Raw genomic sequence first — 67,999 nt, forward strand, 5'->3', positions numbered from 1 at the left:
TAACGAGACCGTGCGCAGATTTAATTCATTCACTCGCCAGAACAAAGCCTTGCTCGACGACCTTTGACCCGAATCCGCTCCACTTCATTGCCTTCACAAGCAAAAGTCCTCTTTTACGAGTTGATGTCGGTGTTAAGGTAAATGATTGAGCCGAACCCGAAGCTGTTTAGCCAGGGGGGTGGGGTGGGGTAGGGTGGGGGGGGGGGGGGGGGGTGTAGGGGGGTGCAGTTACCACAGGGAACGTTTTCCTCTGAAGCTAACGAGCTAACTGGCTTTCGTGCAGATGGAGGATCCCAGCTTGCTGGAGGAGTCGTCCGTTCTCGTGGACCCCTTGGATCTGACCCGAGGGCCTCCTCTCCGGCTCGGGTGAGGCCGGGTTCTAGTTTCAATCTGCTGGTCTACGATGCTTTCAGCATCCTCCCTTTCACTTTAAGGAGTTCTAGCAGAGGTTGCTAAACGTTAACGGTTATGGAAGCTGAATTTACTGCTCAAGCAGAAATTGCAACTCAGAGTTTATGTCCGTGTTTTACGGTCCGGGCTACGAGAAGCTTTACTGAGGAGGTAACTTTCAGCGGTTTTAGGGTGACAACCTCCGACCAATCATTAACCTACAGAATCCCTGACAGTGACTTTTCCCCTTCCAGGTTCGTAGCTGGAGTCATTGGCCGGGAAAGAATTCCCACATTTGAGAGGATGCTGTGGAGAGTCTGCCGAGGAAACGTGTTCCTCAGGCAGGCGGACATCGAAGACCCTCTGGAGGACCCGACTACGGTCAGTACCGTCTGATAAGCTCGAGCAGCGCGGGCTCATCTAGCGCCTCCTGGGGTTCTAACCGTGCGACGCTTCCACAGGGCGACCACGTCCACAAGTCTGTCTTCATCATCTTCTTCCAAGGAGATCAGCTGAAGAACAGAGTGAAGAAGATCTGTGAGGGGTAAGAGGACCGGCCAGCGTCGACGTTGATCCAGATCCTGATCCTGATCCTGATCCTGATCCGCGTTTCCTCCCCTTGTCTTTAGATTCAGGGCCACTTTGTACCCGTGTCCAGAGACTCCCCAGGAGAGGAAAGAGATGCTGGCAGGAGTGAACGCACGCATCGAGGACCTGCAAATGGTAAAGGATGATGCGACCACAGATAATCCTCAGGGAGCGCCCTGGACGAGGAAGCGTGTCCAGATATTCGGATGTCGTACGACCTCCTTAACGGGGCCGAGGTTTAAATACACTTCTGGTTTGACTTTTCTATTTCCAGTGCTGTGTTTCTGATTGTAGTACACACAATGAATTGATTTAGATATATTTAGAAGCTAAATGTTCTAATCCATTAGATTTATATTCTGTTTAGGACAGGCTCAAACAGAATGTCAGGAATTGGGTTTGGCCCCCGCTGTGGACATTTGTCTCTTCCCTCCGGGCCTTTTGAAGATAAGCTTCCAACAGCTGTCGGGACGCAGCCGAAAGTTATTCACTCTTTCCTTTTTATTCATCATTTCTTTAAGTTAAACTCCGCTCGGCTAAAATGTGAATGAGATTAAGATCGATTCCATTCTGACCGTCCCGTCTGCTCGTCTCCTCCCGAAGGTGCTGAACCAGACCGAGGATCACAGGCAGCGGGTCCTGCAGGCGGCGTCCAAGACGGTGAGGGTGTGGTTCATCAAGGTGAGGAAGATGAAGGCCATCTACCACACCCTCAACCTGTGCAACATCGACGTCACCCAGAAGTGTCTGATCGCCGAGGTTTGGGGTCCCATCTCCGACCTGGACTCCATCCAGTTCGCTCTTCGTAGGGGGACGGTGAGTAAGAGACTCGTTTAAGTTTCCTGTGCGGTTGCCAAGGAAACCGCCTTACATGTACGCAGCACTTGCAGTAAGGTGCTGAATGTAGCAGGACCAGTTTGAAGTTTGTTTGTTCTAACGGGGCGTTCCCTCGGCACCGACCGGTCGTACAAAAACATGCAGGCGCTAATTAAAAATACGCAAGAAAACAATTCCGGCTGCAGAACCGGGCCCGTAGTTGGCCCGCGTTGGGGGGCGGAGCTAAGCAGATCTCTGACCTCTTCATTGACCTTTCCACTCGTAAGTCGGTGACGGGAAACCCAAGAGCGCCCCCCCCCCTTTTGTTGCCTTTGACCTACAGGAGAAGAGCGGCTCCACTGTGCCTTCCATCCTCAATCGGATGCAGACCAATCAGACTCCGCCCACCTACAACAAGACCAACAAGTTCACCTCGGGCTTCCAGAACATTGTGGACGCCTACGGAATCGGGAGTTACCGTGAGATGAACCCGGGTGAGCCTGCGTCACGCCTTTCTTTCAACGCCCACGCGGCGTTCTCGCCGTCGCGGCGTGGTACGTTTTCACTCATTTGTGGTTTCGCCTCCCTCCCCCCCCCTCCAGCGCCGTACACCATCATCACCTTCCCCTTCCTCTTCGCCGTCATGTTCGGCGACATGGGCCACGGCGCGCTCATGACCTGCGCTGCCCTCTACTTGGTGCTGAGAGAGAGCAGGCTGATGGCCCAGAAGACCGACAATGAGGTATGTGGCCCCGCCCCGCCCCATCTCGCCGCCTCTGCCTCCGCCTGTCTCGCTGCCGTCGCCTCATCCGAGGAAGCCGTTTGATTTGTCTCCCGATCCTCCTGCGGCAGATGTTCAGCATGGTGTTCGCCGGGCGCTACATCATCCTGCTGATGGGCGTCTTCTCCGTCTACACCGGGATCATCTACAACGACTGCTTCTCCAAGTCGCTCAACGCCTTCGGCTCCGGCTGGAGCGTCAGACCGATGTTCGACCGGAGCGCAGGAGGCAACTGGACGTGAGCGCCGTCGGTGTGGGAAGCAGCGATTCGCGCCACGAGACTGATCCGGGTTCTCGTCCTCCTTTTTGTTTTGTTTTTTTAGGATTAAAGATGTAGAAGACAATAAAATCTTGCAGTTGGACCCGGTCGTGGGCGGAGTGTTTAAAGGGCCGTACCCCATCGGCATCGATCCGGTGAGTGTCTCTAGGTCGCTAAAGCTAGCCACACCGCTAGCAACCCGCTAGCATTCACCTCATTCCTGGTCGGATTATTCACTGAATGATGTTCACTCCCACCTTTAACCCTTTCCTCCCCTTAGATATGGAACATGGCCGCCAACAAGTTGACCTTCTTGAACTCATTCAAGATGAAGATGTCCGTCATCCTGGGAGTCACCCACATGATTTTTGGAGTTTGCCTCAGTCTCTTCAACCGCCTGTGAGATCCCCCCCCCCCTCCTCTCGTATCTCCTCTCGCGTCCGTCCTGTCACCTTGACGACGACGCGATCGCTTCTCCTTTTCTGCAGGTACTTCAAGAAGCCGCTGGACATCTACTTGGGGTTCATCCCGGAGATCGTCTTCCTGACCTCGCTGTTCGGCTACCTAGTCATCCTGATCTTCTACAAGTGGATCTCGTACGACGCTAGCATGTCGAAGGTTGCTCCCAGCATCCTCATCACCTTCATCAACATGTTCCTCTTCCAAGAGCATCGAACCCGGCAACGCTCTCTACAGCGGACAGGTCGGATATACGCTCGCATCCGCTCCTGTGATCCAAAATGAGTTGATGTAAATCAGGGGTGGGCAAACTTTTTGACTCGCGGGCCACAATAGGTTCTAAAATTTGACAGAGGGGCCGGACCAAGAACAGATGGATGGAGTATTTGTGTGAACTAATATAAATGACACATGAAAGCTATTGCATTAAAGGATTTGGCCTTTGACAGGCAGCATTACAGGGAAAAGGTCGACTGAATGAGGTTAAATTATAATACAATTTTATTTAATGATATAATTTGGATAAGTTTTGCGGGCCGCATTAAAAAGACCAACGGGCCGCATATGGCCCCCGGGCCTGGGTTTGCCCATGTCTGATGTAAATCAAACGTCTGAAACGCGTCCCCCCCCTCTTCTCCCTCTCCTCAAACGCAGAGGGGCTTACAAATATTCCTGGTGTTGGTCGCCTTGGCTTGCGTTCCCTGCATGCTAATCGTGAAAACTCTGATCCTGCGGAGACAATATCTGTGGCGGAAGAACCTGGTAAAAAAACAAAGCAGCCGCCGCTCAGACGAAGGCGACCGTTCCGAAGGGAATAAAGCAACCGCTCTTCCGTTTCAGGGTACGCAGAACTTCGGGGGATCCGGGTGGCCAACGGGCCGACCGAGGACGAGGCTGAAATCATCCAGCACGACCAGCTGGCGCTAAATTCCGAAGACGAGCATGAGGTAAAAGACACGCCTCCTTTAGTTCTGGCAGGTCGTCGGTTTGAGTCGGGTGTAACGGATCTCCCCCCCCCCCCCCCCCCCCCCCTGCACGGTTGTGAATATTTCAGCCCCTCGGCCGCGGCGGAAACACGAGGGCCGGCTCGTGTTTCCGCCGCGGCGATTAAAAGAATTCATTATGGATGACGGGAGGAAGATCCCGACCGATCTGTCATTCTCGGGGGTGTTTCCTTTTAAGCCCGACAGGAAGCGGCTGCTCAGATTTAAATCGCCTCATTTGACAGCTGAACTGGACTGAAGCATTTCCTGCAGTAACTTTCCTTTTAATTAACTTTTCTATCTCTTCTTTTTTACTGACGTCCGTCTGTCTGTCATTCTGTGTGTGTTCGTTTGTGCTTTCTCAATAACCAAGCGTTGCCTTTTGTCACCTGCTGTCAAGGCGCCTGCGGAGGAAGAGGTAGGACCCCCCCCCTTCTCCTGCATGTCTAGCACATCCATCTGTCTCCCCCCCTCCCCCCGGTTTGCTGCTCTGTCTCTGTGTGGTGTCAGTGTGTGTGTGTGATCGCTGTAAACGTGGGTCGCGGGGATTCTTCAGGCAGCAGGCGCCCTTAGACCCGTGTTTCCTCAAGGATGCGGTGATGTGCATGAGGAATCGGGGGATGCTTTGGGTAACCTCGAATGAGCATGAACTAAGCCAACGTGCCCCCCCCCCCGGGACCAGGACCCAGAGGTTTCCCAGAGGTTTCCCGGTTGCGTTTTGACGTCTCTTTTCCCTCCCACACAGTTTGAATTTGGCGACGTCGCCGTGCATCAGGCGATCCACACGATAGAGTTCTGCCTGGGCTGCATCTCCAACACGGCGTCCTACCTGAGGCTTTGGGCCCTGAGCCTGGCCCATGCACGTAAGTCGCACGCCGCTCAACCGCCCACGATCCACGCTCGGCCGCGGCGGCGGCGGCGCTGAGACGCTTCCCCCCCCCTGTGCAGAGCTGTCGGAGGTGCTGTGGTCCATGGTGATGCACATCGGCCTCGCCTCCAGGAGCCTAGCAGGCTTCGTCCTCCTCTCCATCGTCTTTGTGTTTTTCGCCGTTCTCACAGTCGCCATTCTCCTGATTATGGAAGGGCTGTCCGCCTTCTTGCACGCGCTGCGTCTGCACTGGTAGGTGGGGTCTTTCTCTCTCCTTCAGATCAACGTCGGCCTCAGTTCCTTGGGGAAATGTTTGGGTTGTGATTGATGCGTGTGCAGAACGTTTATGTTTCTACTCTCACCGTGTGGACAGAAACGCGTTTAGCTTCAGTTCTGACGATTCTGAGCGTCTCAGACGTTTCAGGCCTGACGTCACCGAGTTTCCTGTTTTTGAACAGGAACACTTGCATAACGTCTCAAAGGACTACAGGCCTACAGCGCCATCTGCAGGGCGGCTTCTGCACGACAGCTTCTCAGAGGGCTGCAGAGTGTTTGAAATATTTTTGTCTCTCCCCATTATTCAATTGAGGGAACCGGAACCAGATTACTTTTTAATGTTTATAAACTAACAAACAGAAGAGACGCACAGGCCGAACAAAACCCCAGATTCCTCATCACATTGCGTAACAGCACATTCACAGCCAGGGTGTGTCCGCCAGTCGACAATGACACGTTAACAAACCACGGCTGCTCGTTGCCCGCCCCGTTTCCTCGCCTCGCCTGCAGCCTGGAACACGCCCGGTTCTACGCGGAGCATTTTTGCTGCGTTTGTGTTCGTCTGGGATTCCTTTGTTTTGACCACGAGGAGCGTTTGTGGTCGTTACTATTGCCGTCTGGCTTTTCTAAACGTCATCCTGGTTTCACAATCCAGCGGAGCCATTCCGGGACAGCGTCCGGCTGTTTGTACATTCAAATGAAAGTTCCCACACCAATGGCCACATCGAAATATCCCAAGTTGGTGCAGGGGAAATGCGGCCCGCACCTCCCCCATCCACTTCTTCTGCACCAGACGGGCTGAGGTATTCCTGGATCCCTGGTGGAAAGGTCATCAAAGCTTTTTAGTGTTTAAATATAGAACCCGATTCCTTTTCCGGGAGGGAAGCGGCTCAGGTAATTCGGCCCCGACTCCGACTCCGGGAGTCGGGCTGCAGACTGTGGAATGAAGAGCAGGGGTCACCGGCCTGGAACGACCCGCTAAGCTAAACCCAACGTTACTCGGTGGAACGTTTCCTTATTGTTTTTAACCGCCGGCATGGAAATATCCAGGGGACTACACATTAGCTTATTATTGTGTGGTTTCCATGGAAACGTGCTGACGTACCGATGGATCTGTGATGTCTCCTGTCTTAATTTTGACTTTGTCTTCTATTCAGGGTGGAGTTCCAAAACAAGTTTTACAGCGGCCAGGGCGTCAAGTTCCTCCCCTTCACTTTTGAGGGCATCCTGGACGGGAAGTTCGACGACTGAGGTTCTCACAGTTCTTATCAATGATTAGAATTCACATTCTGGAACTCATTCCTTCCTGAGAAAATAATGTCGGTGTCTGTTGTGCGTCTCGTCATTTTTCTTATGTAGTTCAATGTTATTTATAGAATTTATTTTCCCCTTATAAAATCCCGAATGTGTCCCCGACCGATTGCGTTGTCGGATGCGTCCTGATGCAATCCAGTCGTCTTTCCCTTCGTATTGGCAACACTATTCGGTGACGACCGTTCTGCTTTCAAGCACTGATCTCACGAACGGATCTAAAGATCTGAAGGGACTCTGATTTAACTTGCACCATAAATGCAGTTCGTGTTCGATTGTTCTTCATTGTGATCGGCAGAGAGCACGACGGGGAAGCTACGTGGGTGGATCTCCTGTAACGATGCACTAAAATTACTCGACGGTGTCTTTTTTTTTTTCTCCGTTCCTTTGCTGGTTTCATTTCTGTGTGTAAGTTTATTATATAACTGCATGCGGCAGATTCATGTACAGAAGGATCCACAGAAATCAGCTGACGCTGTTAGCTGTGCACCTCTGTCAATAAAGCGGGAAGAGCTGGATCAAGTTGTGCTTATTTTTTCCATGAGAGGATCAGTTGCATTTAAAAGTGAAATTCCAGGTCGTTATTAAATCGGCAGTTTACAAACTTTATAATCTCAGATACTAAATGTATTTTTTTGTGTGAATTTTAAAACATTTTTAAAAGTTCTCAATGAATTTTAACTGCGAGAGTTAAAACATTTAAAGTTATCAATAACACATGTTTGGAACAGTACGAAAATGAATGTGTAATATTACTGAATGATTTTATGTGAGGAAAAACTCAAAACAATTGAAAGATTGCATTGCAATGTGTTTTCTGTCCTCTGTGGGGCGCTGCTCTACAGTTTGAAGTCATTCTCCAGCAGCGTCTTCTGTTTATTATTACGTCTTGGTTGAAAATTGAAATAGAAACGCATTTACAGTCTGTGACAGATTAATTATTATTACTTGAGTTCCTCTGGCCGTAATGTCCGAAGCGGGGAAAACCGGCTTTCATTTGAGGATCCAGGAGGAAATGTTCCCTAATGACTCACCCTGCACTGGAAATAAAAAGCACACTTATGTATTTAGTCTTTTCCATAAACATGTCATCGATCACTGAGCAATCCGTGTATCCGTACACACGCAAACGAGTACAAGTATCCAATTGTGTTCGGTAAAAGGGGTTCTCAGTCCTGTCAAAAACATCAGGTAGGAGTGAACTTTACATCAAAGTAATCAGAGTCAAAAGGTTTAAACATACTTTCAGGACCCCAGGAATTCCAATTAAATATTCCCTTAACCCATCCTGAGCCACTTGAAGTTTTTTTGAAGTGTCAACATTAACGGCGTTCCATGATTCCCGTCTCTGTTGTTAAAACCTTTTAAGCCACTGTGGGATCGGGGGGAACATCGTGTTCTCCATCCTGTGAGGAATGGCTGCCATTAGCCACAACAGCCCAGAGTCATAATGGGGGCCCTGTTTATTTATCCTAGTTTATATTACACAAGCTCATTTGACTTCCAAATTTCCCAGCGTGTCTTGTGTGGCCAGAGGTGAAAGCGGGGCTTGAATCAGAACCGCAGGAATCCCGCCGTGTTTACGCTGAGGGAGCCGCGACTTTGCAGGATCTAAGGGTTGACCCCAATGAGGCCGTCCTGTTATCTCGGAGGCGCTTGTAGTTCCTTACTTCAACTTTATTCACATGCGAGCCCATTCCTTTACAGGGGCGCGTCACACCTATGCATTTGTTCCTAGGCTGATACCCGCAGTACATCTCCCCCCTTTTAAGCTTAGTGTCCATATCTCTTCTTTTAGACAGAAGAAGAAGAAATAAAACAGGCGACAATTACGCAATTTGAAGTGACAGCTGACTTTTTGAATAATAAGTGCCTTCGATTTGAACACAAATGTTTCCAGGGTGTGGGAAATATTCAAGTTCCAGTTTCATCGCGGTCCGATCCTTGCTGATAAATCGTCTCCGACAGGCCGTGTGGTCGTGGATCTGTTTGTCGGTCCACACAGAAGCAATTCCGTGACTCCTGTAAGGAGTTACTTGAAGGTTTGTGCAGGCATTCCTAGTTCCCAGAGGATGAACCCTTTTATTTGCACATCAACCAACAATGCACAGAAAAGTCCCGGGTCCTCAGGTGGGCTCGAACCAAGACTAAAGTTGTGTCCTTTCAAATAGCTTCCTAATCCTGTACCGTAGTAAACAAGGAAAGGCTTGTGGACCACCGGGATCTGTTCCCTGTCCATCTGAAAACCTGGAGCCCCCCTTCCCTCTCCCAAGCTGGTAGCCAGTCAGAGGACAGAGTTCACCGATGGCGCTCTCTTCATGGAGTGGGAGCGCGATGGAATGGGCAGAAGCAACCCGGAAAACCCCAACAACATAGCCGGTGTTTTTCTTTCTTTCCATGCAGCTTTCCCACATTGAAGCTCAACCTTTTGAGGACGAATTTAGCAGCGTCCCTTGTTTTGCTTGGGTTCGCTGCCCTGTTTTCGAAAGCCTCTCTCTGAGCCGAGGGCCCTTTTTCTGTGGTTTTTCGGGCCACAGTACGTGCCAGCGGTGTTCCCAAGTCCAGGGAGGTTATAGTCACCGCGCACAAAGGAAAACAGGCGGCAGCATCAGGTCGCACGCCTCTTCGCTAAGAATGCTTTTGTTGTTTTGTCAAGTGTTTCCAGGGGCCGAGCAAACGGCTCTGCTGTACCGGCGCTGTTTGCCTCCCTGGCTTCTACGAATGCGCCACCATGAGAAACATATTAGCCGCGGTTCAGCTTGTTTTGCCTTCTGGAAATTCTTTCTGTAATGCTCTCATTTTTTTAAATTTTGCAAACACACTGCTTGGACACGTGGGAGAAACGTTCTCAATCTTTTGTTCCATTTTAGTGAACATGGAGAACTTAATCCTAGTTTTGATGGTTGGTTTTATCTCAAAATCTTTTTTGGGAGTGAGAGGCAAACCCAGGTAACTTCGGGGGGGTTCTGAGGCTCTTCACTGTCCTTGAGGTTTTGCACCGAGGTCAATGTTGGACTAAAGCAATAGTACACACTGAGGAGATTCTGAAAGGGAGGAAATGATTAGCCGTACGTCAGCTGATACGCTAGACATGGCTGAATTCAAGAGCTCAAAACGATGGATGCCCAAAATTGGATAGCAACTTGTTTTCCACAACTGGAGGGGAAAACTCTTTGCTCATCCTCCTCGCTTTCCCGAGCTCTCTGACATCAGCGTATGCACGCCGCAAAAGCATAATGAGGAACATGAGCATGAAGGACTGTTCCTCTTATATAAGGCGCAACCTCTTCTGAAAAAAAACAGCACGGCGAGAGAGATCTAGAGACGGCGAGATCGAGAAAGACAAGCGAGAACCCAGGGCCTCCTCGATACGAGGCAACACCGTGCCACTCGGGCTCTCCCGGGATACACGGGGTTCAAGTTAAAAATCAACATTTGCCATTTTAGCTCCTTTATCTGTTCCGATTGTCAATACACAGACTGAAGAGAGACAAACGAGTCTCAGAGTTAATGGACCTCCTGAGACTGTTGATGCTTATCGGGATGAGACGAGAAGATTTGTGTGTTTCGGTGCATCCGAAGGAGCCGACAAGTGCTCTGATCCTTCGAGTCTCCGTGCGGAAGTGGACTTCTTCACGGTCCGCCTTTGTGCGTGCGCTATAAGCGGCATGGGAATAACGCCGCCACCCACCGAGACAACAGACGCCATCAGGGAGCCAAGAGGGAATCGAGGCATAAAGGACAATAAGAATGGAGGCTAGTTATGAACATTTCTGGCATTCCTCAGCTCCAAGCGGCAGCAGCAGGATTTTCTATAGGGAAAGCCGACGTTCCAGGGAAGGGCCACCGGAGCAGGACCCTGCAGGGAGTTCGCTCCTTGTTGGACCACAGCGGAGCAGAACCGGCTGCGAGCCGACCACAATAGGAAGAGCACATTAAAGCAAAGAATCCCGGGAATTTGCAGGCAGGGATATTGTTTAAGCCGAGACAGAAACTTTACCCCGAGTTCCTCTCAGGACGCCTGTTTTTCCTTCTCACGGAGAGGCCGGACTTTTTAACGTCCGTCTCTCCAAATAGATTTACTGAGAGGAAAAGCAGATGTTTTACAACATGCGATCAGTACAAACACGGCCAATCTGTTCGGAGATCTGCTCTTCCTCCTCCTGCACACGCAGGTCGACTATAAAGCACCAGAGAAAAGGCACAATGTCTTCCTCACCAGGAGAACTCGCGTCGGCCAAAAGCCGGGAACACGCAAGCGTGAGAAGAGGAATGATTTTAGCACGGAGTCAAGCGTCACACCTGTCGTGAACCTGCCGACTGCCTTCCCCGCCCCTTACGGGCCGTCACAGGGTTTACAGGTGAGGACAAATACAAACCTTTTGAATTATCGTTGCATGTTATAAAGAATTTAAGAAGTTAAGCCTTTAAAAACAAGGCCAACTGTGGACTCTAGCTCTTCGGCCAAATTGCCAGCCAATCGTATGTATCGATAAGATGCTGCTGGTATCGCCATATCGCCAAATAAAAGTTGAAACCCACTACCTTAGAGATTCCTCAGCTTTATTTACATCGTTTAATGCAGTGGCTGCATATAAATTACACAGTTCTAAATCAAAAGCAGAAACATAGAATCAGTCAGACCAACGGCGTTCAGAAGCAAAATGATTTGAAGTTAACGACTTCCTTCCTCAAACTCCCGGCAAAGATTGGATGGATGGAAAACCCCAGATTTAGTTGGACTACGCTCAGATATACTCCTATAGTTTGGACGCAAATGGACGTTACCTAAAATCCAGACCGATCTTTACTCATCCTGGTTTTATAAGAAATTGAATATCCACATTCAAGGACTCAAAGTGTGCAACTTCACTCTTATTGCAATTAAACAAATATAAGAAAGACTTTTCCACAAAAAAAAGATGTATTATTCCTCTTCAATACATTCTGCAATGCATATACCATCGAAATTTATTTGTTTAAACATAACGTCCAAAGGGACAAGTGCAAACACGCCTGAAATTTATGAGCAAAAAAAAACAGGAATAAGTAAAACATACAAAATAAGACATAATATAATGTCGTCATACGCCGGTAAAAAAAACAGACTTTTTTTCTGATTCATTTTAAGACAAACTCACAACATGCATGTCAGTACTATAATAAATTCTTCCCATTTTCTCGGCTCCCGAGCGTCGGAATGCAAACATGACATTTATACAAATCTTCTGTTCTTTCATTCTTCATCTATTACAATCCTAAAAAAAACGCCATCAAAACTGGATTATTGCTTTCGACCGCCGCTGTTCCCTCCAGCCGAGAGCGCTGCTTGTACAATATTTAAGGAGCAAAATAGTCGCCAAAAACAAAAAACTGTGCAACTTGTGCAAAAGCCAACAACACAAACAAACAAAAAGGGACTTTAACGCCACAAGATCAAGGCTGCAATGTGGCACTTTGTGAAAAAGAAAAAGGCTAATGTGACCAAATCAGTGGTTTGTATGTACGTGCCGTTTCTATTGTGTGGCAGTAAAAAAAAAAAAAAAGTGCTTAAGATTGTCCTTAAAAAAATTATAATGCAGCCATTTCCATTTAAACTCAGGCATTAAGGTGGCAAAAGAAACCTTAATAAATACACATCAGTGGAACGGTGACCGGTCCTGCTTCGCCACCGTCCTTTGCCTCATTTCTCTGTCAAAACCCTTTAAAGTCCTTCGACAAAAGTCGAAGGACGTCAGGGTCGTCCGGAGCATCGCTTTTGTTTTCACGAGCGCAAAAGGCGAGTGGCGTCATTTCCAGAGGAACCGGGAGGCCGCCTCGCTTCTGACAACCAGTTCAAAAAGGCTAATCGGGTAATAAGGGGGGGGGGGGGGGGGGGGGGGGAAACCAGTGTGCATGCAGGGGCGAGCTAGCTACGGTGTGAAGCCGGTTCGGCCCCTCCGAACGCATGACGCGGTGCGTGTTATTCAAACACACACACGGATGTCTCAGCAGTAACGGCACGCAGCATTCAGAAAGCCAAGAAGCCGCGTCTGCCGGGTTTAAACCGGTTGAAAACGCGTCTCCACCTGGGAAACGTCACTCAACAGATCAGCTCCTGCTGGATCTCCGGCCTCGTCGGGTAGGGAGGCTCGCCGAAGGAGAAGGCATCCCGGCCCGCCTTCAGCTCGCCCTTGCCCGGGCACAGGAGGTACGACCCGATCAAGTCCAGCTCGGGCGAAGGAGCCGGGCTCTCGGGCTCGGACTCCGACTGGCTCGTCTCCGGCTCGTCCAAGCAGGCGGCTGGCACGGCGTGGAGGTGCTGGCGGGAGTGGGGATTGGGGAGCGGGTTCAGCCAGGGGTGGTTGAGGCCTTCTTCTGCCGTGGCTCGCTTCCTGTACACACACAAATGCAATAAGAGGACGGATGAATGGAAATTCCAGCGCCGTTTACACAACCGATGGGCTGCCTGGATCCTCCGATTAACTCAATCCACTCTCTCGCGGGCGGCGGCCATGTTCATTCTCAATATTCAAATTTTTTTTCTCAAAAAAAAAGTTTTTTTTTTTCCCCCTCTCCATCCCACCGCTGCGTTCCATCAACAGATTGTGGTGACAAATGAAGGGCTTTACCTCAGAACCGAGGTTGGCGAGAAGCCCGTGCGTCGCTTTTCTTGAAACCCCCCCTTAGTTATTTATTCTTTTTTTGGGTAAATGCAGTAAAAAGATCTCATCTTTCAAGAAACTTGCACCCAGCTGCAAAACAAGAAATCTTGCTTGAGCGACATCTCGTTACCACATCCCCCCCCCCCCCCTCCCCCTTTTAGGCAGACGCACTTCCACAGCACTCTGAATCTTACTCACATCCTGTCTACACGCAAAGATGGACATTTTTACACGATGAGCTGCTTTCAGAAGTTTTATCAGGTCAATCTTTACGGCAAACCGCCTCACCTGGGGTTTTTTACCAGCAAGGACTTGATGAAGTCGATCGCCATCGAGGAAATCCCCTCAAGCGAGCCCTGGGAGTAGTCTATGTTGACTTGGGAGATGTTGAGGAACGTCTCCTGCTTGTCGTCGCCCAGGAAGGGAGACTCGCCCGTCAGCATGACGCACGTCAGGACTCCAATACTCCTGTTCGCAGAAGGGATAAAAAGGTCATGAAGCAACAAGCCGTCTGCGATCGCCACGTAAAGTCTATCCCCGCGCGCAGTCGCAGACGTACCACATGTCTGTCGCGATGCTAATGGGTTCGTAGTTCAGGATCTCCGGCGCTGCAACACAAACACACGTTCCCGGTCAGACGCACCTCAGGTTGAAAAGCCGCGGGCGATTCCCGGGGCGTTTTGGACTCACCGACATACTCCGGGGTGCCCAGGATCTCCCGGACCTCCGAGACGTTGTCCACGTGTCTCGACAAGCCGAAGTCCACGATGCGAATGTCCCCCAAAGGTCTGGCGCAGGTCAGCAAGATGTTCTGAGGCTGCAGAGGGAGAGAGAGAGAGAGAGAGAGAGAGGTATATGCAACATGAGGACCAATGAGGTCTCGTCCCGTCCCATATTTGGACGTGATTCCTCGGCGAACTCACTTTCAGATCCAAGTGCACCACGTTATTCCGGTGAAGGAAGGCCACGCCAGACAGGATCTGCTTGGCCAGCCGGATCACGTCCTTCTCCGTGAAGGCCTCGTCGTTATCGGCGACACACTGGTTGAAGATTTCGCCACCGGCAGCGCTGGAAGGGAAACACGGAAAGAAATGCTGCAATAAGATGAGGAAACGACCGGAACACGGATACGACCGGGACACGGATACGACCGGGACACGGATACGACCGCCCGGCGACCCGCCCGGCTTTTTGCTTGTTCATGCGAAACCAGCTACATGTGTGGGATTATCCGACTTTGGATTTAAGGACTTCTCACATCGTCGTGGAAGGAATCCTCGGGATCTGGACTGGCCTCGGTGCGCTTGTCTAACAAAGTTAAGGGAAGTGGAGACTTTGCGCTGGCTGCGCCACCACTGTGATCGATGCCTGAAGCCGACAGTTTACTCGGAGAACCAGAGCCATGTGTGGCGGATTTATACGACACGCATGCTTTTCATCTTCAGAGGGGAAAACGGGGGGGGGCGTTACATAACCAGCTCCGGCCAATCCCCAGTTAGCTTCGGAACCCCGGACTCTTTACCGTCCTCAGCTGTGAAAACAGGAACCATCTTTTTGGGATTGGAAGGATATCCGCCATTGGTTCATATAACCCCCCCCCCCTTCTCTTTTGCTTCCAGCATCAAATACTTGGTTTGCCACCGCCCCCGCTCGTTGCAAACATGCTCAGTCCCACTTAACCCACAAAGTGTTTATAAAGCAATTAAACTCCCTGCTTGTACTAAACGCACGCAAGCCCGGCGATAGTCTTTTTATGTGATGGAGGAAACGAATCAATTGAGTGTTGAGCTGCTGAACACTCATAAAAGACGCCCCTCATCAAGTCGGCAAGCAGAAATGATTTTGCAGCCAGGTCAACTTCGCTTGTGCAGATTCTGCAGCATCACCGCCGTGACCGTTTTAGCAACCGTGCACGAAAACAACACATCTCTCCGAGGGGGGACGCACACTCATTTCTTACAAAGCAAGCATCTCTTTCTCATCACCATTAAGGTCTCTGCGGTACCGACACACGCTCGCTAAGATGATTTGCATTCCACTTCCTCGCTTCTAACTCTCTGACGTTAGAAAGGATGTGGTTGTGGCTACAAGAAGTGTGCGCACAATGCTTTATATCAGCGCGGCGCTGTGCTACTTTGGGGAATCATTGCTGCTTACATTTAAAAACTACGGGAAATCAAACGGGGTCGCCTTTCTGGAAACCAGGCCGAGGCCTGACGGGTCAGAGATGCAGTTTTTCAGCGGCTGACTGTTTTGACTGCGAGTGACTCCTGCAGCTTTTGGGTCAAACGTGCAGCGCAATAGACGATCAATATATTTATGCGTGCACAGCCCAGAGATCCGCCGCACGGTGGCATTTAGCAGCAGATGAAGTGTGAAGCAGAGCCGACTGACTTCCGGGCTGGGTTTTCTCTGCAAGGCACGCAGCGGCGAACCGTGGCGCTGCTTCCCCTTTCCCCACTTCAGAACCCCCCCCACCCACCCACCCCCCCCACAGGGAGGCTTTTGTTCCGTGGATGCATTCCATGTCTGTGATGGAGATGACGAGCGAGGAATGCGCAGGAGAGGGCTTTCCTGCCCGAGCGGCGAGCAGTCCAGGACCGGGGTCGGGGGGGGGAAGCGATTCAAGCGTAATTGACTGGCGTCATCTCGTTGTGAATCGGGGCATGCGAGGAAATCAAGATGTTTGATGCCCTCATTAGAGCAGGCAGAGAGCACTCCGCTGGACCAGCTGACTCTTCCGGGTCGCCGGACGACTCACGTGCATGCAAGAAACCCTCAGGGTCGAGTGACACGACTGCGCGGCGTCTGTATTTAAACGTTTAGTGCAACAAGAAACTGAAGCGTTGAGGTTCCGAAGAAACTAGAAAAGCCACAGAGAGTTTCCATTTCGAGCTCGTGCAACAACAGGCTGCAACAACAGGCTGCAACAACAGGCTGCACGTTTGTTGCGTTCTCGTCCACACACCAATGCGTGCGATGAGTTTAGCGGGAGTCGAACGTTGCTGCCGATGAGTAGCGAGGACGCTGACTCGGGGGTTGGTTTGGTGTCGTAAAAGCCCACAAGACGTTCAAGCGAGAGAACGATCGTTAAAAGTTTTAATTCTCCACAGTCAATGCGCTTAATAGCGTTATTCCCGTTTTCCAGGCTGGGACGGCTTATAAAAAAAAATCCATTAAGCTTCCTGCATCACTTGACTTCTCATCACGCGGCGGCGCGAGGACGTGCACGAACACGAAACGCAGCCTCCGGTCTCACCACTCCAGGACGAGGATGATTTCGCCAGTGGTCTCGTAGACCTCGTGCAGCGCCACCACGTAGGGGTTTGCCTCGGCCAGCTCCAGAACGGCGATCTCGTTCAGGACGTCCACGCGGCAGTCCTCGCCCTTCCGCCGCTTTCGCAGAAACTTGGCGGCGTACTGCTTCCCCGTCGCCTTCTCGATGCACTTTTTGACCACCGCAAACTTTCCCCTGAGAGACAAGAGAGAGAGAGAGAGAGATTAGTGAGGAGAGACGGAGCCACATCACTGCCGGTTTCAGAAATATTCAGGCAGACGGGTCCGTCCCGCTTCCAACTCGCCAACGGGGCTAAATTTAGCTCATCGCCGCTGCAGCAAATGAAAAGGCTGAAGCCGACTGGACACGGCCGAGACAGTCCAGCTGCTCTGGAGCGGAGCCGGGATCCCAGTCCAGGACTGGGCGAGGTCGTGAAACTACTACACGGAGACAAGTCGGTTGAAACTGCGGTCCTCAGCTGAGGAGGGGTCAGACATTCAGCAGACCTCCGCTTTGATGCTTGTCCACGTTAGAGGTCAACCGCGGGCCTGGATGGGACGTCCAATGCATGCAAAACCGTCTTCTTCACCGGCTGTCCCCCCCCCAGGTTGATAATGAGGCCCTTTTTATGCACAGCTGACAGCAGTGGGGACACTTGGGATTGCGTGGACACCCTTTGTGTCCACACAATCCCAATTGTGCAGCGGCTTCTTTGGCCGTCCTACATAAAGATGATCGGTCTGCAAACAAGGCATCTCCTGAGCCGGGACCACCCGCCTGACCGCGGCGGGGAGGGGAGGGGCCACGGCAGCGGCAGGAGCCGGAGCCATGCAGAGCGGCATTTTAGGAGGCACTGGAACCTCAACAGCCGAAGCCGTGAAAAATGTTTCACTGAAACGGCAGAAGGCCGGATGTGACAGGACGGATGCAAAGTGGATGGAATCTGAATGAGGCAGCCGTGCCACTTAAAAAGGTCCAATCAGCATGGTGCCGGTCGTTTTCCCACACTCCAAACCCGCTGGGCCGGAGACCCGAAACAGCAGCCGCTCCGGTCGGAGCCCGGTTCAGTTTTGGCTGCCATCGCGGCCTCAGAACCTTTCCACCCTTAATTAGCCGAGTTCAGAGGAGCTCAGTGTGGGATGGGAACTACATACGGAACGAAAAGGGAGCGCAGAGGGGAGCAACAGGAGGCCTTTAGAACGGCTGACAGCGGGGTCAGAGGTCAGACAACAAGGCCAAGCAGAAACGCGAGTCCCTCATCATCTTATTCCGTCTCAGCCGTCACCGAGACGCGCTGGACTAACTCTTCTTCAGCAGCGAAGACGGAGACGATTCGATGAAGAAACGGGCTTCCCGTGGAGTCCGCGTCCGGCCTCGGATACGGGAAGGGCAGGGAAAAGGGCTGCGGTCCCAAGATGCCCCGGAGCAGCGGAGGAGGAAAAGCAACCGGCTCTTTATTTAGCGCCCCACCGCACTCTGCCCATGAGCAAACGCAACAGCTGCAGAAATCAAACAGCTGCCGAGCCGAGTGGAACTCGAGACCCGGACTGTCTGCAGCCCCTCCAGTCATTCCAGGACGCTCCATTCGAACCCACAACCGTCCGGATCATTAGGGAGAGCCGTGATTAGACGCCGCTGCAATGTCTGGGATCCACCAAACGCAGATATATATATAGGCCTGGGAAAACAAGTGAAAGGGAGAGACTGTGTGTGTGCGTGCGCGTGCGCGCGTTATCCACCAACTGGGTTCCTGTTCATCTTTAAAGGTGTGTAAACGGTCTCCACAGATTGCGTGGATCACTCCTCACGTCCACGTGCTGCTACAGACAGGCCCCACGCAAATCAGCGCCAACCGGGCCGGTAACGCAGGCTGCGTGGGGTTCAACGCGCACGGGAACGCGTCACGCAGGCGGCCCGAGGTGGCAGGCGTGGAGAACAAAGTGCGAGACTGTCCCCGATCCTCCTTTATACTAAAACACTCCAAACCTCCGAGACGCGTCCGGCTGAGTCCGTGAATTCCTCCGAGGATTTACGGCAAGAACGGAAACGTTCAATTAACACGCGTGGAAAACAAATGCCAACGGGATTACTAGATTACCGAGGAATTGAGTCACATCTGACAGATGAACAGATTAATCTTCCCGGCTGGAAGCCGCGGACGCGCCAGGCGGACGCGCCAGATCCACGGACGCGCCTGATCCACTCACCTGCCCAGCTCTCTGCCCACCAGCTCGTAATTGGCCGTGAACGGGTCGGCTCTGATCCCGGTGCGGATCTGCGTCACCATTCCGTTCCTGCTCATCTTCGCTGCGTCCGGCATGGATGCGAAACTTCAACGGAACAATCTCCCCAAAGAAAACAGAAAAGAAAAGTGCGGCAGAGACAAAAAAAATAAAATATCTTTACGCACTCGGTTTAAAACACGCGCATCCCAGAGACGGTTCGTGGAAATGAACCGGCGGTTAATCCGGTGAGCGCGTCCCGGGCGTGGAGAGACGGTGAGACGCGGCCGCTGCGGTAAACGGGTTTAAAACGCCACTACCCACACATCCCTGACAATAAACTCCTCGTAGGGCCACGCCCCCCTCCCCGCCGACCAATGGCCGCGCTGCAGTGGCAGCCAATGAATGCGCAGAAGAGGACGGGAGCTTCCTGTGGCAGGTACAAAAAATATGATCAGCTTTTAATCATTAGTTTCAGCTCGATGGCTTCTCACGTCTCAAACGAATGAAATCATCTCCGATTGTTTTATTTTGACATTTGGAATTAACCGGCCGCCAAACCCTCCAGCCGACATTACCCATAAAAATATTAATATTAGGGCAATTCAATTTAATGTTGTGTGTAAGTTACCCCGAGACTTTCCATCCATCCATCTGTAACCGGATGATTGGAGTTGATTGGGCAGGCAGGCGTGGGAGGGTGCACCTGTGGCCCATTTACCACTGATTGGGGGGGGGGCGGGGCATATATAGGTGCTTCCCCTCCCTCGTCCCAGCGTCCTCATTTGTGTTTCCCCCATCTCGAAGGCAGGTTGGCCGTAGACTGTCACTGCCGTGTCTCTCCTTTTCTTTTGCCTGTTTATAGTGTTTTTAATGCAAAGCTTGTTTTTAGGGCGTTAATAAATGCTTTGAATTCCTAATGCCGTGCTGGTCATCACTGTGAGGGGACCTGTGGGTGGGGAAACCCGCTAAAACGTGCTGGGAACCAAAGGAATGGAAAAAATAGCTCTTTAGGTTGAAAGTCCTGAAGTGGCGTTGTCGGCTTTGGCAGCAATCGTTTGGCCCCATATGCGCAATGCCACACATCCATTTTCCTCCACTTTTTCCAGCCACGGGAGTTGCTGGAGCCTATCCTAGTGGGGGGGGGGGGGGGCACACCTCGGATGTGTAACGTAACTTGCGTGTTTTTGGAGGCGGGAGGAAAGCGGGGAAGCCGTAGGAAACCCACGCGGACACGGGGAGGACATCCAGACTCTGTGGAGATGGGATTTTAACCCTGTACTACCTTCTTGGGGTGGGGCGGCCCACCCAGACAGGATGAAAGTTTCTCTCAGGGCCAAGTCCTGCAGAGACAAACAACCATTCACACCTAAGGGGCAAAGTTGGGTCACCAATCCCCCCCCCCGTTTCCATTCAAGCTGACAAAGCTTCCAGGCACGCATGAAATTATTGCCGGCATGCGTCTACCTGCGGCGGCTTCCAGGCTCGGCTGCCTCGCAGGCACAGACAATTTCTCACGATGTGCTCGGTCATGAAAGTGGAACTGCCTTTGAGGTATAAGAAGCTTTCTGTTCTTATCTGTCGGGAGACATGTTTGTCTGCCGATTGAATCCGCGTGTGGTTCAAGAAGAATCCAAAGCATTCCATTAGTCAAGCCATCCGCATTGCGTGCTGCAGCCATGGAGCTGCCTGAGGTGGAAAGTCCAGGGCATTCAGCGATGATTCAGGTTTGATGTCCTGGCCAGAAATAGACTCTGGACACGAGTCCCCCTCTGTATGCAGGGCAGAGGGACTTCAGGGACAAATGTGACGATGAACGTGTGCTCCATGTGTCACCTACGCCCCAGGAGAAAAAGAACAGTCAAATGGGGTAAATCATTTAATCAGTAAATCTGACTTTGTCTTTAAACGGACCAACTCTCTGCACAATCTGAATTCACCACAATATAAGTCAGCAACTGTTTAACGATCGGTTACGCTTAAGTGTCGTTTAAGTATCATTAAAAAAAAGGGCCGTGTTATCTTCGCTAAGGAATCTGCTCATTCCAGCCGGTGTTCCTCGCGCTTGTAATCGGTTTTTTTTTTTTTTGCTGCCTTGAGCGACTGGAAGGAGTCGGGCCGGGCCGACAGGATGACAGGCTACTCTCTGCAGGCTTCATGACCCATGGCTGAGGACATTGCTAGCCAGTTAGTCACGTGCCCTGCGTAGCTGTCATGTAGCGCACAGAGGAGGATTTGTCCGGCCTTACCCTTCCAAAAGCTAATCTTGTTGCCACAAACAGCAACTGATGTAAAAGACACCTATTGAAGGAGGAGGGACATTCCTCAGGCCCGTTGGAGTCGCGAGTGTCCGGTGACAACGTTACATAACCTGTGTTACGCCTCCTCAAATTGTTACCTTGGGTCTAAGTGGGCTTGTTCTAAAGCCTTGACTCTCTTTCTCTGCCAGTCTTCCCATTAAAGCTTGGGAAGCTTGGGTTGGAGTTCAGGAGGAGCCACGTTAGTGAGGGGAGCCGCACCGGCCCCCCAGAGACCTAATGAAAATGCGTACCGGCGAATTAGCCTGCCAAACGGCAGTTTAGCTAGCATAAATACGAGGAGTGGAGTCGTGACCTAGGGAAGGCAAAATTACTCGGAGTCCCTGGAACAAACGGGCCTTGTAGTTTCTGGGTCGGAAAACACGGGCCGTATTTTTACAAGACTCCCAACTAAGAAAAACTTAGGTCAGTCAAAAAAAAAAAGGTCCGAGATGTGGGCCTGATTGACGTAAGCCTGTCTGGAGTTTCTTTACCTCAAATCACCAGGGTAGGCACCTCGTCCTCACACCACTCTTTGCTGGTTCCTCCTACAAAGAGCCGCAGGAGAGCCGGAGGAGGTCGGCTTGGAGAGACAAAAGGAATCTGCTTTCTCCTGGTTTTATCGATTTGCGCCTCATGGCTCCTTGATTCCATACGAACGATATGTTCGTCAGAAGGCAGAGGCCGCAAACCTTCCTTTGGAAATTTACCTTGTTAACAAAGCCTGAAACACAACATCTGCAGAACTGCAACAATCTGGATCCTTACTTGGCGTGATTGCACGCTGCGTAAATGATCTGTTTATGGTTCTGGGCTGTAAACGATTGTTTACGCAGAGAGGGGGATTCGTTATAATGAAAGGGTTCAGGCTCGGGGAGGGCCACTCGCTAATCTCACCTCAGTCGATAAGTGCTCCTTGTATTCTTCGGCTGCCCGTACGGGGTTTTGATGTTTTTACCGCATCGACCGCGGGTTGTGCAATTTTGCAATTAACAAACAGCGGATGATTTGTTGGAAGAGCGCCACGTCTCTGCACGGGGCAAACCCCAATTTGCTCGGGCAAGATGGCGTGCGCGTTGCCACTTACGGTGTTAGAGGAGAATAACTGCAGGCGGGATTTAACACATGAACGTCACACGCTCATCAACGCCGCAAGTCCGCTCTTGCGGCGGCGCAATGGTGGTGAAGTGAGGTCGCACAGAAGTGTGATCTCTCAACTGTTTGGGGTGACCTCAGCGTAAAAGAAGTCTGAATGGAGAGGCAAAGGTTTTCCACGGCATGAAACGGAACGGCCCAACAGCCCTGGATGATTTCAATGCTTAACACGACATCCCTTTCTTTATCCTATTATATAAGGAACCAAAAACATCAGTGTGACGCTCACACTGATGCGGGTTTGGAGTGAAACAGCAGCCTTTAGGTAGAAGCAGAAGAGCCGTTTCGCCACATCCTGCCTCGTACTCAGACGGCGTGACGTCCCAGACGGGAGGACATTCACAACCGTAGCCCTGCTTTTATTTCCTTCGAGCAAATGGGGGGGGGAGCAGAACAACATACAGGCAGGCGGATGAGCGGATGAGCGGCGCTGGCGTTCACGTAGGATTAAAGACATTAAAATCATCTAGTAAATTATGGGGTGTTGATCAGCTGACACCTGCAGGAAGCTTCCAACCGACTTGACCAAGCTTGTCAGGGTTGGCTGAAGTCGCTGCATCGGATTTAGGCGTTACACCACCCTGTAAAGCCGCCGGGGTGTGGGCGCCAACAGATGCAGCCAGGCTTAGCCGTGGACAGACACACACCACCCAGACCCGAAAGGGCTCTCTCAGCTGCCGCGTCTGTCTCCAGCCCCCCCCCCCCCCCCCCTCCTCACAGCCACATCATTGTGCCATTAATCCAGCTCAACCCGCTGTACAGCATGCTCCATGCCAACAATGCCGGTGGCATTCAGATGGCTTCAGGTGGGATTTAAAAGGCAGACAGATGAAAAGAGCTGATGAAAAATGCCGATCGACACCTCCTCGCACCCGCCGCCACCCGTCCAGCGCTTATCTGAGGAGGCTTGCTGCCAAACCGAATTGCTCTTGCCTCAGTTGGGGCCTGGTGACACGGATAAATAGTCATATTCCCAACGAGTGACAGGAAGTGGAGGGAATTTTGACTTGTGTCTTCATTCCGATATGTTTTGATGAAAGGAAGTGACACCAGAAAATGAAATTGGAGAAATGGATAACAAAAGTGTTTGAATTGGCGTCTGGGCATGTGGGATGGGGAAGTATTTGAGTGCAGAAAAACAAAAATGGAGACAGAATGAAAGAGGAAAGAAGAGAAAAGCCCGTGGGAATGCTTCATTAAGAATTGTCAAGCAGCAGCTTGAACACTCCCTAAAAAACCCGATAAAAGACTGCAGGGAAATCAGGAGACGATGTGAACATTTTGATGGTATTTGTAAGCAAATGCAGAGAAAATGTCCTGATTAATTAGCTCCTTTTATTTCATAAAATAGAATAATCCCCCGCATAGCTGTTGGAGATAACATCTTGGACACGGCGTGCACGTCTATCTACAGATAGAGTAAAAGTACGAGCTGTGCTGCTCCTGTTTCAATGAGCCTGCAATCCACAAGAAGCGTCCTGCAGGTCACCCCGCTGACATCACGCTGGGTCACGCACCCCAGCGACTCTGGTAACAGCAGGAAGATGTGCCATCCGAGTCGGGGCACGGGTCAAGGGTCGGCTCGCCTCTAATGAGTGCCTGCCGAAGCGTGCCGAGTAACCGTGGTGACGGCGCAAAAGAGGACGCCAGCTTTTTTTAACATTCTCAGAATGAAAGAGAAAGAAGTTGAGGATATTTCAACAACATGTCTTCCAAATTGAAGCTGTGGCGCAAAAAAAAAAAAAAGCCCGGGCCTCGTCCATCGGCTGAGTATTCATTAATACGTTTGATTTGTGTTTGACAACATGCGGTGAGTGCTGCTGCGTGGACCTTTGTGACTTCCATCAACAATGAGGTTCGAGGCGGAAAAGGTCAAAGGTCAGATAGGGTGTGCGACCTTCTTTTTAAGTCACACTTCACCCCCCCCAAGCCTTTGTTAAGCAGTACAGCCGGCGTGTAGCTCACTCTTTTGCCTTTACCCCCCAACAAGACCTCCCAGGGCGACACCCAGGCGTAAGTGTATGCACTTATACGTATGTTTGTGTTTCCACTAGCTTAGCACTCCAGGGCCCCGAAGCTATGACTTACAGCTCTGTCGACAGCCGCTTATTCATGCATCTCTGCAGCCCCCCCCCACCCTGCTAAAACGCCTTCTTTATCGCACCCGTCAGCTCTTCAGATGATCGCGTCACAAATCAGGCGAGTGACCCCGACAGCCGCCGGTGAACCAAACAGTTCTCAACAGGAAGGGATTCGTTAAACGCCGGCCGTCATTTTACGCCCTTTTTAACACATCGTGATGGATTTTTAGCGGACTTGTTCTGTAATTTTGCATGTAAATGTAAACTGTATCTGCAGCTCCCTCTTTGGGGTGAAGGGTCACATAAAAAGACTCAGATTAACCAGGTCTCCATGCAACCAGCCCAGCTTCTGGGGCGTGTCGCCATCCCGGTGGCACAGCCTGGCCTTCAAAACCACTAACACCACCACAAATAAAGGATGGGGTCTGATCACTTCAAATGATCGGTCTGTTTAACCACTGATTCGTTCATAGCCCGTTTATTATCGGCGGCGCCTCGTGTGTGAACAGGGACTGAATGGCTCCTTTGTTCCTCCTCCTTGTCTGCTGAGCGTCCGTCGAAGAGGCGACATGGCCAGTGTGGGTCGGGGGCAGGAAGCGACGGTCGAACCGTCGAGTCTCGTGAGCGCTGCGATTGCAGAATGTAGGGATGGCAGGAATGCAGCGTTCGGATGTTGGATTTAGAAGAATCCCCCGAATGACGCAAGGTCAGGCCGGTGGAACCTGCTGCCACATCCATGTTAAATTATACCAGAATGGGATTCCAGCACTGAGGACAGATGGACTATTCAGGAAACTTTATTTTTTAAGAACTAATATTCAACCTCAGAGTTTCTTTTTTCTCTTGGTATCCTTGTGTAAACTTGGACATGCCTTCCTATTATCTTGTGAACTCACAAGGGGGTGGACACATCATTTTACAATATTATAATAGATAATAAGGACATTTTGCATTTGAACAGAAACTTACAGGAGCTGGAATCAGGAATTTCAAGCTGGCCCATCAACTTGGCATTCAGGTGAAATTCCCAGGCACTCCCGTCCTGCACGCCACTCCCAGCATTCATTTTGACTTCATGTAAAAATTGCTTTCGGTAATCAGCAGCTCCTCCTCTGGTGCATTATCCGCTGCCTCCAGGATATGAAACAAATTACAGGCCGAGACGTTCTTACATAACAACCGAGGCGATGAACCATCAGCAGAAAGCGTTCGCTCCCCGGGTTCCCCGGGTTCTCCGGGTTGCGCTGGCCGACTTCTACGAGCTCGTGCGGCGCTGCACATTTCCCAGAGACCTCCGCTGACCTTTTGCTCCATCGTCTCATAACTATGACTCCAAGACAGATTTGAACACCATCCACCGAACGGAGGTCTGAGAAACTCACCGCGTCACCGCGGCCTCCTCCATCACTATCGACATGTACCTCGGCCTTTAGCTTCCGCCCTGATCCCTGTGAAAAGGCGGCGGAAGGAGAATTTCTCATCTACACAAAGCAATGAAATGAAGTGTCGCGCGTAGCACCGCTTACAGCGAGCACAAACACACTTCAGGGACTTGGCTTCTGGTCTCGGCCAGCCAATGAGGAGGAAGCAATGTTGAGAGCCGATAGCGTCCAGATGGTCCTTGGGAATGGTTTGCATCATTATTATTAGCTCAAACTGACACGTTGTGTATTTATAATATTTTACATAATGATAATAAATCACCTCTCTGGCGCTAAAGGAATGAAAACGTCTGGTTTCCATAGCGCTAGATGGAACACGCTAGCCGCGAGCGTCAGGACACGCCACTGGTGCGTTTTTGTGACATTTTATTTGATGTCTTTGGGGCACAAATGTGGTTTAAATGACGCTGGACTCGCCTCCTTTGCGTTCCCACTCTCCCAAGCTCGTACATAACTGGTAGCGACCTGCAGGATGCTAAGCGAGTTTAAGGTAGGCGTAGTTTATTTACTATAAACACACAGAGACTAATTGAAATCTCAGCAGGAGGTGGGGCAGAAAAAACAAACATTTCGCCCAGAAACCTGAAAAGATTCCACGTATGTGAGCAACACCAGGTGGAGTATTGATCGAGGAGGAGTCTATCTCTGTTTCACACCTGAACAATGACCTTCGGCCGATGAGGAAGAGGAACAGGTATGACAGAAATGAAGACGGGCAACATTTCTGTCCAATCAGGCGTGAGAGAAGTATTTGTGTTTGTGCTAAAGATTATGTCTCGACTGAGGGACGCTCTGTTCCTGCACTGAAAGCAGGTGAAAAAGGACACTGAGGACATCTGATATACTCCAAATAGCATTAATGAGCATGAAACAGGTTCGCATTATAGCGGCGTTAATCTTTTTAACTTTGTGTTCTTGGCTTGCTTTCGCCACTCAGACTCTGTGCAAAGACAGTGCTAATAAAATATGTGGAGTACCGTTGACAAGCTAAAAGCAAAACAAAAAACATCAACAATGCAGAAATACCAGGACAATAAGTCATTATTATTGGGCCTGTGAGCTGCACACATCTCAGCTGCAGAGCACGTTAGTCTGCCTTTTGCTGCTCTTTAAGCCACAGGAAGCGGGTTCGGTTTACACCTTCGCACGAGAACGCAGGGAGGAGCGCCAGAAAAAAGAAAAACGCACGGCAACAAAAATGATTGTTAAAAAAACAGAAATGAGCGTGCGATGTGTCTGCGCTGGTGGGAAGGTGCACACGCTAACGCGATGCCTCGTGTGTCATCACGCTCAGCGACAGTGACTCCAGACTCAACGGTAAACAGAGGACGGTAACCAGGCAACGGGAGGAGGGTTGCGCAGATTGCACCGGCGTGTCCGAGAGGGCGACAGGGCGCACAGAGAGGCCTTGAAGAAGAAGAAGAAGATGAAGAGATTATTCCGTGTGACAGCTGTGCCAAGGTACATTGGCAGCGGGGACGAAACATGCCTCTATTTACTGCTTTAAAAAGTATTTTTATAATATGCTCCGGTGGATACCGATTATGCTCTTAAATAAAAAATGTTTTGTCAGATCTGCTTCTAGAACCAAAAACAGAACAGGATGTCCCCGACAGATCGGAGCGAAAGACTCCGGTTGATAACCGAGAGGACGTTTCCCATGACAACATTCCTGACATTTTCCTGGAGCTCTGAGGTTCTGTGCTCAAACTGGTCCTGCAGGAATGCAGCTCAGACGGAGGTTCTGCAGGGTTAAGGTTGACGTAAGTCCTGCACCCCCCCCATGAATGAAGAACTCTGGGAGAACATAGGTGCATCAAGACCGCAGTGACCTTTGACCTTGACCTCAACTTTACACGAGGGGATGGAAGTTTGGCGCTTCAGAAAAAAGCCGGCGGCTTTCCTCATCATCTTCAGACAGATTGCATTTCTCACTTTCATGTCAACACAAGCTGCAAACCGTTAGGCCGGACTCGAGCGCCACAATAATGACTTTTCTGCTCTTCTAAAAGGGGCTCAGGAAATTCCACCCGGTCGATTAGAAGTTCGAAATGTGCTGACCGTTCCTCTGCGTGTTTCAAACCATTCAGACTTTCCGCACACGCTTTCTTTCTTTCTTTCTTTCTTTCTTTTTTCTGTCGTGATGGTTTAACCAGAGAGCAGAGAGCCTCGCTAATGCAACATTAGCTTCTCTCTCTCTCTCTCTCGGAGTAGACGCATGACTTTTCAGAATCAGGTTTTATGAAGTTACGGCTCTCAGCTTTGGGTTTCTATCATCACATTCTCAGAGGAGGGAATTCCTTCCGTCTCTCAGTGCGGTGTCCGTTTTCCTGGAGGCTTCGATGGGATTCACAGTGGGATGCGATCTATTTTTACCTCTCGCTCCTGTCGCAGCATCCAACATAAATGCCCCCATCTCCGGCACAATTTCTAATCTCTGGAAAATCGACATCTTACTTTGGGTATTCCGTTATAACAGTGAGAAACAAGCTAAAGTACCCGCTTCCACATAAAAACAGAAGACACTCTGGGGTGACTCCATGGCCTCCAGGGAAATATATTCTGCACGTAAAAAAGGGTTCAGACTTCATTGGGTTATTAATGTTATATTAGAAGACAAGAATATGGATTAAATGTCTCGATGGTCTGTTGAGAAAAGGGTGCCAGGGAAAGGTCACAGACACGGTAACTTGATCTCATCACAAAGACCCGGACTCATTGCGATAAAATCAAACCGGGTCGAGAGCAGAACAGTCCAACTGAGGCTCTGTAAAAGTGAAACACAAACCTGTGAGGCAGACGGAGAGGAATTAACACAGCTCTCAGATGAAGATGCGATTAAATGGGTTTATTTGCAGGCAGAAAAACCCATAAAAACGCCAACTTTCTGCAAAATGAATGTCTTTCCTGATCCCTTGTCCTTTCTGCAGCAGAAGTTGAAAGGATTGTAACATTTTATATCCCTTCCTGTTCACTTTAGTTTGTTTCTATTTCAACAATTGCTCAATTTTTCATGCATTTCTTTAAATTAAAAACATAAAAATAATGTACCATTTCCCCCCCCCTCATAAATCGCGTCGGTCTCGGGACGAGTGGAACATTATCTGACATTACTGATAGCACCCGGCTAATAATTGTCAGTTTAAAGCCGACTCCAGTCATTTATCTGACAAAAAGAGGAATTTATATTTCTCAGCAGTTTCCGTTTGAGGACAGCAACTCTTTAGGATTTGGGGTCGTAGGAGGGTTCGAGGCCCACGGCTCCGGGACAGCATCCAAGCTGGTGCCATCTCGGGAGGAGGAGCGCAACAAAACGGCCGGAAATTCCTACTTAATTGAAAGTCCTCCTGACAGCAGGAGACGTTCTTTGAAACCAGGCTGCTGAAATGTGGAAAGACTGAAGTTCCATTGAATGAAACGGACAGCGACGGCGGGAGGGGGGGCGACTAAAGCTCGTTCACCACATCCAGATCAATGATGCCAGTGAGCCACGTTAATGCGTCTCCACAGATTAAAATGGACAGATGTTCCTGAGTTTTTCAAGATACTCAAGCTGTGCCTCAGAATTTGTCGCCACCTAGTGAAAGATGCGGTCTTGAAATCACACCGCATATTTTCCAGCCACTGCTCTGGACCATGATGGATGACTTGAACGGGATAATAACACACACGCACACACACACACACACACACACACACAGCGGTTGGAATGTCTTGCTTTGAAACCTGCTGCCTTCCCTTTTAGTTTTGCGACCTCGAAGCCTCAGAGGATGATTTTAAGGGAGAAACATTTGGCCATCGCAACAACATTCTAATATAGTTCTTGGAACTATATTGAGTTGTTCCTCTTTTAATGGTCATGAACGTCTTGAAAGGGCTTCCCTTAATCTTTGGGAACAGCATGTGCTATAAAAATACGTTCGACCCCAGAGGTCATCGAGATTGTTCTGTGCTTTCATCAGCTGACACGCAGTGAAAAAAGCAGATCTTTGAATCAACAATTCTTTGGCAACGTGGTAATAAAAATATTCTGGCCACCATAAAACTTTAAGATATGAATTTCTTTCAACATAAGCCTGGGGGGGGGGGGGGGTATGATGATTTCCTTTCACATTGTGGTGGATGGAGCAGAAAGAGGTCAACGTGTCTGGACCGATGGTGCGTTTGCTGCCATCTGGTGCTCGTAATACTGGCGCAACACAATGAGAATGCACTTTGTTTTCATCTTGCTGCTCTAAAAAAAAATTAAAGTAAATAAAGTCATGCAAACTGACAGAAGCCACAATGACGTTTGTATGAATACAATTTAAAATAAAAACTTAACTTTCGTCCACATCATCAAAAATCTACGTCAATGGATGATGTTTCCCACGTCTTGATAGACAACACTAAATATTGCTAACAAGGACATTGGGGGGGAGGACAACACGGGAGGACTCCAGGTGGCTGATAGCGAGATGGTGTTTAGGATGAACTGGCCTTGTGGGTATATGAAAACACCCGGAGGATCTCACACGCCTCTTTCCTCGTCCTCCTGCATCTGGCCGCTCTCGCCCTGAAGCGGCGGGCGAACCGAATCTCCATGGACAAGAAGGTGGTGCTGATCACGGGCTGCTCGTCGGGGATCGGCCTCAGCCTGGCTGTCCGACTCGCCGCTGACCCCGACAAAACATTCAAAGGTAACCCGGAGCCGACTCTGAGCAGCCACGGGGCCTTTCTTTTGGTGCTTGGGTGAGTTTCCTATAAGACTTGAGAGACACGGTTGTGCTTATCTCTGTTCAGTTTATGCTACCATGAGAAATCTTGACAAGAAGGAGCGCCTATTGGAGAGTGTGAAAGGTCTGCACAGGGACACTTTGGACATTCTCCAAATGGACGTGACCTGCCGGCAGTCCATCCTGGATGCGAAGGACAGGGTCGCGGAGAAACATGTGGACATTCTGGGTATGCCCTGAAGCCTGTGATCCGAATAATGTCCGGCAACTTGTTGTGTAACGGACCCCCTGCTACACTTCGCAGTGTGCAACGCCGGCGTGGGTTTAATGGGGCCGCTGGAAGTGCAGACCCTGGAATCCATGAGGCAGATTCTGGAGGTCAACCTCCTCGGCACCATCCAGACCATCCAGGTGTTCCTGCCAGAGATGAAAGCGCAGGGCAAGGGCCGGATCCTGGTCACCGGCAGCACCGGGGGGCTTCACGGTGAGCCGAACTTTTTCACGTGTGCATTTTTTTTGGTGCACGAATCACGTTTATACATCTAACCCATCCCATGGATTTTTTGCGGCTCCCTTGCAGGTCTTCCTTTTAACGAGGTCTACTGCGCCAGCAAATTTGCAATCGAGGGCGCCTGTGAAAGTCTGGCTATCCTCTTGCAGCACTTCAACATCCAGTGGGTCTTTAACGGATCGTTGCGTGTTTTTACTTTGAGGCTGCTGCATGCTTTTACAGACTGATTGAGACGGCGTCTTCTCCCTGCAGCGTGAGTCTCATTGAATGCGGCCCCGTCAACACCGACTTCCTGGTCAACCTGCAACAAGCAGAGGTCGGGGACGCGTCTCTCCGACAGGTCGACGCGCAAACGCTCGGCCTCTATGAAAAGTACCTGCAGCACTGCGGATCCATTTTCCAGAATGCGGCGCAGGACACTGAGGACGTGGTAAAGGTCTGTTATTATTTATTTCTATTAATTTTTTTCCAGGCATAATTTGGCATGTTCAAAGCGTTTTCTTTCTGATCCAGTATTTTCATGCAGCACTTTGCGAGCTTAGCGTCTCACGCCGCTGCGGCGCGTCTTTCCTTATGTCTTCCAAGGTGTTTTTGGACGTCATCCATTCACCCAGCCCGGCACTCCGGTACTTCACCAGCGGGGTCGTGCCACCTCTCGCCAAGCTGAAGCTGGACGAACCAGACGGGTCGCAGTACATCAGCGCGATGAGCAAAATCATTTTCTCCCCCGAGGATCAGTGATTTTGTGTCTCGCTTTTTTCTGACAAGTCAAAGTGTTTGAGTTGTGTCATCACGAATAGAACTTATTTGTGCTTCTTTAAAGCCCGTAATAAACAAAAGGCACCCACGAGTTCATGAAGTTTGTTAAATGTCCTTCGGATGCTTCAGCTGTGGCAAACATAAAAAAAGAAAGAAAAGAAGAGTGTTGCAGGTTTTTCTTCTTTTTTTAAAAACCTTCAAATTCAGCCAATACTGTATTACCAGAAGCTGATCGATCGAATGAAAGCAGAGGTTACAATATTCAGTTGTTTATTCTGGTTTGCCCTTTCCTCGCATAAAGATAATGCTTTCCTTCCAACTCAGTGTTAAACCATAGAGACTGATCAATTTAGGTCATTTAATCCCCTCCTACAATCACACGGCCTAATTCCAATGTGAAGGTCCTGAAATGGATCCGGCGCCTCCAGCTTTGTTACCTCGCAGTCGAAACAGAATCCAGAAGTGCACTTGAAGGTGTCCGTCCCCTCAGGGTGAGACGTTTTGTGAAGATGAGAATAATAAGAGTTTAAGGAATGGCTGCAATAAATTGTATTGAAATTAAAAGAAGCATTCCTACTGCATGTGCTGTCTTCATTTTACCTTGTGCACAGTTCCCTCGGATGGACAAACAATCCCGTTGTTCACACAGCCTTGGCATTTCTGTTGTTTTCCTTTTGGTTAGATACAGTCTGCACCTGTTGGCTCCTTGTCTCCTCGCGCCCTTGTGCCTCTCACACCCTGCTTTAGGGAGATCAGGCTCTATGTTGACTTACACCTGCTCACTCTCTATGTAGACGGACTATTATTTTAATCAAGCTCTCAAAGACAGTCGTCGTTGAGGATTTATCCATCCATCTTCCACCGCTTATCCGGGGGCCGGGTCGCGGAGGCAACAGTCTCAGCAGGGACCTCCAGACTTCCTTCTTCCCAGCCGCCTCCTCCCGCTCTTCCAGGGGGATCCCGAGGCGTTCCCAGGCCGGCCGAGAGACATTGTGCGGCCATAGACACATAGCCGGAACACCTCCCCAGGGCGGCGTCCGGGGAGCATCCGAAATAGACGCCACCTCAGCTGACTCCTCTCTCTACTCCGAGTTCATCCACGTGTCATGTCCTGCCGGTCATGACCCAAAAGCTCATGGACCAGAGTTGAGAGGAGGAACGTATATCGACCGGTAACTCGAGAGCTCCATCCTTTCCTCAGAAAGACCCCAGAAAGATCCAAAGACACGACTAATAGATAATCATTTTGATCATTAGCTTTGCTTTAGAATGCTGCTTTTATCGCTGCTCTACTTTAAACATTTGCACAGCTGATTTGAACGCAGGTTACGCAATGACCTTTATTTATATTACACCAAAGTCCAGATGAGTCACACGCACAGCATGTCCTTATTACACTTTGTCCACGAGCTCAGCCACACAGCGCCATGTAGACTTTGGCACACTTATCTAGTGTCTGTCAAGTTCCTCTGAACTCATTTGTTTGCACCAAATAGCTTTTAACTTCAACTTTTAAACCTTGTCAGCGCTCCTCTGTGATTGGCCAGCGTCCGGAATGGCTCCGCCCACGCCCTCTCAACTGGCCTTAATAGGAGGTCGCGCGCGTCGAGCCTCAGCTTCCGCCCCCGCTCCACCGGTTTCCGCAGGTGTCTCTCCGCTGCGCCCGTGAACTTCACAGCTATGGCCGGCAGAAAGGCTCTTCTCATCGGCCAGGCGCTGCTGGAGATGTCGGAAGCTCACTCCTCAAAAGTTCTGCGAGGAAACGCTAAAAGAGAAACTTTCAGGTGAGCGAAACAATTGAGTTTACGCTAAACGGGAGGAAAGTTTTAACTACTCCTTTTTTTAATCGGTCGCGCGGACGCCTAAATATGGCTTTTTGGTGTGTTCCATTAAGTTTCTCTTAATTAAGTGTTGATTTTAAACTTGTTTTGTTCCGAACCGGTATTCACGACCCTCCATTGTGGCGTTTATGAGATTTTGTTTCCCCTCTTTGGAGCGTCGTACGTACCTCCAAACAATGAACTCATCACCTCACGCGACCACTCGGAAGCTGTGACGTAATTGCTGACGTTGCCATAGCGACGGGGGGTGTTCTGTGTGGCCTTGGAGCAAGCTAAAATGAACGAGCACATGTTTTAATTTAAGAGTGGGAGTTGTTGACTCTTAATGATGTCATATGTATTAGTACCGCCTCTATCGCACACTACTTCCTGGTTGTGATGTCATACGTGACGTCGTACATTCAGGCGCCTGGGCTGTTTCGGGGCCTTGGCAGCGAGACGGACCAGTCTGCCTGTTTCCGCCTCGGACGCCGTCCTGACTCCCAGCCGCAGCTTCATCAACCTGGCCGCCTCCATCAACACCCGCAGGATGGAGTACACGGAATACCGGACCATGGGGTGAGTCCTCCGACATGTGTCTAAAAGCAAAATATTTGTGACTTGGTATTGATTGGATTCAAAAGACTTGCGTTGAGTGAAGGGGTTTTGCGATGGCGAGATTCAAACCGTCACCTCTGAAGTCTTCGATTTACCTTCCTGAAGTGGACCGCTTGCTTTATTTGCTGTGTCGTGTAATCATTTACGAGGCTTGCGTGGCGATGGGCGGGACTCGTTTTGGCGTTGGTGACATTTATCGAACTGAAACGCCTTGAGATTGTCGGTTTTTAAATAAATGGGTCAAAGTAGATGTGAACATCTCATTGGCTGTTGGCCCTACTTTCTGCATGACGGCTTCCAGGTTTACTCCAGAGCAGATTTACAGCGTCGTGTCCAGAGTCGACAAGTACTGCAACTTCGTTCCCTGGTGCAAGAAGTCTCGGATCATCAGGAAACGAGACGGCGACTTCCTGGCGGAGCTGGAAATCGGTTTCCCACCCCTTGTGGAGCGCTACACCTCGGAGGTGACCCTTGTCCCAAACCACAAAGTTAGAGTAAGTCCTTGTCTTTGTAGCTGCAGAATATAACAATCATAAAATAGAAATAAAAAAGAAAAACCTTTCGTTTGGTTCAGAATCAGAACCGTTTGTGTGATAAAAGATTTGCTTGTGGAGAACAGGCCGTTTGCACAGACGGATCTCTCTTCAGCCATCTTGAAACAGTATGGAAGTTTTACCCTGGAGACGAAGACCAGCCGGACTCCTGCAAAGTGGAGTTCAACGTAAGCGTATAAAATTACGTTTTGTTTGTTGTTTGTTTGGGTCCACTGGGAACATTTTAAAGGAAATCAATTCAGGCGGTCAGAATTTGGATTCAGAAGGTTGCGAAATAACTGACGCACGACGTCTTCCGTAGGTGTCCTTTGAGTTCAAGTCTCTGCTGCACTCTCAGCTGGCCAACGTCTTCTTTGACGAAGTGGTGAAGCGAATGGTCGGCGCCTTCGAGTCGCGGGCGGCGACGCTCCACTCGAACCCACAGGGGGCGCCGCTGAGGAGGTGGGCGGCATGATGTTCGGATCGCTTGCACAAGAATGTTTTTGGACACGCCAGCGTTTTCTGTTGACATGGAACATATTTGGAACTCTTTATCTGGAAGCAGCAAGTAATTTATTTTGTACGGCTGTATTTATTTGAAGTATCGGAATAAATGCATGTTTTTAAATGAACATGTTCAACACAAACCTTTTTTACAGACCGATGACTCCTGCTCTGCATCGAAACATGTTATCAGTGGAATTAAAAACTTTAATTCGGTCAATCTATGTCAAAGTCTTTTTAATATCCACAATGTACAGAGTGAGTCTGATGGCTGTTGCTGCAAATGTGGTTATAAGATTGCATTGAAAGTGATCCCCAGAAATTTACATCCCCCCCGATTCTAAATGTCTCTGGAGTTAAATAATTGTTCAAGAATGCAGTTTAAATTCTGAATGAATAAATAAGAACGAATGAATGATCCTTATGGGCTGTGTTGCATGAGCTAGAAGTATAAAAGACATAATGAGGGACTTCAGGAAGAAGCCTCTTCTAAATCACCGGTAGTCAACGTCGTCCAGCATTATATAAATAACTCTGGACATTTGAGACCGACTCGGATGCTTCTGCTACAAAGGCCAACGAGCACATGCAGCACTTTTCTCCTAAGTTGAGAAGTTCTGTCTTTCATTCCTGTTTATTGAAACTGTTCTGATCTGCTGACTCACCTTGGGGGAAAAACAAGAACAGACCGGGACCTAACATTTCAGTGATCATTGGCCCTCGCTGCACTTTGGTATTGTGTGTGTGAAACTATTGATATTCAATATATTTTGTCCACATGCACATAATTTACCTTTAATAATAATTGCCCTGTAGAAACTCATTTTCTCCAAGGGCCGCATTAGCATTATGTTTGCCCTGGCTACATATGGAGCTGTCCAGTGCTGACGTTTGCCTTCAGGATCAGTACTGGACAGCTCCATATATAGCCGACTACCTATGGAGCTGTCCAGTGCTGATCCTGAGCGCCATATGTAGCCGAGATCAATATTTCAGCACATGTTGGAAAAAACAAAGGTTATGCTACAAGCAGCACTTTCCCAGATTTCTGTATTTGGGGAAAAAATGCTATTGGAATCCATTTATTGTGGGATTTCGTCTTTTGGATTGGCTGATAAAAGTATAATGTCAGTTTGATCCTTTCATGACAAACATTTGCATACTGGGGTGCAAATATAAGCACAGTATGTCATTCAAAAAGCTTTTTTTCCAGACAGTTTTGCTTTTCAAACAGACCTCTAAATGTTTTAAATTGAAAGGTTAAAAAAGACATCTTGGACTAAAAGCAAGAATTAAATTTACGGTCAGACCAAGAACTTAATTCAGTGAATAATCGTACGTGTTGTCCCATAAAATTAAAATAAATCACCTTTTCTCTGTCCTTGTGGCTCCATGACAACTTCCGTCAAATCTTTTTTTTGACGGAGTTCAGTCCCATTTGTATTAAAACACGGCACTCAATAACATATTTATAAATCATTGCAATCATAAACATACTGATTCTACTCTTGAACGGTGAGTCTGGCTGAACACAATGTCTCCCCGTGGTCATTGGCAGCTCTACAGGTGTAAACGTTGGTGTCATCAGGGCAAACTTTGCTTATGACCAACGTGCAGCGGCCGTCTTCCTCATACTCTATCTGGACTCTGGGGGACTCCGTCACGGGCTCCTGGTCACACAGCCACACCACCTCCGGGTCGGGGTATCCTGCATGCCGGGACAGATGGAAGGGGACAAAGTTAAGAGGCAATCGCCAGGTTGACCACGAAAATGAACGTGAGAAGTCCTGCGTACCTGTGAGGTGACACGAAAGATGGGCGCTACGTCCCCGAGGTACCGTCAGGTCCTGCAGGCTCTGGGTGAAATGGGGCGGGCCTTGCATCTTGAGCTCCAGAGACCGCAGGGCGTGCTCTGCCTCCGGGCTCAGGGGTGAGTCTGCAGCTTGCGAGGGTGAGGAAGAAGGAAGCAGTGAATGGAAGGAGATTGGGATTGCTGTGTCGCAGCATTAACCCAGAAATCCAAAAGAACTCAAGCGTCTCACCCACTCCGGGGCTGCTGGGAGATGCAGGACTGTCACCTTTGGACAGTAAAGCCATTCTCTTTAGAGCCAGCAAGGCTTTACCTGCTTTCTATAACCAGAAAGAAAAAAAGTCCTGGTTTAGCGACAACACCTAAAACCCATCACTAAAAAAGTAAAAGAATTTCGATGCTACCTTCCACTTCTGCCTGGCTAGAAACCTCTTCATCTTTTCCTTACAGAGATTCTTGGTCTCCAGCTTTCCGGAGTCAAATGCCGCCATCCACGGATGGGCAAGCGCCTCCTCACAGGACAGCCTCCGTCTGGGAGGCACACAGAGATACAGGTGTTTTGGTGAAGATGTTATCTGGAGCCCTAAGCCGACATGCATGCGAAATCACCTGGTGTCCTTGTTGAGCAGGGAGCCGATGAAATGTTTGGCCTCGTCTGTAATCTGGTCAAAGCCCCCCTCCTCAAACTCCCAGTCGGCAGCCGTGACCAAGGCCAGGGTCTCTGCATCGCTGTCACCCTGGAACGGGGACTCGCCGCTCAGCCTGAAGAGGACAGCGCTGGACTGTCATGTGACTGTTTCAAGCTAAATCCACTAGGTGGCATTAAAATCAGGAAACATTCAAACCATCAGACAGTTTTTGTTTGGTTCAAGGTCCAATATTAGGATATTATTAAATCATTTTAAACATGACCCTGAAGACCCCCAGAATGTATATTTGCAGTTTCATGCTTAAAGCACTGATCGGAACATATTATTAGTATTATGGGATGCTGTATACATGTCTGTTTCAGCCTTCTGGTCGTCGACCTTCTGTACATATGTGTGGCTTTAAATGCAAATCAGCCACGCGTAATCACGCCCCTTTCCAAAAGGTTATGACCCCCCCCCCCCCCCCCCCATTCAAGCTTTGTGCTAAGCTAACTGGCTGCTGGCTCATATTACTGGACAGAAGAGAGGTACGTTTTCAAAAGAGGAAATAGATCAAGTGACTAAAACAACTCATGTCACGATGCAACAATGGCTGCACTCACAAAATATAGCAGATGACCCCGATGCTCCACATGTCGGTGGCCAAACACACGGGCTCGTAGTTGATTACTTCAGGCGCCACAAACTCCGGAGTCCCTTGCATCACCTTCGGCGACGCGTTGGCGTCTGTCAAACGAAACGCACATCATTTCGTATTCTGGAAGAACGCAAGTGCCCTAGAACTAATGAAGCTAAAAAGAGTGTTTGATTTCACACACGCAGCTTCATGGCAAGTCCAAAATCAATGATCTTCACGGCGGTGCCGGTGGCGTCGACGCACACGATGTTTTCCGGCTTCAGGTCGAGGTGGACGATTTTCTGCCGGTGCATGTAGGCGATCCCCTCCAGGATCTTCTGCATGTAGCCAACGCTAGCAGGCTCCGTGTGCTCGAAGCTGTCGTCGACGATCCGCTCAAACAGCTCCCCTCCAGCGATGCTGCAGACAAACGAAGACGGTCTTCGCTTGTCCGACTTGCACTCGACTCTCGCTCAGCGATACTCACAACTCCATGACCATGACCATCTCGGGCTTGTGGTCGTACGCCGCGAGGCATCTAACCAGTCTGGGGTGATGCAGGCAGTTCATCAGCTCTATCTCTTGGCGGGCAGCCTCCCTCTCCTTGGCACGTCGGCCTTTGTAGAACTTCCCGGCGCACACGCGGCCCGTCTCCTTGTGCGTCAGCTTGAACACCGAGCCAAACTTCCCCCTGACGAACCAACGACTTCCGTGATTTCCTTTACTTTTTTTCCCCCCATCGGCGCGCATCAGAAAACAATCTGGCTAAAACAATCCGTATCTGGTGAATTTGCTTGGGAAATGGGATTTGCTCCCGACTCACATTCCCAGCTTCTCCTGCAAGTCGTAGTGATCTGCAACTTTGTGCGTAGAGTCGAGAGAAATGCAGGTGTGGGCTTGAGAAGCCTCCTCCTCTTTGTCTAAATCTGCACACACACACACACAAGGATGATTTATCTGTTATATTTGGGCCTCGTTACAAGAACCCGGATCCCCTCACCTTCCCGCTCCATCCTAACCACTCGTGACGCCGGGCCAGGCTCGCTTGCCCCCACTTCGTTGTAGGCTCTCACTCTGAAGCGGTATTCCTGTTTAGGCTGCAGCCCAGAACTCACTCTGTACGACGTGCTCTTGCAGTCGTCGCTAAGTTTGCGCCAGGGTTCGGCACGACCTCGATTCTTCACCTCGACCACGTAACCCAGGACGGCGCTGCCGCCGTCGTAGCAGGGGCCCGACCAGGACAACACAAGGCTCGTGGTGCTGATGAGGGAGATCCCGGGGCAGGAGACGGGAGGTTGTGGCTTCTCTGGTGTGGAAAAATGAAGCTTTAAAAAAATTAATTGCTCAAGCTTGTGGGAAACGGTGTGAGATGCGTTACCTATGACCGACAGGGTGAGCGTGTGTTGGGCAGAATTCTTGCGGTCTCGCACGACGACCGTGTAGCGGCCCGTGTGCTGTGGCTTAGCCTCTGCTATAACCAGCGTACTGCTCAGGTCTGTGTTCTCCACCCACAGCGCCGGACCATCCACCACCTGCAGAGATGAAGCGGGTCAGAGACGGACCATGAAAGGCCAATAAAGTTCATTCTTTAAACCAACCTGCTCCTTGTTTGTGATCCAACAAGACGCGGCGGGAGGACAGCCGGTGAAGCGGCACTCCAGCCGGGCCGTTTGTCCCGACTCCACCTTTACGTGCCGCGGAGGCGTTTGAAAACGCAACGCTGGACCTGCGAAGACATGAAGAGCTCTGACTCCCGTTTGCTCCTTCGAGGGGGCGAAGGCTTGGACAAGCATGGAGGAAACTGCTGAATGTGGCTTGTGAGATAAAGACAGAAGGACGGACATTGCTTCTGGCTGGAGGATGGGACGATCTGTGTGTGTGTGTGTGTGTGTGTGTGTGTGTGTTTTTAGCTGTGCAAAATGGAAGGACATCATTCCCCCCCCCCCCCCCCCCCCCCGGACCCTTATTATTGGAGAGTCTGGCAGAACAAATGGAGCCACTGAAGCATTAAACAGCTTTAGTGGCTCCAGTTGACCTTTCTAAACAGCATAACGGCCATAAAATACAGTACGACTGTCCCATCCTTCAGAGGAAACGATCTGCGCTCGTAAGTCCTTTCGTCGTAGCAGCCGGCAGAATAAGGTCAAGCTTCCCGTTACAAGGGAGCACAATCAGAATGATAAGTGCTAAAAATGCCCCGGGGCAAAAATAAAAGCTAAAAGCATCAGATGCAGCTCACGTAGTTATTTTAACAGGAGCTTCATCATACCTGTGGGTATTAAAAAAAGAAAAGGCTTGTGTGTCTCACCTGTCCCTGAATCGGCTCTCTTCTTTGGGATGACTTCTGCAGAGAGAGTTGAAGCCCAGGTCGGTTTAAGTAGCCAGTGAAAGGGGTGTGGCCATGCTTCTCTGTCCAATAGCTATCCGTTTACAGTTTGTCTTTATCGCGCCCTCCACCCCGCCCCCCCCCTACATGGCGTCCATTTGGGACCGATAACTCTTAAATAGCCGCATCACTTTGCTTGACAACCAATCGCACAAAGACAGGAAGTGATGCATTTCCTGTTTATGTAAAAAATAATTGTTTGAATCCGATCTGCATATGTGGAATTGCTCGTTATTTCGGTACCTCTTGGAGTCGAGGCCGGGCCGCATGCAGGGGACGCCACTAGGGGAGACTTTCCCTTCTCCAGAACGCTCTTCGGTGCAGAAGGGAGGATATTTGAGGCGGCGCGGTTCCGCATCCTGTAGATGGTTTCAAAGTCTGGATTGGGATTCAGAAAAGGAGACCACGAGAACATCAGGACTGAAACTCCGAGGAATGCTGCACCCTGTTCTGGATGAAACCCGGATATCGTGCATGGGTTTCCGTTTTCTCTCGTTATTAAAGATCCTCGGCGACTTTCCTCACCTCTGACAAAGACGGCGGCGCAGCAGGAAGTCTTCCCAGCGCCGTTTTCCACCAGGCAGGTGTAAGCGCCGGCATCTTCCGGCAAGGCCTCTCTGACCACAAAGCCCACCTCCTGGCCATTAAAGGTCGGATTCCCAAAATGGGCCGCTCCACCTGCCGACAGGAGCAACCATGACACGACTGCTAGCTGAAGCCATCAAAATCAAAAATAGGAAGCCGGATTTCTCCCCAGAATATTTGGGATCACACCGGATCAATTATTAGTGAGTCAAGACAAAACTATAATTTACTACAGAATTTAGCTTTAAACTTCAAAAGTTGCTATTTCACAGACATTTCAATGCAAAAACGCCACATTTTAAGGATTATTTGTTGATTACTGTAAATAAAGTGCTTTAAAAATCAAAGGCTGGACCTTGTAAGTGCCGGTTATTTCACTTTCATTGGGCCTCGGCTGGCTCTTCCATCCACATTAGACCCTTAAGCAGTTGAAATCATCCCCGCTCACCATTGTGCAGCCATGACACTTTGATCGGCTGACTTCCGGTGACGGCTCCCCGCAGTGTGATGTCACTTCCTTCGTCCACGCGGCAGTCCTGCAGGGGCTTTGTGAAGACGGGCGGGTCCAGACGATTAGAAGAGGAGAGGTTAAAACACTCTGGATGTTGGAGGACAGCGGTGGGAAGAGGTGAGGAGTCGGATGCAAAGGAAAGCGTGCGTAATCTGGGGCCACCTGCGCCCCCATCTTGAATGAAACGCGTTGCGCCTGCTCACCGTGCTGCAGAGGTCACAGCAATGCTAATTTGTGCTCCGTTTCCTCGCTCACCATCGCCAAGGAAACGGCATTAGCATCCCTCATTTGTCACAGCGTTATGCTCTAATTAGCAGGTTGGTGTTATTAGTCATGACTCAGCTGAAATGAATGCTAAAAGGAAGTTTAAGAAAAAAACTACCTCTGCATTGTGGTGAAGTTGTTTCATGATGTTTTGAGGCGTAATCAGCGAGACGTGTGTGTGTGTGTGTGCGTGTGTGTGTGTGTGGTAACGTCTGCCCGTCGACAACAAACACTGAAGCTATTGCACCAAGCAGACATGTCGGCGTGTCGACAGACACGTGCCAAAAAAACACGATTAAGGAACACAACAGCCAAGTGTTTACTCTAAAAGCAAAGAAAACAATGTTTCATCCTGATGCCCGAGCAGCAGTCCGTCACCGGGAGGCATCGCCCTGTCTCGACTCGTCCGCTCTAACCCTGCGGAAGCACGACAGACGTCAAGCCGACGCCCATGCAACCTTTACCTGCGCTTCTATCCGGGGTCCCGTTGCTGGCGGATCCCCGAGCAGGTGGCACCCGGTGCGGCTTGATGTGCATCCAGAAGGTCGACACGTGACGCTGCTTCCTGCCGTCGCCGTTCATCGCTATGATTCCAGCGACAACAAATAAGTCACGCAGTCATTTCCCAAACTGATTGCCACGCGTCCTTCGGTGGAGGCGGCCGTGTCGCCTCCGCAGCCTCTCTCTCTCTCTCTCTCTCTCTCTCTCGCCGTCCTCGTTGCTTGTTCCCTGCCGGCGGAGCTCTGCCCTCACGCCTCCACACATGTGCTCTGATCTGCACTAACTCCACCTAGTCTGCCTCGCTTCGGCCTCTCCCTCCGATCACCCCTAACATCGTGGGAGGAAGGGGCTGGGCTTATCTCCCTTACCCAGCCGAAGGTCCTATTGTGCGATGCTTTATTGATTTAACTGTTTGCCGTCTCACTTATCAATGCCGCAGTTGAACTTTGTGACGGCCGTGACGCCAGAACAGCAAAAAGGCGTCTTTTCACGCCTGTGGATCGTAAAAGCTGTGATGGCGAACAACAGGCTTGTAAAATCGTGAGAGCGCCTGACCCGGCGTGGAAAAAGGTCGCACGCACACACACACACACAGAGCACGTTTGCCGGCTGCGCTCAAATGTGTCGTTGAGAAGGTCTGATCCGGTCCGGTCGGTGAACACAACAGAGGAATTTTTCCACATGCGTTCCCATCTGAACTTCCCCCAATTCCAGATCAGTGAGCGCACAGAACAGAGCCGTGAGGCAGGGATGAATTCTCAAATCAAATATTTGCCAAGAGGCCGCAGGGGGGGGGGGGCATCCTGACTGACCATTAATCTACCACCCACTCATCACGCTGCACCTTAATGTGAGACAAAACTAAAAGGTCCCTGGCTTCAGAGAATGAGTCTCCCCAGTTTCATTTAATGGAAGCGATTCCATGAGCTTCATACAAAAGCTCATATCTCACGTTTGTCATTTGTGACGAAGCATATCTGGAAGTGTGTGCATGCAGGAGCAGGATCAACAGTAAAAAAAATACAAATAAAATGTGGAGATTTCTCTCGTGCGTTTTCAAAAAAACAAACAAACGTGTTACCACAAGTGATGCCAATCTGCTGCGACAAACAGGTTGAGTCAGGTTGAGGATTTGTGAACAGTGATCAGTCATCTCGGTACAAAAGCAGTTACAACGTCACACCGTGAATCACAATGGCTACTGGATGATAAACTGCATTTTAAGATAATTACACCTCTGCTGGTAGATGTCGGTCCTGTACTGTGAATAGATTCTAGCGCCATCTAGAGGCCAGATATGTAGACGCAGGCGGCGGTCATAACACATTCATACCATTAGTGGTGCGTGCTTTTCTCTCAGTTTTACTTTCTAAGTAAATTGCTAAATGTTTATTTTTACTTAAGCTGTAAACAAATTTAAATGTGAAATAGAAGTACAAAGTGACATTGCAAAAATACATTTTCTACTAAACTGCAAGTTGGTTCAAAAGTATAGTACTTGAGTAATGTACTTAGTTGCATTCCATCAAAGGTCTTAAGTTTGTTTCCATGCAGACTTAAAGATGAAAAAAGATGCTTAAGCTTTATAGACACAGGATCTGTAACGATGACTAAATCAACCAGAGATCACTTTTCTTTTCTTTTCTTTCATTTTCTCCAATTCAGCTCCTGCTTTAGGATAAAAATAAATAATTTGCTAAATGCTCAGAGAAAGTTCTCTGCAGGCAAAGACATTTGTGCTGCTTCCATGGCTTCACTGTCTATATATATAAAACAATGCACATGCAACGTTTAGGTGAGAAGGTGGGAAGTTTTCGAGGTGCCGTGATAAATGTAACACTTACCAGCGGACCGCTGACCCTTGACCTCTCCCAGCGGTTCCCAGGCCGGCAGGACAAACAGTCATAAATTGCCTCTGGCTGCAGAAGTGAGAGGCCGAACCAGCGCGAAGCGTTCTGACCTTAAAACACTCGCTATTTGTACGTTCATGTGTTTTCACGGTCACAATGAACAGAACAGCAGCTGATGATTTTATTTGTGGACTTGAGCCGACCAACAGAGGATGCTGTTCACCAAGTCTATTTTAAAAATAAATAAATACAGCGTTCTATCAGCTGTTTAATGTTTGGAGCTGCAGATGCTGATGTCTCGGTTCAAATCTCACTCGGCTGCCAGCGTCTTTACATTTTCCTCCTTCCTAAAATAGCTTTTCTCCCATAAGGATTTATTGCACCTCATAATTCCCTCTCCCCTGCAGCTCATGTAGCAGGGCGAGCTCTGCGGAGGTGGCGTTTAAATGCCGCTGACCCCGTGGAGCGGAAAAGGTCACGCCGTTATCCGCTCTGTTGGTTTCGCACATTGACCGTGACAGTCTGGCCCGGAGTTCCTCAGGGCATCCAGTGTCCGTGGTTCAAAATGCGAGGCGGCACCCAAAGCGCCGCAAAAACGCAGGAAAACCCGCACAAAACCTCTGAAGGAGATTACTAATGAACAGAAGTGAGGCAAACTGGACTCCTTCATGTTTAGAGACAGTTTTATAATCAGATTTTTTTTTAGCCGGTTGTAGATTTGGCTAATTTTTTGAGTTGATAAACACAAATAATAACACTCATGTATATTTTTTGTTGATAAATCCATATACATACACCACATAGGATTTGTTCTTCAACGCATGAACGATGAAGCTTTGCAGTCCTGTCCCATAAGAGAGCATGAGTGAGTCTGCGTGCGTGCATGAGTTCAACTCCCATCTCCAGCTCTTGCTGCAGGGCCCACATGGAAGCGATTACGCTGTGCCGCGAGTTAAATTACAGAGAAAACTTACAGAACTGGAGCCCTGCTACTCATTCCCTGAGATTTACACACATGCACACACACACGCACACACACACACGCACACACACACACACACACACATGCTCACACAGGAGCTCTGCTGCCACCTTGCCTGAAGCTGTACATTTCCACTGCTCAGGTCTGTTGGGACAAGGCTGCAGTGTGCCTCCCTCCCTGCCTTCCCTCTCTCCTGGACGGGTGTGGGACGGGGCCAGGGCTGTAAATTCCTTCGAAAGAGCTGTTAAGGGGGGGGCAGCGCTCGCCAGAGAGGAGTCATCGTGGAAGCCTGAGGCCTTTCTGGGGCCCGCAGGAGAGCAAATATAAGCACACAGACTGGATAAAAACTACCTCGCTGTTTAACACGCCCTTTTTCTTAACCTGCAGCTGGAGGCACGCAGAAAACAGGATCGTTGCATCCAGCAGCCAAAAAGTAATGATTTTTACTCGCGATGCATCTGCAGGGGGGGGGGGGGGGGGGCGATTGAGTCATCGATTAAAAGCACAGGTGTCTGTCTGGCTCTGTGGACTCGCTTTTTTGGCCATTGCTTCATGAGAACACAGATTTCATTCGGCCCGCTCGTCACGTCAAGAAGTTAAATATCACTTTGAATGTCTCTGACTTGCATTTATGGGATGTTTGGATCAGAAAAGGCTTTTTGTTCCCGAGCCAAGCCGCTGTTTTACAACTCGGAACGGACTCACGGGAGGCGAGAAGACTCATCGGGGTGCAACATTTCAAAAACAACAAAAGGGCGATGGCATATTTATTGAAATTGTAAAACATCTGGGAAAATAATTCCTGGTGAAACATCAATCGATCCACCCATTGATTGACGCCTCAGTGCCCCAGCTGCTGCTTCAGGGAGTCCAGCATGATGAGGTCATCTGATAGTTTAGACTTTTGCTCAGCTGGAACTCAAATCAATTATCATTTCCATCAAACATGTGGAAAGCGAAAACATAACGAGACGCCCCTTCCTCCTCCTCCTCCTCCTGTTATCCTCGCTCAATCATCCCTAAAAGTTTATTAAAGTGGCAGCAAAGGTTGCACGCGTGCACGCACACACACACACACTCCTCCCAATAAAGCCCATTATTATCCCAGGCGTGTTGCGGGCTCCCGAAATATCTGTCGCACAGCTGTTGGCCCCTCTGCTAAGCAGCTGGAGAGCCTCTCGGGGCCCCCGCCCTCCTCTTCTAAGGCGGTGGAGGGAAACAAACACCCCGACGATTCTCTGCCGTGTTTTGTTTTCGTCACCTCCCGAGAGGCCTGCGCACGTATGAGCCGTGAAGTCCCAGGAAAACGTCGCCCACGCAGCCCGGTGGTCGGCCCGGGATGTGGCCCCAGGTATTAAGGGATGTAAGAATTAAAAAGGCATGACACAAATGTAGTTTTATAAAATAATAATTAGAAATAAGTAAATATTTCACTGTCAGGAATGATTGACTTTGTCTTGCAATTGAATGCATTGACCAGAGGTTTTTTTTTTTGGGGGGGGGGGGGGGTGTTTGAACAAGTCAAAAGTTTACGGGCATCGATCGCGCGTGTTTCTCCCGAGAAAATTACAGCTCTGAATTTCACGAGACCGAGGTGACGTCATGTTGGTGATTTTTAGAGACAAGGTAAAAGCAGAAAAAGGCAGAACACCTCCTCATGGTGACTGTCAGGAACCAGTATTTATGGCCCTGGGTGGGGGGTGGGGGGGGCTTCTAAACCCACAACCAGAACCTAAAAGGCAAAATGGAACAGTCTCCTGTCAACACGATGGGAGGAAATGGAAGCAGCGGTCGGAGGAGAGAGAACACGCAACACTCCCTGCTGAGATGTCGCTTTGGAACATCTGATAACGCCGGACTGCAACTAATCCGGCTTCAGCCTGCAGAGCAAGAGTTCAACTCGGGTCCGAGCCAAGACCTGATTAGAAACAGTCGCGCAATCATTATTCCCTTTGTTTAAAACGTTTAATTCTTTATGCAGTAAATAAGAGCCATGGCGCATGTACGCATTTTTTATTTATTTAAACAACGGTTGCTCCTGGAGCTGCGGAATCTTCTCTTTGTCCATTGTCTGGCACGGCATTCCCAGAAGGAGCAACATGATAATAGCAGTTTGAGGAGGCTTCTCCCTGTCTTTGGCCTCGATCCTCTGGCTTGTCCCTTCTTGCCTTCGAGCAAGCAGGGGGGGGGGGGGGGGGTCTGCATTCAGCAGCGCATGCAGGAGACGCATAAAAAAAAAGAAAGAAAGATATAATCTTTTACAGTCAGATGAAGGTTCTATATAAAACTGGGTCATGCAAATCAAGTTTGGCTATAAGAAAGAAACGTCTTTGTGGAAAGAATTCTTTTTTTTCTCTTCCTGGCTTAGGTTGAATGCGAAACATCTGATTCCATTTAGTTCCTGAGATCCGATCCGAAGCCGAAAATATTCCCAAAATCACAGGAACGTCTCTCCTCGCTGAAACCCCCACCCTCCTCCTCTCTTTCTTGTTTTCCCTGGAAGACATTTTCCATCCAAACCCCCCCTTTTTCCAACATGACCCTATATAAAACGCGCCGCGCCGCACCGCGTTTCGTCTCCATTAGGATGAGTGAGGCGCAGGAAGTCGGTCCTTCGCGTCGGGCGGTGCTGTTTACAGGGAGCTCGTCAGGTTTCAGCGGCGCTTTGAAGCGCGCAGCGCACAGGAGACTGTCTGTCCCCGGGCGGGGGCCCAGCCCCCCCCCCCCCCCCCCCTTTAATCCCTCTTACCTGTATGATTACAACCAGAGACAGCTCGAGAGAGGAGTCCATTGATATTAAGGCTCCGTGATGATAACAGTAATTAGGACGCAAACCTTTAAGAAAGCGCAGCCTAACTGTGATTACGCACCGCATTCACGCCCCCCCCCCCTTTATAGGACGTGAACGCACGCGCATCCCGCTGTGCGGTGTGTGCGTGCAAAGCCTCCTGCTCGCCCTGAGCCTCAGCTCTGAAGCAGAAGAGGATCAGCTTTCCCCCCCAACACACCCAGCGACTTCATGACGTCACCGCAGACACGGATCGGTTTCAGCCAGGCAGGCATGGCTTCTGGGGGGGGATTCAGAGCCCCCCCCCCCCTCCCTGCTCAGACGAGCATCTTCGCACCTGAGAAACAGGAAGCAGCTCATGATCTTTTTCTTGTTTTGTTTAGCGCCTGCTGGGAATGTTGGAGGAAGGTTTTACAACACGGCTTCTCACACTCAAGAGACTCATATTCCAGAATACAATACAATGGGGGGGGGGGGGGGGGTTCTGCAGCAGGAGTGTCTGGATTAAGGAGATCATTCCCATTTGGAATTCCTTTAATGTTTTTTTTTTCCTCACAATTCTGCACCAGATGAAGAAACTGCAGCACGGCCCTTCCTTTAATCAAAGGGAATAACTTTTCATCCAGACATTAATCCAGGTGGGAGGACGGAGAATGTTTTAAAAGAAAAAAAAAAAAAAAACAGCAAATGATAGGAATTTTATAATCGGGTTTGTGATTGATTTACACACAAAAATCCTCCGAGGCTCATCCAACAGAAATCCAGAAGTTTACGACCCAAAGAAAAGGCAGCGTGGCTTTTATGTGGCGTTCTTACAGTTCACAGGTAAAGCAGGCGAGCAAAAGTATTTACCTTCTTTAAATATAGAACTTTATGTTGTTGTTGTTGTTTTTTTTTTTACAAATACTATTTACAGATTCATCGGTGAACGAGAATAGCACATTCTTCGGCTGCTCTCAGCGTTTTCGGGCGGCTGCAGGATGAAGTTTATGGTGGGGGGGGGGGGGCACATGGCGCCTTGTTGTTTGTTCAGACGGCCGCAGGTTCGCTCTTTGTTAATCCACTTTGACCTTTCGTCAAACCCCCCCCGACCCTCAGTTTGGTGCGTGCGTGGCGATCGGGCCGACGTAAGGATCTCTAACGACTCACCTGTCGCGTGAGAAACAGGTAGTAACGTGCACACACACACACACACACACGCGCGAGTCCCGGCAGGCCTTCCGGCGTCGGATCTACACGGTGGTCTCTCCGCGTTTGCCGCTCGCCAGCCTCGTGTAGAACTTGTGCCAGGAGTGCAGAGTCTTCCCGGACCAGATCCAGAAGCCGGAGGTGATCCCCACGATCAGCGTCATCAGGTACTTGATCATGTAAACGGTGAAGTCCGGGGTCATGCGGGGGCCCCCCTGCGCGGCGGGACAGGGGATCGCCAGGCTCCTGCAGTTGTGGCCGACCCAGCTGCGTTCCCAGCGGGCGCGGAAGGCCTGCTCGTAGAAGAAGCAGGCGATGACGATGGTGGCCGGGACGGTGTAGAGCACGCTGAACACGCCGATCCGCACCATCAGGCGCTCCAGCTTCTCCGTCTTGGAGCCGTCGTGCTTCATGATGGTGCGGATCCGGAACAGCGACACGAAGCCCGCCAGCAGGAACGAGGTGCCGATGAAGAGGTAGACGAAGAGCGGCGCCAGCACGAAGCCTCGGAGGGGGTCCGCGTTGCCCAGGCTGACGAAGCAGACGCCGCTGAGCACGTCGCCCTCGATCTGACCGATGGCCAGGACGCTGATGGTCTTCGCCGCCGGCACCGCCCAGGCCGCCAGGTGGAAATACTGCGAGTTGGCCTCGATGGCCTCGTGGCCCCACTTCATGCCCGCCGCCAGGAACCAGGTGAGCGACAGGATGACCCACCAGATGGAGCTGGCCATGCTGAAGAAGTAGAGCATCATGAAGAGGATGGTGCAGCCTTCCTTCTTGGTGCCCTGGACGATGGTTCGGAACCCGTCCGGGCCGAAGCTGTCGTTGCACACCACCCGGTCCCCCAGGAAGTAGCCGGCGATGTAGGCCACGGAGACCATGGTGTAGCAGCCGGAGAGGAAGATGATGGGCCGCTCCGGGTACCGGAAGCGCTGCATGTCCACCAGGTAGGTGGTCACCGTGAACAAGGTGGAGGCGCAGCACAGCACGGACCAGACCAGGATCCAGACGCGGGAGAAGCGGATCTCTTTGTCGCTGAAGAACAGGTTCCCGCCGCTCCGCGACGGCTCGCACGGAGCCGCGCAATCCTTCTCATCCAAAAAGTTATAGTTCAAATAGGGGGGGACTCTGAGCACGGCCGGGCACTGGAAGGGCCTCCCTTGCGTGGGGGGCGGGGTGTCCGGGGCAGCCACGGCGGTCGGCACGGTGGCCGGCCTCGAGTGGTTTTGCCCCACGCAGATCTGGCCGTCCCCCAGCACGGGGAAGTTCTCGCAGCGCAGGCGGTCCGGCCACTGGAAGCCGAACTTGTTCATGAGCGCCTCGCAGCCCTGCTTTGCGCGCTCGCAGATCGACCTGCAGGGAGGGATGGCCTTCTCCAGGACCGTGCACACGGGCGCGTACATGGAACACAGGAAGAATTTCAGCTCCGGGGAGCACTGTACCTTCACGAGGGGGTAGAACTGGTGCACCTCGAGCCCCGCGTCCTCCTGGTTGTAGTGGCCCACTAAGTTCGGCATGATGGTTTGGTTGTAGGCGATGTCCGTGCACAGGGGGATTGAAATGGGCTGGCAGAATCCGTGATCCGGGACGACTATTCCGTTCTCGCCCTGGTTCTGGGCTGGTATCAACAGAGGCAGCAGGAGCGCAACAAGCGAACTTTTACAAAAACTCATCCTCCCAAGTTTAGTTCGCGACGCGCAACGGATCGTTTCTCCGCGTATCGAATTTACCGAGCGAAAGAAACTTTGTTAAATCCGGAGCGGAGCAGAAATCTGCTCTCTCTCTCCTTGATTCCGCTTCGAACACTGCTGGATGACGTATTTTTCTCCCCTTTCGACAATTCGACTCCCGAATCAGAACAGCTGATGAGGAATATGACTTCCGGTTTGCTTTCAAAATAATTATTTAATGACGATTTTTTTTTCTTTTTTAGAAATAATATGAACAGAATATATGTTTAGAATAACACACAAATCACATTCATTTTGCTAAATGCCATCAAAAAATCCGTATATTTTTTTTATGAATATAAATCAATCCATCAAAACCACCCCCTTTTACCAATAATATACATCCGAGAAAATAATATATTTCATCCGAAACTAAAGATATACCCTGTGTCACCGAGGCCATGGCATATTGTTGTTCAAGTCTGTGCTTTTATTTTGAACGTGACGTCACTTTTTAGTCGTCTTTTTTACTGCCGTTGTAAAACTTGACTCCACATCTGGACTGCGCGGCCCAACCAGACTTTCATGAGGTGAAGGTATGGCATGTCTCTCTCTGATGGGACTGCTGTACATATATATTTATATTACACAGCAAAATCCAATCGATAAGTAAATCAGACAATCTGTTCCCAAACTTTTTTTTTTTATTAACGACTCATGAACATAAACTATTCTACGCACCCGATATTTAATTTAATTATCATATCAATTATTCTCTTTATTTTCCTGCGGACCCCTGGCAGCCTCTCAAGGACCCTCGGGGGGGTCCTTTCAAATACGTGGGGAAAGGTTGATGGACCTGTTGCTATGCGCCCGGATCTTCTGTCGTGTGTTAATTGGACAAAAATCATAAATAACCGGGCTCAGCCAATGAGCGTTCAGGTCGCGAGGCCAGCGTCGAGGTGGGCGCTAGAGCAGTTCGGATAATGTCCCGTTTTGTGAAGGAAACTGCTTGAATTACTGCGGTAGGCTCGCCCGACGAACTGTTTGGGTTTAGTTTTTTAATTATTTGTTTGTTTAGGCGAAGTTGCGCAACTTTGACGGGCGGGATTGAGCTTTTGTCCAAAGTTTGGTCCATATTGGCCGCAGAGCTGGATCCGACATGCTAGCTTAAGCAACTAATGTTAACGGCTAATTTAGCTCCTTGGTGTGCTTTCTCTTAATAAGCGGCAAAATGGCTGCTAATTTATATGTGATTCTAATATGAGTTTTTGTGTCCCCCCCCCGGCCTGTTATGGTAAAGGATCAGGTTCGGGAGGTCAGAATGGCATTTGACGGGTTTCAGTCTACATTGGCGTATTCACTCTTCCCCCCGTTCAACCGTCAGGTAAGATTTCCTGCTCGTTTCGCTCGTTCTGAAGCACCTGTTGACCCGGATTTAATAGTTCAGGACATTTAAATGGTGGGAAACGCCTGTTCGCCACCGGAACCATTGTAGATTACGTTACACTGGTGGGAAAGAGTAGGATCGTGATGCCCAAACGGGTTTGTTTGAGCCGTTTCGGCCCGAGACAAAACGTTTAATACCAACTCTGAAGCCGGAATGGATAGAATTCATTGTCAATTAAAGTTTCTCATTTATTGCAACGGCCTAGGAATTTTGAGAAAATGTAATTTCCTTCCAAACAGATTCAAGTCGTAGTTACATGACGTGAAACGCACTGAGAAACAAACTTTACTAGATTTATCCATCCATTTCCAATCTGCGGTCGCTTTATCCACGTCTTGTGCCGCGGGATTTACGCGTTACTAAACTTAATGATCTGTCAACCCATTCACTTATAATTGACTCATTAGTGGCTTCGCATTCTCCTTTAACAACGTGGTTAATAGTGTGACGCTTCAACAATGTCCCAACAGGTCTTTGGCACCCTTCTGTGAGAAGTGCTCGTACGAGTTTTACGAACTTTGACCTTTTGAGTTTTGCCCCCTCTCTTTCAGGCCAGTGTAAATGAAGGTGGACGAGACAACTGTGGGGCATCACCCTTTCCTAGCCCCGGTGTCTCACTGCGGGAGCAGGACACAACGTCCTACGTGTCCCAGTCTCACAACGCTCAAGATGACTCTTATGGTCTCAGCTGTGCCCTGAGCAGCACTAAAAACAGGTCTAAAATTAAAGCTCACCCCTCAACCAACGGGATTAAAACATTTAGGGTGGTGGGAGGTTATGGCGTATAATAAAGCCGTTTTTTTTATTTGTAGGAAACCTGATAATACTGCTTGTGATGGGGAGTCCTATCTTCAGGGTCTCGTGTCAAATATTGTGGATGAAGCAGATTCACAGGACGGCTACTTGAATGAGGGGTATGTAAAGGGTTAAGGTGTTCTTTCTGTTGGGTTTATATGTAATGTTTTAAACAATGCTATTTTAGTTTTTGATCATTTATAAATATTAGTTTTTTTTTTGCGTGTTTTTCTTTCACCTTCTTCTTTTAGGAGCCTACCCACAAGCAATCCTGCCTGGTCTCTAAAGACCTTGAGCGAAGAGCTGCTCCAGTATTTCCAATCGGAGGTTAAAACACAGCAGAACCATACGTTCCCTCTAAACCATGTCTATTGCAAAGATTCAAGTAAAGAACAAAGGCAGCCGGCAGATCGACGCGCTGAAGACTTTTATCACATGCCTGGCAGCAGTGAATCTCGTCAGCGGTGGCTTTTTAATTTACCAGACGGAGATGAGGAGAGCTACACAGTTTGTCCACAGAAGCTGCCCAACGCAGGAAACGCCTTCCCGTCTCAGGCTGACCGAAGCAGAGCCGACGGCATGCCAGCCGATCGAGATGGACGCAGGTGTCGGCCTCTGAAGAATTTCCCTGATCTCGGTGATGTCTTCCAACCTCAAGGTGCAAAGAACGGCCCTTGCTTTAATCCTTATGATGAATACCAGCACGGCCAGAGCAGCGGCGAGCCCGTCGGCACTGAGCAGTACGAGCCAGAAGGCGTTAACCAACTGGTCAGGGGGCTGCAGTCGTTCATGGCTCGTGAGCATGGCGACTTTTCAAACCCCCACAGGCAGACGGGAGATTTGGGAGACATCGGAGACCTCGTGGCTGAGCGATGGAAGGTCGCCAGCCCTGCGGTTCCAACACGAATGAATCCCGCCGTGCATCCGCCAAAACACCCGACGGCGAAGATGAGAAGACCCGGAGGATTGAGGAACCAGGCACCTCCGGGTCTACCCGAGTTCAGCGCTCCCAACACGGACTACTTCCAGCAGCCAAAGCCATTCCCCGGCTCGATCGGCTTCCCAAACCAGTACCAAAACAGGATGAGGATGCACGGGGAAAGCGGCTCGCTCCCGGTGACGACGACCACGAACCAGTATTCAAAGCATCACGTCCAGCAGGGCCAGATCCAGAGCAAGTTCCAGCCTATGACGCAGAAGGAAAGGAGCAGGACGAATACGTCCGGCTTCGTGGAAGAGTTCCCCACAAGAAATAAGAGGCAGGCTCCCCCGCAGAACTTTGATCATTTGGGGAACATCCACGCAGGAAGCGGCATGATCAACGCCGGGAACGCACAGCAGCAGGCGTATTCAGCAGGCGACCCCAGGAAGCACTCCAACATGCCCGCCAGCTGCAGGGCCACGCCGCCCAACGGAGGCTACGCTCCAGGCATGGATGCACCAGTAGGTGGCGCAATGTCAGCCAATGAGTCTGCAGCTTTAAAGTCTTTGTTCAGCGGCATGATGACCCAAAGAGCAGCGAACCCTTATCATGGCGGCGCCGCGGACACGCCCGACGGAGGGAGACCCGGCATCCAGTTCTATTTTTACCTGAACGACTGCAGCGATCAGTGGAAGTGTTTGGAGAAGGACCGCAAAATGGTAATTAGACCATGTCCAGGAATGGGTTGATTAACTGTTGGGTGGGTTTCTTAATTTCCCATTATTACACGCTTTGGGCTTCTGCGTGTCTGAATTTGAGGAGCAACATGCTAACATTTCGGCGGCGCGTGTTTTTATTAGCCGTGTTTTCTCCGTCCGCAGATGGAGGCCGTCCTTAATAGGGCGTTTCCCGGTAAGAGAACCACGACGGCGATCGACGCGGCCCTCCCCAAACCTCCACCGAACGCCACCGTCGTCGACCACCTCATCGTGAATGAGATGAGAGAACAAGCAAGGGTGAGGGGGGGGGGGAAATAAATAGCTTCCACGGCGCCATCTACTGTTTAACTTGGTCACAGCGGCCGCCTTGAGTGGTTTATTTGCTGCTTTCCTTTAAACAATCAGAGCTATTGTAATCCCTCCTTTTTGTTTTGTTCAGTTCTGTGTGTGTTTCTTCATTATAGATTAATATATTATACAGCCCTAAATAGTTGTTAAAATACATTAAGCATGTCACAATAAGAATCCCTTCTCGTGTGTGTGTGTGTGTGTGTGTTGCAGGTTGAAGCTCTTCTGCGCAGAATGGAGCTTCTGAACAACATTCCCTTCCACATCAACATCCACACGGTGCTGAACAAGCAGCGCATGGCCGTCTCCTGCCTGCGTGCCAGCTGGTTGAGACAGAAGGAGGTGGACAACATGCTGAAGCACCAGCAGCAGAGGACAGCCTTCACGGAGGACAAAGGTAGCTCAGGCTGCGTCCAGCAGCGGTTCTTCCCTCTCGGACCGGTCCTAACTTGTTCCCATTTCCTAGAGACCCTGCTTTCGGTCATCGCGCTGAAGGACCTGTCTGCGACCACCAGGGGGCTGCGCACGGCCCTGTGGAACGCCCTCCAGATCACGCTGCCGAAACCCATCAGGAGGCAGGACCCGCACGCTAGCAGGGAGGAGACGTCTCCCTCCCCCATCAGAGGATTCTCTTTTAAATTGTAATTTAGCTAGAAACCAGCATGAGTTCATCATTAAATTAAAACCTGTCCGATAACCACACGTAGCAGGGCGAGAGCTTCAGATTGGCCCTGCTGCATCTTAACAGTTCTTTCAATTAGTGTCAGCTCTGAACTAATGTGCGTCTCGCACCATTACTGTTGTATTTAAAGCCACTATTTATGAGGAAGAGTCGGCGAATTCTTCATCGTTTTACTTATTTATTGGTACGGAACTGAACTTACAATTTCGGACATTCCCCGGCGATAATTGAATCATTATGGTAAAATAAACACGCTATGCAGTTAAATGAGGTCTGAGGTGTTCCCAGTCACTTCTGGACCTTGTGGAAATAAATTTTCTTGTGATCTTAACATCCTTTTATCTAAAAAAAAAAGTGAGGAATTCTGCAGTTTCTGAAGTTTGAACTGGACCAAATTTCTTTTAAAAATTGATTTTAAAAGAAATGTTTTAATCACATTTTCTTTAAGAAATACACCATATTCAGGAATCTCTAAAGTTAAAATAGTTCCTTTACGGCAGTTGAGACGAGATGCTGAGTCGGTTTAATACGCATGTGGTAAGTTATAAAATGTTTCTGGAAATGTTCAACTTCCTGTTCGTTAACTTGGTAACAAAAACTGTTTAATGTGAAGCGTGAAGAGCAGCAGTTCCAGATGTAATTCCAGATGTTTTCACTTTCTCTGATTAGTTTGATCGTTTCTCATATCCATGTTTGTTCTTTTCGAGTCAGCAAGTTTTCTGTGTAACTTTCACTTTGACAAACACGTATTCTGTTTTCCTTGTTACTCGTTCTGTAAACATTTAAAAATAAAACATTCAACGCTCAGATGTTTTTTTTAAAACAAAAAAAATGAACCCAACATTTAATTCATGGAATATATTTGAGGTCATTTTGGAGCCACTCCTTTATTTTCTCTGACAAAATGCAGACTAAAACAAGTTTGTTGTCAAACTTCCCGCATTTTGGATTCACACAAATACTGGGCTCCCTGTCCTGTTTGATCTGATCACAACGATTTCATTATTTGTACGAGGGGAACGAAAACGTTGCAGAGGAGGCGATGGTTGTTTCATTTTGTCCGATGGCAAAATCTCCTAAAAAAGAAAGCGCCCGCCGTTCATCTTTTGCGCTCGCCTTTCTGCGTGCGCTTCTTCTCCTTCTCCTTCCTCTCTTGTTTGGCCGCTTTGTCCTTGTCCCGCTGCATCTTGTCCGTCTCCTTCTTCTTCTGAGCGTCTTCGCGAGTCTGGACCCGCTTCTGCTTCTGTCTGTTCAGCACCTCCTCCACGTTGGTGTTCTTGAACAGAGCTGACACGTCGAGTAAAGGAGAACGTGAGCGACGTCACCCGTTCTAAACGGCGTCCGATCGTAAGCAGCCGGAGGAAAGGATACACCTATCATTCCCAGGCAGGTAAACTCCACCCGTCGCCTCCTCTTCTTCAGCTTCGGTGCTTTTTGTCGTCAAGGAAACAACTTCAGATGACAAACATGAAACATCTGATGCCTTCTAATGGAAATCAAACTGCTGGAACTACCCCCCCCCCCCCAAACTGAAGGATATTCCTCTTCATCGGTCACGTTGGCGTATTGAGCGAGGAGCACCTCCTTCCTCTTCACCGACTCCCCGGACACCTCCTTGTGTTTCACCACGATCTGGGCTTGTTTCTCCATCATGCTGGCGATGGCCTGGACTTCAGCTAAACAAACAACACAAACACGAGAGGATGATGTTGAGTGTCCGGATGCGAAACGATCCTGTTGTCATAATCCTTTACCGTCACCGGCGTCCGGTTCAGCTGCGGATCTGCCGCAGTGGTCCGTCCACCGTTTGATGATCTGTTTGCAGACATCTTCAGCGGCGTCCTCGTCCTGCACGCAAACGACAAGTCCAATTCAAACCAAGAAATAAGAACCGCTTAAGAAGTCATAAACCGACCGGAACCCCCGAACCTCGACAAGCCCAGAAAGCGCCGCCGGCTTTGAAGGGCTTATTTCGTGTTCTTTAAATAAATAATAATAAAAACAAAACTTAAATAACCTTCATGCGCCGAGTCAACACAAGAAGTAACAAACGGAAGAAGTTTCATAGGTTTAAACGGGAATCGGCGCTGACGCTCCGTGACACCGGAGCCGTCACTCGGTGCCGCCTCGTCCACCAGACGGACAGCAACACACGCACAGAACGCGCCCCCGGTCAGATAGTCACCAAAAAGGCGGAGAAGATCCCCAGAAGCCCTTCCTCCTTCTCCTCGTCGGCCTCCTCTTCTTGTAAGACTCCTAAAATGTACGCCGCGTACACCTCACGGTCCACGCCCAGCGAGTCCAGGCGGCAGTTCAGCCAGCTTTCAAACTCCCCGGCGTCCGACACGGGCGCAGCCATCTTTGGCTCCTTGGGGTCCTGCGGGTGACTCCCGGGCGGTCCTTTGTTATCGCCTGTCTAAAAACAAAACACGACAGCATGAACCGGCCAGCGACGAGCGAGCCGTCCACGCACGCACAGGTGCATTAATTACGCAGGTAATCGTGTAATGCGGAGTTTGAGCTATTTACTACATTCACGTACCGCGTTAGCTGTCTGCCATCAACAGAACGGAGGCTTCCCATCATCCCTGAAAGATGCTCCCTGTAAGTAAAGTTTTATTGTGCGTGTTTTTTTAAAAAATAATAATTTTTGACAAAATGTAATATTTATCAGCTTTTTGTCGGAACCAACTCAAACATTAATGGTTTAAGTAGTTTACGGAAGCAGATATTCCAAGTGTTTTGACTTTGCAGAATTTTAGGCCTTAGACAAAAAAAAAAAAAACTTTGGGACTCTACTGCTAGAATAAATCAGTGAAGCTTGCAAATGTATGTCTCATAAAGGGTTTCGAATCATTTTGAGACTGCGGTCATCACCAGAAGAAGAAACCACCTTGCAATAAGATATTTTTACACATACACCTGCAAAAAAAAAGAAAAAAAAGAAGAGCAACACTTGATAGCAAGTCAGCGTAAGCATCTGGGCACTAAAGATTTTAAGTTCCACCTTCACGGTTGAGTTACAGCCTGAGGGCCAGGACTTGTCAACTGTCCATTTGAACGAGTCTGTGATAACTCTCAAGCTGCTCGCCTGGCTTGTCGAATTAATTTCAATCGGAGCAGCGTTGGAATTTGGAAGTCACCTCCTCGAGAGTTCCCTGGGACGCTGCCACAAATCCCAACATTTCTGCTTGGAAATTAATCTCTGATTGTCCCACAGTTTACAGAAATGCTGTGACTTGTAGACATGCCAGCACTGGTCTAATTGAAATGCTGTTCTGAGATCAATCAGCCGCTCTTCTTGAAGTCAGTGGGCAGCTGTGGCAGTCAAATGATATTTTGCAGACTGTAATAATTATGTCGACGTATACAAATGTTCATTTCTGAAAGTCCGAAAAGATTTCACAACTTATAAGAGGGTTGCTGCAAGCACAACTGGCTCTGAGGTTGAACAAATATAATCTGCTTAAGTTGTTATTTATTCATTTCAGCTACTTTTAACCACTGTCTTTTATTTTACTGCGCAAATGGAAGCATGACTGAAACGCAGGGGTTGTTGTGTTCAGAATTGAACGACCGAGGGTGTCATTCCGCTTTCTGGCCTGTAGGTGGCGGTGGAGGACACCGATTTTCTAGTTTCTCCTGAGAGGATTCGGCTGTCTTAAAATCTGTGGAAGGACAGTAGTTTGGAGCTCATTTGCAAATAGCTTCATGCATGTAGACCAGACGATTTGTTTTTTTTATTTTAGAGCTGTGGAGGAAGCAAAATGCGCTGTAAGCTTTTTGTTTGTCCTCTTTCATTTGACACTGGGACAGCAGACAACAACTCCCAGCTATTTTAATATATATAATAATAATGACAAGTATTTGGCTTGATCCTGCTTCCAGAAATCTCTTAGAGCAAGGAAGGGGTTATTAGATACTCCAAAAAAAATCATATAAAGCATGCACACGTGCACACGTGCACACGTGCACACGCCACTTCCTGCTGCTGCTCCATAATGGCTTCGCACGTCGCTGGCCTCGCAGGATAATGAAGTGTGAAGCCTCGGTGACGCCACAGGGAAGCTGTACTCTCTATTTCCACGCACCTCCTTAAAACCTCCAACATGCTCTGTCGAGCTAACTTTGCACCTTCCGCGGGCAAAAAAAAAAGAAAACTGTCACCCAAAAGACGCAATGATGGACACAAATGTCCCTCGGTGAAAATCGAGGCATTGATGACGCAGCTGCACAGAAAATCAAACTGTTAAAGAAATTCTGCTGCTTTCAAATTAAACACGAGAGCATTTTTTTTTAACGTTGATGTCCATTTGGGTTGACTTCCCTTGACTTTTGCCTTAATTTAATTTACACTAACTGCCGCAGCGGCTTCCTGTTAACAGAGTGGCGTGTAAGTCTGAGTGGGCCGCCATTGCAGCAGGCTGACGCAGCCATATTTCAGGCCGAGGGGTCTCCGGGTCGGTGCATAACGCCGGTGCCTCTATTAGTATTGCGTGGCTTTAGGACGCCTGTCCTATTTATATTGAGGGGCTGTGGATTGATGCGAAATGACTAGGGCCGCGAGGCTGCTGAGTGGGTGGGCATCCACATGCTCCACTCCACAGGCAACCCTGCTCCTCTGCGTGCGCACACAAACACACACTTGTCTTCGTGTCCCGATGCCACCAGCCCTAGAAAAAGCCCTACGGTCTCAATGTGCAATGTCCTCTCTCTGTCAACGTATCCTCTACCCGAGCCGTTAATGTGACAGAATAGAACCAGAGCCCAGAACGTGCAGGCAGCGCAGAGCAACGAGCGGCGGCGGCGGCGGCGGCGGCGTCCTCTCCTCTGACGGTTTGCTTCCCCGGACAAGCGTTAGCTCGACTCCTCGCCACGGGGAAAAGTTTGGAGATGCTAAAAACACTTAAAAAGAAATATAGGATTGATTGGAAGAAGCCTGTTGGGTCACGGTGACTTTGAAGTGTCTTTTTTTTTATTTTTGCCTCCGCCCAGGCGGGGGGGGGGGGTTATGTAATCACAGGCGTTGGTTTGTTTATCTGTCTGCAACATAACTCAAAATGTTGCAGACGGATCTTGATGAAAGTTTCAGGACATGTTGGGAATGTCACCAGGAACCGATGATCCGGAAGAGATCCCGGATTCTGGATCACTTTGAAATGTTTGTTAACATTTCAGTCAATGGAGCTTCAACATTTGTTCCTCAATATCTCGGCTGATTATTGACCGATGTAGGATTGTAGAAAAACTGCTGGATGAAAGGCGGGTCTTGGTCTAACCGAGATCCCATTAACGTTTGAGAGCGATCCGGATACCTGTCTGGACACGAAACAATCCCGATCGCCATGTGGATAGTGTGAATCCAATTAGGAGTGCTCGGAGTGCTTTCCTAGTTCATAAACGACACAAATGATTTCATCACATCAAATTATTTAAATGGTTTGTGAAGAATTTTCATGGTGATTGAATAATCGATTTAACAGCTTGCTAATTAAGCTGCCATTATTGGGGGGTGGAAGCTGACACGTCAGACCAGGTGACATAAAAGCACCGGGGGGGGGGGTTCCAGTCATCGGAATGTTTGTCCAGCCGTAAAGGATTTTTTTCCCTTCCATTTTTGACACCGTCTTTTTTCTCACCCGTTATGAGAAGTTTCTTCTTTTTATTTATTTAGAATCTTCTAGTTTGAGTTTCCATGGAAATGGAGCATCCAGAGCTTGCGTCCAAAACAACATCAAATTTACTTAGTGCCTTGTTGTCATGGTGATGTCATGGATGGTATTGTGAGCCAGAAAGGAGTCAGAGGTGGGAGATAAAAAAAAAAACAGACTGATGGTTCTGGTTGATTATTAAATTCTAAGAAGCAGAACCAAATTTTTCAGACGGAAAATGTAATTTTTTAATCAGCACTGATCTGAAACGAACCAGATTTGGGACCAGGAGCCCCAAAACTTTATTTGTCTAGTTTCTCGGAGCCAAGCGAGAGTAAAAATGAAGTGGGGGGGGGACGTAGGTGCGGGTGATGAAGGCTCCTATTAGAAGTTGTGTGTTTATCAGGCTGAATGTGCTGCTGGACTTCCCACGTCTCCGTCTCTGGGGGTGCGCCGCTTTCACGCCGCTCATCTGGCTTTAGAGTCTGAATTGTAGGCAATTAAAACCCCAGCATGTGTGGAGGGGAGTGGGTGGGGGCAATGAATATGGAACGCCAACTCAGAGGAGTCTGCAGAGACAGTGCGTCAAGTTCTGAGGGCTCCTTTCTCCCAATCATCGGGAAGCGTAAAGAACATTTGACAGCGCCCCCCCCCCCTCCTCCTCTCCGGCCTTAACTTGGTGCGCATGTGTCGGCCCAGAGGTTTTAAAAATTCAAAGCCCCGTCTCTCCAGGTTGTTGAACTTCCGTGACCTCTGGCGGCGAGGAGGAACTTTTTTGTCGTGGGTTTGGCGCCCTGCCTGGCCGACCGCACCGGCTCTGAGGAGGAGGAGGAGGAGGAGGAGGCTGAGTGGATGTGTCTACAGCCAAGTGGTGGAGGGCAAATATTTAGCTGTGCCACTCGGGAAGAAGAAGCCCCCCACCACTAAGGCATGCCTCTTAGCCTTTGAATCAGGCCATGTCTCCACCCGTCTCTCTGCTCGCTGCTCCACTCTCGGTATTCAGGGGCACGGATCTCATTTCTTGGATAATATTTCAAGCTGGCCACAGATGGGGAATTAAATTGAAAGACCTGACTCTGTATCGGCTCAAAGGATGGGATCTCTTTGGGAGGGGGCCTCTCTGAGCGATGACACCAGAAGGAAGCAGCTTTTTAAGGGTCTCTGTAAATGAAAGCGTTGAACCCGGACTGAGGTCCGTGCTGAGACGCCACTTATTATCCAGCGCGACGCCCACATCCCTTCAGCTGAGTGCTAAATGCAGCGTCCCGCCTCTTCCTAACAAAACAGCTCCGGGGGGGGGGGGGGGGGGGGCATCCTAGGTGATCCTAGATGCTGATTCAAGCTCGGATGCCCCCCCCAAAAAGCACCGGCATTCCAACAAAGCCAGTTCAGGAAGGCTGCGACGTCGCCATGGTGACAACAATGCACAATTCCCGTGGCCGCTCCGGCAGAGCGGGGTCACGGAGGGGAAAGTGGAAGCCGACGAGGGAAGGGAGGGCGTCGGATGTTCCCACTGATGGGCTGAGTCGAGCCCACGCCACTGGAAGTCGTCACGCACACGCGCACACACACATGCACACGCGCACACACACACACACGCACACACACACCACCTGTTTCCTCACAGCGCCTGTATTATAATCTGTCTGCTATTCTTCATCCGGTCCCTCGGCTGATGAGGAGCGCTTGTTTCGTTTCGTTTCTTTTGACGTGTTACGCAGAAGAAGGAAGCATCATAAGATCGCAGGGAGGTAACTTATTGATCGTTTGATCAGCAGAGGGTCCGTCATAATAAATGTTTCAGTGATGAGCCCGTCTTCGATTTAAACTACTTCTTTGCCTTCTTCCTCCTCCTCTTTTATTCCTGCTTAACCCCTGTGAGCTAATGAAGGCATTGGTGTCACTTTAATGTAAAGCCTTTCGGGGCTCGCCCATCTGTCTCCAGTTGTGCTGCTGCGGCGCATCATCCGAGTCTACAACAGAAAATTACATCATATTAGTACCAACGGCGGCGGCGACAACATTTACCAAGGAAGGCGTCTCCTGCTCGCCCCTAATTGTCCCCCCCCCTCGGGGTCGAGTGTGGCGTGGGGGGGGGGGCGGTGCCGACCGGCAGGCAGTCATTAGGACATCACACTTGAGGTGACGAGCAGAGAGTTCAGGGGACGTGTCCTGCCCTGATTGGTTAATTTGATTTGAGCGGATTGACGTCGCATCTGGAGCCGGTGAGATATGTGCCCCCCCCCCCACACCCCCTCCGGACAATGGAGCCAGACGCGACTGGGATGTGAATAGCATGGCGGGGAATGAGGTGCCGGAGGTGGGAAGTGCAGTTTGCATTTCAAAAAGCGACATTCAAGTGCGTCTGTCAGTCTCGGCCGACCTTTGAGAGGGGGCGACAACGGGGCGCGGGTCAGCCCGGTCTGTCCGGGCCTCTTTGTGTCTCCCCCACAATGGCGCTTGTCTGATCCTGATATGCCGCCTGTCTGTCAGTTTTCCTCCCTGATATTTGGTCACTTTTTGTCCGGCCCACGCGCCTCCAGACAAATGTCCGTGTTTGTTTGTGTCGTCAGATCGTTATCGCCAGTCAGGTGGAAATCGCCCCGGCTGTCTGCAGCGATGCCCCCCTCCTGCCACCTTCCGCTTTGCACCGCTGACATCCTCGGGGGGGGGGGGGGTTGACGGATAGAAATCTGAGCCTAAAACCCGGGGCTCTCGCGCCGCTCGCCGTCTGCTCCGATTGCTCCGCTGCGACTTTTTGAAAGGGCTTCGCTTCCTTCCCAGTTTCCTGCTGCTATCTACTGCAGTGGAATTACACACTAAAGCGAGTTGCCTCCAGTGTCCACAGTCCCGTGGAGTGGGGGGGGTTACATCCCATCTTCACTCCATGCACCCTCATCGAGCGTTTCCACAATTGTTCCCAACTTTTCTTCCCAGCAGCACTAATGTGGTGACGCTTGTTGTTTCCCAAACAGATTTCCTTAATCCTGCACTCGTTCCACGTTTTGCAATCTGGGGGTGGGGGGACTTGACTTTGTAATCCGGGAGGTCCCACCGATGCACAACTCGTCCCCCTGACCCTCTCCGCGTCAGCCGCCGCCCTAATTAGTCAGAATTAAGACGAATGCCTGGGCCTCCCACGATCAATCCGTATCGAACGGACCCCTGCTCGGCCCCCGCCCGGGGGGCCTCTCAAGGCCGGCAGATCATTTATATCAATCGCTTTTGTTTTTCTTTGCTTCTGCCGTTCCCGTTCTTCTATGGGCAGGATGGACTGCGTAGCTGACGTAGCTCTAAATCTGCAGCCGGGCTAAGATAAACCCGGGGGCTGCAGTTTGAGCTCAGGGTCGCCGGGCACCTCCGTATCGGCTCGCTTTATTCCAGTCGTGCATGTGTGTTTCTTTTTTCCTCTTCATGCGGATGTTCCGTCGCCCCCCCCCCCCCCGAGGCCCAGCTGTCCTGGCGTAACAACCCTCACGTCCTCTGTTGTTCGCCACCTGCTATTTGGAGACGAGAGCTGACAGACGTCAACTCTGCCTTCTCATTTCCTTCAGACAGCCCCATCGGTTGGAAGGCAAACGCCGCTCTGCAGTTCTACTTTGAACTCGGGGTCATTGGAGATGAGGAGGAGGAGGAGCTCCGTATAGCATCTTCCTGGATTAATGGGGGGGAAGCGGGACTATTAATCCTCTTTCCTCAATCTGCGCTGCGAGTATAGGATATGATGGATGACATATGGAGACAAAGTGCCTCATATAAATATTAACTACAGCGTTTGCTTGTGCTGTTTTGTCCATTCACCCACTTTTCTCTGCTCATTATGGCGCCTCTAATGAGTCACAGAGGGGGAACCCACTCCGCTGCTCGTCCTGAGTGGGCATATGCTTGATTGGGTGGGATGGTTGGCAACCGCTTTAGTATTTCTCCCTAATTTACCGTGGCGAATACTATTGTTGAGCGAGCAAAAGTTTTCTTTGTTCCCCGGCCGCCTCTTTCACCGACGACCGTCACGCCGGCCGGGAACGAGAGATGTAAAAGACTTCACCACGTTTTAAGCAAGGAGCGGTGCTGATGAGGGAGGATGTGGCGAACAGCGATGGAGCGTGGTACCGTGTTGGAGAGATACCCCCCCCCCCCCTCAGGAGCGGTGCGCCGCGGCTCGCCTGAACTCCTGCCAGGCCGCTTTTGTTGCTGCAGATGGCGCCGGCCGGCGTACCGATGCGGCGGGGTGCAGATTACAGCGCAGGAGACAACCGAAGCTCCCGAAGGATGGATGAAATCAGCGAGCCTAGAGATAAAACGTTAGGAGGGGGGGGGGGGTTGTGAAGTCGTGTAGATGCACATCCTCCGGTCGGGTTTGAGTCCCCCTCCCTGAATCTCCCCAGCATCTGATGCAACACTGACACATTCTTGTTAGCCCGGATACTGAATTGTTCCCGGGGCTGCCGGCGTCATCCTTGAGCCCCCCCCCCCCCCCGCAGAGACAAGCCCAGAGAACCACAGGGGCCCCCCCCCCCCGGCTGGGCGGGGTGAGCGGGGTGGCTGTTTGACTGCTGTATCTGTCTATCAGGAGATTTGTTGGGGATGCTCGGGGCACACAGTGGAGACGGTGTCAGGACGATACCCTTGACGGTGATGTGATTGAGTAGACAGCGGCGACCCCCCCCCCCCCCCATCTTACACAACAACTCCCCGAGAGTGAGCGATCACTTAAAACAGCGCTGGTTATTATACTCAAGCACATCCTACTAATTTATGCATGATTGCCGGGCGATCTGGGGCCATTCATCATCCTCCTTCCTGTCGTTCTTTCTTTTTCTTTTTTAATCTGTTGGTGTCTCGTTCCTCTGGATCTTTAATCTATAGGGCTATTAAGGATGCATGTGTAATAACGGTGACGGCGTGACATTGGTGCCGTCATTGTCACGCAGGACCGGCGGTCCTGGAGGACTGCGGCGGCAAAAAATGGCCAGATCTGACTTTTATAGCTGACGGGCCTGCGCGAGACGGCCGGTCTGTTGGCGTCGGGGCGGATGGGAGGGGCTTAGTCTCAGGTCTTAAATGCAAATAAATCTTGTGCATCCTCTTTTGTTGAAGCCAGCTCTCAGGCCCGGCGGCTGATTGGTGCGCTCCCAGTGCTTTAAATCCAAAGGTCGTTCCTCGCCTCCCTCCCGTTTTACTCCTCGCTCCCAGGCACAAAACTATTTATGCCGACATGAGAGATGGAACACTTTTTTTCCCGCCCGAGAGCAGACGACTCATTTCTCTGACTTTATGCACGAATTTGTTAAACCCACCGTTTTCCCCTCCCATCCCGTCCTGCGTGGCTGGCGGAGCGTGACATCAGTCAAACGATGATCCGCCACACCCTCGAGCGATCATCACGCTGTTTGTTCGGCATCTCGATGCGCCGCACCTGTCGGGTGGACGGATTGCCTCGGCGAAGCACGAGTGCTGGCTTGTTCTTCGCCCGAGGTAATCGGGGTCCTGTCTTGTTAATATCTGCATGCGTGAAATGATGGCTTTTCGCTTGCGAACGTGCCTCGGTAGGAGGATGCTGAGGATGGAGCTGCCAGGGAAGAGGACTAGAGGTCGACCTAGAGAAGATACATGGACGTGATGAGGGAGGACATGAGAGTGGCTGGTGTTGGGGAGGACGATGCAAAGGACGGGGTGAAGTGGAGACGGTCGGTTTGCTGTGGCGACCCCTGACGGGACGAGCCGAAAGTACAGCAGTGGGGTTTAGCGAAAGCTAAATTAAGAACAGAACAGCATGAGCGAGAGGAAGACGCCAGACGGCAGCGGCTCGGGAGACAATCAGACAGACACTTGGGCCGCAGCCAGTGACCCCGGCTCGCCGTTATCGTCATCGGCACTCTGCTAATTGGGCTGCTTCAGAGCGATCCGTTCACAACGGAGGCGGCGGTATGACATCATCAATGCGGTGGTGGTGATTTCTCGTTTTGTAAAAAGCCAATGGCGAATTTCCACCAACCTGAGCGTCTGTCTTTGCACCATCGGCAAGAACGGTGGTCATACTTTCAGGAAGTAAATCCGGAGCTGGCCGCCATTATCCTGCTGGACGCCGCGTTGAGCGCCTTATTTGGAAGCGCCTGTTCTGTCGGGAAGCGCGTTCAGAAGTCGGGTGGCTACACGGGTCGTCCGACAAATAACCAAAAGTGGCACACATTCGGTTTCACTTTGGTTTTTGGATGGATTAAACAAACATGATAATGGATGAGGTTTTGTTGTCCATCCCTGATCGATAAGTATATGGATAGTATAATGAACAAGTACATTTATGCATGCATCTATAGTGATA

General features: G+C 50.0%; 7 protein-coding genes across 7 annotated transcripts in view; 3 read left to right on the forward strand and 4 right to left on the reverse strand.

Moving 5' to 3' along the window:
• atp6v0a1a (ATPase H+ transporting V0 subunit a1a) overlaps positions 1–7,249 on the forward strand; it is a 10,426-nt gene extending 3,177 nt beyond the window's left edge. The window contains 19 exon segments of the mRNA XM_068749838.1: positions 284–366; positions 645–771; positions 852–934; positions 1,020–1,113; positions 1,582–1,794; positions 2,138–2,288; positions 2,397–2,536; positions 2,647–2,813; positions 2,899–2,989; positions 3,115–3,233; positions 3,323–3,497; positions 3,499–3,537; positions 3,948–4,055; positions 4,134–4,152; positions 4,155–4,240; positions 4,650–4,694; positions 5,022–5,139; positions 5,225–5,396; positions 6,578–7,249. Coding sequence (XP_068605939.1) covers positions 284–366; positions 645–771; positions 852–934; positions 1,020–1,113; positions 1,582–1,794; positions 2,138–2,288; positions 2,397–2,536; positions 2,647–2,813; positions 2,899–2,989; positions 3,115–3,233; positions 3,323–3,497; positions 3,499–3,537; positions 3,948–4,055; positions 4,134–4,152; positions 4,155–4,240; positions 4,650–4,694; positions 5,022–5,139; positions 5,225–5,396; positions 6,578–6,671 — 2,124 coding nt within the window. The 3' untranslated portion in view covers positions 6,672–7,249.
• A 5,412-nt stretch (positions 7,250–12,661) lies between these two features.
• Positions 12,662–18,972, reverse strand: stk17al (serine/threonine kinase 17a like). Its single transcript, XM_068750109.1, has 7 exons — positions 18,860–18,972; positions 16,635–16,847; positions 14,299–14,443; positions 14,066–14,192; positions 13,935–13,983; positions 13,664–13,843; positions 12,662–13,105 (listed from the first exon to the last, which is right to left on the reverse strand). Exons 1-7 carry the CDS (start codon positions 18,970–18,972, stop codon positions 12,814–12,816), a joined length of 1,119 nt encoding a protein of 372 aa, XP_068606210.1. The 3' UTR covers positions 12,662–12,813.
• An 11,459-nt stretch (positions 18,973–30,431) lies between these two features.
• Positions 30,432–31,816, forward strand: hsd17b1 (hydroxysteroid (17-beta) dehydrogenase 1). Its single transcript, XM_068750489.1, has 6 exons — positions 30,432–30,528; positions 30,632–30,793; positions 30,869–31,048; positions 31,145–31,238; positions 31,328–31,511; positions 31,661–31,816. Exons 1-6 carry the CDS (start codon positions 30,432–30,434, stop codon positions 31,814–31,816), a joined length of 873 nt encoding a protein of 290 aa, XP_068606590.1.
• A 1,697-nt stretch (positions 31,817–33,513) lies between these two features.
• On the forward strand, positions 33,514–35,306 carry si:ch73-141c7.1 (coenzyme Q-binding protein COQ10 homolog, mitochondrial). The gene is made up of 5 exons (XM_068750490.1): positions 33,514–33,618; positions 34,081–34,233; positions 34,574–34,766; positions 34,892–34,993; positions 35,128–35,306. Exons 1-5 carry the CDS (start codon positions 33,515–33,517, stop codon positions 35,278–35,280), a joined length of 705 nt encoding a protein of 234 aa, XP_068606591.1. The 5' UTR covers position 33,514; the 3' UTR covers positions 35,281–35,306.
• A 1,498-nt stretch (positions 35,307–36,804) lies between these two features.
• On the reverse strand, positions 36,805–42,833 carry mylk5 (myosin, light chain kinase 5). The gene is made up of 16 exons (XM_068749744.1): positions 42,596–42,833; positions 41,805–41,954; positions 41,297–41,449; positions 41,015–41,149; positions 39,984–40,111; positions 39,764–39,917; positions 39,386–39,691; positions 39,209–39,299; positions 38,873–39,076; positions 38,588–38,805; positions 38,372–38,495; positions 37,729–37,881; positions 37,524–37,650; positions 37,352–37,439; positions 37,105–37,245; positions 36,805–37,017 (listed from the first exon to the last, which is right to left on the reverse strand). The coding sequence occupies exons 1-16, from the start codon at positions 42,711–42,713 to the stop codon at positions 36,812–36,814; spliced, it is 2,496 nt and encodes an 831-aa protein (XP_068605845.1). The 5' UTR covers positions 42,714–42,833; the 3' UTR covers positions 36,805–36,811.
• A 6,651-nt stretch (positions 42,834–49,484) lies between these two features.
• fzd2 (frizzled class receptor 2) lies at positions 49,485–51,113 on the reverse strand. Its single transcript, XM_068749484.1, has one exon. The coding sequence runs from the start codon at positions 51,111–51,113 to the stop codon at positions 49,485–49,487; it is 1,629 nt and encodes a 542-aa protein (XP_068605585.1).
• A 5,085-nt stretch (positions 51,114–56,198) lies between these two features.
• Positions 56,199–58,866, reverse strand: ccdc43 (coiled-coil domain containing 43). The gene is made up of 6 exons (XM_068750113.1): positions 58,852–58,866; positions 58,212–58,442; positions 57,781–57,874; positions 57,567–57,702; positions 57,398–57,453; positions 56,199–57,313 (listed from the first exon to the last, which is right to left on the reverse strand). Exons 1-6 carry the CDS (start codon positions 58,864–58,866, stop codon positions 57,126–57,128), a joined length of 720 nt encoding a protein of 239 aa, XP_068606214.1. The 3' UTR covers positions 56,199–57,125.
• Positions 58,867–67,999: the final 9,133 nt, after the last annotated feature.

The sequence above is a fragment of the Brachionichthys hirsutus genome, chromosome 16 (genome assembly GCF_040956055.1).
Source record: "Brachionichthys hirsutus isolate HB-005 chromosome 16, CSIRO-AGI_Bhir_v1, whole genome shotgun sequence".
Lineage (NCBI taxonomy): Eukaryota > Metazoa > Chordata > Actinopteri > Lophiiformes > Brachionichthyidae > Brachionichthys > Brachionichthys hirsutus.

Excerpts from the sequence above, each read along its gene's own strand:
- si:ch73-141c7.1 (XM_068750490.1), top strand. The coding sequence starts at position 33,515 with ATGGCCGGCAGAAAGGCTCTTCTCATCGGCCAGGCGCTGCTGGAGATG. Across the intron at positions 34,767-34,891 it reads TCCCAAACCACAAAGTTAGA|GCCGTTTGCACAGACGGATC; the intron begins GTAAGTCCTTGT and ends TGTGGAGAACAG. Across the intron at positions 34,994-35,127 it reads CCTGCAAAGTGGAGTTCAAC|GTGTCCTTTGAGTTCAAGTC; the intron begins GTAAGCGTATAA and ends CGTCTTCCGTAG.
- ccdc43 (XM_068750113.1), bottom strand. Across the intron at positions 57,454-57,566 it reads AACGTGACCGATGAAGAGGA|CGAAGCTGAAGAAGAGGAGG; the intron begins ATATCCTTCAGT and ends GACAAAAAGCAC. Across the intron at positions 57,314-57,397 it reads CCTGCCTGGGAATGATAGGT|CTCTGTTCAAGAACACCAAC; the intron begins GTATCCTTTCCT and ends TCGACGTGTCAG.
- hsd17b1 (XM_068750489.1), top strand. The coding sequence starts at position 30,432 with ATGGACAAGAAGGTGGTGCTGATCACGGGCTGCTCGTCGGGGATCGGC. Across the intron at positions 30,529-30,631 it reads CCCCGACAAAACATTCAAAG|TTTATGCTACCATGAGAAAT; the intron begins GTAACCCGGAGC and ends ATCTCTGTTCAG. Across the intron at positions 31,239-31,327 it reads TTGCAGCACTTCAACATCCA|CGTGAGTCTCATTGAATGCG; the intron begins GTGGGTCTTTAA and ends TTCTCCCTGCAG.
- stk17al (XM_068750109.1), bottom strand. The coding sequence starts at position 18,972 with ATGCCGGACGCAGCGAAGATGAGCAGGAACGGAATGGTGACGCAGATC. Across the intron at positions 13,984-14,065 it reads GGGCACCCCGGAGTATGTCG|CGCCGGAGATCCTGAACTAC; the intron begins GTGAGTCCAAAA and ends TTTGTGTTGCAG. Across the intron at positions 13,106-13,663 it reads TTGCTGGTAAAAAACCCCAG|GAAGCGAGCCACGGCAGAAG; the intron begins GTGAGGCGGTTT and ends GTGTGTGTACAG.
- fzd2 (XM_068749484.1), bottom strand. The coding sequence starts at position 51,113 with ATGAGTTTTTGTAAAAGTTCGCTTGTTGCGCTCCTGCTGCCTCTGTTG.
- mylk5 (XM_068749744.1), bottom strand. The coding sequence starts at position 42,713 with ATGAACGGCGACGGCAGGAAGCAGCGTCACGTGTCGACCTTCTGGATG. Across the intron at positions 39,300-39,385 it reads GGTTAGGATGGAGCGGGAAG|AGGAGGAGGCTTCTCAAGCC; the intron begins GTGAGGGGATCC and ends ATTTAGACAAAG. Across the intron at positions 38,806-38,872 it reads ATGGTCATGGTCATGGAGTT|CATCGCTGGAGGGGAGCTGT; the intron begins GTGAGTATCGCT and ends GTTTGTCTGCAG.